This window comes from Amia ocellicauda, chromosome 11 (genome assembly GCF_036373705.1).
Source record: "Amia ocellicauda isolate fAmiCal2 chromosome 11, fAmiCal2.hap1, whole genome shotgun sequence".
NCBI classification, from domain to species: domain Eukaryota; kingdom Metazoa; phylum Chordata; class Actinopteri; order Amiiformes; family Amiidae; genus Amia; species Amia ocellicauda.
In genome coordinates, this window is record NC_089860.1 from 14,808,044 (window position 1) to 14,880,132 (window position 72,089).

A 72,089-nucleotide genomic window follows, 5' to 3' on the forward strand; every position below is an offset into this window, starting at 1 on the left:
CTACGCAGTTGAAATAAAACATTGTTGCAGTGGAACCGTCATCGACAGCGGACACTTACTTTGCTCACTGGCCCCCGGCTTTTAGCCCCCAGTTTAGACCTGCTTTTTGAGGCATGTCTCCAGTGGGAGTTTCTGGAATGCTTGTGAGGGGCAGATGGGGGGTCTCCAGCCTTGACCGGCCCCACCGTCCCACCCCCGGCTTGTTATCACCTTTGCTGGTGCGCGCATCTCTCTCAGATGCCTCCCAGATCACGCAAGCCTCGTCATGAGGGTTGTTCTTGACTGGGGTCTCCTCTGGCTCACAGCGCTCCTACAGGGTGCAATCCAGGCCGCCTTCATGTCCGGGGCACAAGCCTGGGGTCACTGACAGCATCCCCATCAGGCCGCAGGTGGTGCGATTCCTCATTGGTCGACTCTGGGGTTGATGAAGCGCTAACCACTTCTTCCCCGATAGCTGGTCTCTTACCTGGATTTGAAGCACAAAAAGAAGCAGTGTCCTTAAGTTCTGCAAGGCCACTCACACACATCCTAGCAATGTGCTGCAAAGATCTGGACTGTGCTGTGGAGGGACCGTGGGGTGTTGTGTGTGTAAGTGCTGTGTGTTGGGGCGGGGCAGTTAGTTTTGGGGGACTGTTGTGGCTGACCCTCGAGTGGGGAAGCCTGTCACGGGAGGGACTCACCTCGGAGGGGAATGGGACCATGGTGGCCAGCGTCTCCATGGCCACGTTCCTGCTGTCTGGCGTCAGCGGCTCGCGGCAGCACGGGCAGCTGCTCACCCTCGGCCGACACTCATTGCAGAGCAGGTGTCCGGCCCGGCACTGCAGGATGGGCGGCTGCACGTGCTCGAAACACACCGGACACACAAACAGGGCTGCCAGCTCTTCCCCGTGGGTGGATATGGCGGTGGTGACCTCAGCGCTACAGGACTGATACAACACAGGCAAGAAACACTTAGAGAAAACATCCAATATCGAACAGTGGAGGAAAAGAGCTCATCGGTTAAGGGAACTGAACACTGCCACCCCCACCAGACTGCCTGACAGCACCCCCCCACCCAACACCGCACCACACTCAGATATTAGTGATCAATAAATAAATACCTATAGTGTCTGCTTGTGTAGGTATATGTGTATGTTATGTAAATGTATATACACACACACACACAGAAATAGTAAAAATACAAACAATTATGGAATATGAAAAATTATATTGTACAGGGTATATAGCGTGTATAGCAAGTATAGGCAACTAGTGTTTCAAAGTAGGGAGTTCAAGAGGTAATTGTGGACCCCGAGACATTGAAATGAAAGACTTGCTGTTTGTATTGTGAAACAGCAGTACTCAATTACCGAGCACAAACATACAAAACGATCTGTTACAAATATACCAGTTAATTTAGCACTAAACAACCCACATGTATACAATCAAGTTATTTTCATTGAGCATTAATCTGCCCAGACACCATTTATTGATCATCACACACAGCTTAACTGGATGCGCTACGAACTGAACCACAGCTCTGTCTTTTATAAGATACATTTTCGGCGACGTCATACTTTCTTGTTTTTTATTTTAATATATTGATTACATTATAGTATGAATCTGAACTCGTCTCCAACGAAGCGCCGCCGTGTCCGCTGTGAGGCCCTTTAACCCTTGCAGGGACGGCGCACACGAATGACGTTTCAATGGCGGTAATACCCAGAGATCCCACAGCACACACTGTTTCAATAGAAACACTACCCACACACACTGGGACTGGAAACTACTTGCGCCCCCTGCATATGGGACATAACTTTATTTATAATATTTATTTTAAAATAAATGCCTCTGTAAGGGCCTGGGTCCCGCAAGACCGGGGACTCACCTCGGAGGAAAGGCCGATCGTTGCCGCCACCTGCTCCAGGGCCGTATTCCGCATCGGCGGCTTCAGCGGGCCGCGGCAGGTGGGGCAGCTCCGCCGGCATCTCCACTTGCTGCGGCAGGGTGCGCACAGGAGATGCCCGGCCCGGCACTGCAGCATGGCCGGGGCAAAAAGCGGGACTAGTTTTGACAAGGCCCAGGGCCGCCTTAAATCTTTGACCCCCTTCACATTTGAGTTAAATGGCCTAATATCAAATGTGGACGGGGTCATAGAGCTCAGAATAGTCAGCTGTTTAAGGGTCTCAGGCAAGCTCATGAGAAAACCTGATTAACTCAGTTCAGTTTCATATCTAAAACATCTGTCAGTGCATAAACTGGTATAATAATAACTCACTGTTTTACTACATTGATACATTGTACCATATATTTCAAATGTGGGCTTAAACAGATGATCTCTCTGTTGTAATTACAAGCTGATGCTGCAGGGTGCATTTTGAAGTGGTACACTACTCACAGTAAACCTCATGACAGCGAGCCCTGCCTCTGCCTGCTTTGTGCACCTTCCCTAAGAATCAGTTTGGAAAAAAGAAAAATGTTACAGCAGCGATACCAATATTTCCAAGGGAGAGGGAAATAAAAACATAACTAACACGCAAAGTTATGATACGTGAAGAAAATTATGTTATGGAAAGAAAGGTACACTTCTATGCCATTGCAATAGTTTCAAACATAACCAGCTTTGCACCACCTTGTGGACAGTAAGAACTGCAGTTTGCTTCAAGTGAATGCAGTTCAAAAGCCTTACCCCTTTGGTTGCAGAGTCAAATTTGCTGTGTTTATTGTGTATTTGACAGCTGTTCCAAAGAGATTTGATTCTCTGATCAAACGGGACTGTACAGTCAAGAGCGAGGCGAGGAGAGGTAGGAGATACCTGGAGCACGAGTCGCTGTAAAGCCCAGTCCTGTGTGCAAGTGAACTCGGCCTTTCCAGGAGGCTGAGGCTGAAAAGTCAGCAGCACCTGTTGAGTGTCCTGAGGATTGAACAATGAACAGCAAAATAGAAATGGTAAAATGTCAATTTAAAAAGAATTAATATGTAGCTTTAGAAACACTGTGGCAAGAAACTATGGATGTGTGATGTAACACAACAATACTTGAATCACAAATGCAGTCAAATTAATTTAATTCGAGACTTAAAACATCTTCCTTTTTCTAATTTGAATCTCCTGGGACTATATTTCAGGCAACAATTGAGCACATTTTATTGTAGTTCCAAATATACAGTACAATATAGCCTTTTGATCATTAACCTGGTGCTTTAAAGTGGAGTGAAACTGAACATAATCCAGAGAGACAAGATTTTGTGTGAGACTTAATTTCACTGAAGCTAAAATAATAATACACTTCCTCCAGTTATACACTCCAAAACAACCCTGACAGACAACTCAAACCGTCAGGTAGCAGAATCTACGTCTACAGTCATCCTGTTTTGCCTTGCTTAGATTTCAAAACCGAAACAGCTGTTGCGTGAGATCGGGTTTAAACTGATCAGAAATCCTTCAAGGCCTCTCTCAGAGTTAACAGCACTGGCATCTTAGTCAACAAGAGTCACCTTGACAAGCCCGGCGAGCTGCGCCACGCGTTCTGTGCACAGCAGTCTTCTGGTCAGGTATCCTGTGACCGTTTTCGCAATTACGGACAGCCGGGGAGGCAGGGCGGGCATCCTGAATGGAAAACACAGTGGAGAGATCAATGTCAGAAAGAGGAGGGATAACACAGTGCACTCCAGCATTATTATTATTATGATTATGAACCCGTCTCCTTCGTTTCGGGGACAGGATGTGCTTTTGTGGGAATGTGTAGGATGTTTAATGAGGCAACATGACTTTAATGGATAAAGCATGAATGACTGAAAAGTTGCAAATAATAATGCTCATGGGGACAGTCTGACACTTAACACTGAAGCTTTTGAATTATACAAACTATACAGTAATTCTTGAGGTCACTTTTTATTCTCGTTCCATTAGCAGCAACATCACATTCACCCCTGTAAACCTAAAGTGATATATAAGTACATAAAAGTGTTACTTTAAATACCCATTTGCATCTGATTCACTGAAGAAAAATAAGCCATTAAACAGAGCCCATCCATTCCCATGTACAATCTAATAAACACCAATCTCCATCGTTGCCCAGCTACTTCAAAGCCCCCCTCCATAAGGACACTGACTCCACACTTTGTTCATTAACCATCGCAGGGGGTCCTCTCACCTACAGCATGTTCAGTTGTGCTATTTGGGCTTTTGGGCCTGCTATTCTCTGAGGCCCTTGCTTTTGTGCTCCTGAGCTGCTGCTGTTTTTTCCGATACTCCTGAGACTTCTTAAGCATGCTCTGAAGTGTCACGCGCTGAGGCTTCTCTTCAAGCCCGGGGTCACTTGGTTTTTCACGTGCGGCATTTTTAAGCTCCGGAGGTTGCAAAACTATATCCTGGGCACCAGCTGTGCTTCCCTCCCGAAGGTCTCTCTTAGAAGTCACAAACAAATTTTCAGCTCGAGTGTAGGTGCCTTCCTGAGCTGAACACAAAAAATACAATCAATGAATTTAAAAATAAATAACAAAATAAAGAAACTGATGAAACCTCTCTCAAACACAAAGCCAGATGCACCATTTCTTCCTCTCTGTGTTTACAAATGGAAAATCTTCTTTGTGGCCTGAAATAGTTGTGTGGTGACATCAGCCCCCCAAGTGCTCCAAGTAGTTCTCCTGCGCTGCTCATTTTCATTTTATTAGATTCCTCATTTGTCTCATTAGGTTGGAAAGGTTACCTGAAAAGCACATTCAAACAATTTGACAAGAATGTCTTGCTACCAAGATTTGAACATTTGAACAAGATTTTGTATTTTCTTGTTTTTTATGAGTAACTTTGTGCTTTTCAATGTCAGCCTCCAATCACGGTGAAAAGGCAAATGTTTTCTGGTTTTGTCAAACAGTTTACAGATGAATTCCTCTACAACACTTCATTGTTTTATATGAATGCTCATATATGGGGAAAAGGCCATATAACAGGTTTGTTAGGATTACCATTACAATGTAGGAATGGCAACATGATTTATTAGACTTTTAACCTGATTAAAAACAGCCAAGTGTATAAACCCTCACCTTTTCACCTGCAGTCAGAGTGGGCTTATAACAAATTAGCAACGAGTTGCTTCTAATTGAACAGGGTTGGAGATTTTGCCCACTTTGCATGCCGTGTGTAATGTCAGAGATGACCTCATCTTACGAAAGCCTGGTGTGGATCAAATAGGACTCAGCTAATACTATGTGTCAAAAAAATATGTAATGCACTCTTATATAATATAAACACACGTTAGGACGCCTTTACCACTGAAGTTATGCAGATAGAATAGACTAAAGATTGAAAACATCTTTCCTCGCACAAGCCCAATGACACAGTGGTGGGATAAACACAGACAGTCAGTGGGGTGACCGATAACTGGAAAGAATGTGAGTGAGAACCACAAAGAGACTTTAAAGCTGACTCAGGGCGCTGACTTCACTCTGGTTCACGGGGTTAACCTCTGTAGCTACTTGAGATTCTTGGGGAGGGGGAATACACAAGAAGCAAGCTATGCCTATTTCTGGATCTCTTCACAAAACACTTCTCAATTTCAAAAAGAGACATTTTAGTATTTGGAGCAGACAGTTCTGCAGGAGTGTTTATAAGAATAATTCTACTAGCAACTCTTGCCTTGCCCCCAAAATATTACCATTTCTCAAGCATGGGTCACCTTTTACCTGGCATCACTATGACTGTGATTGACAGGGTGAAATGAAACTGTGTTTTAAAGTATCCTCATTGACCACAGAAATAATAGAACAGATACATCTATTTGATTGTGTTTATTGTGTGGTGTTGTATGCTGTAGTTGCAAAACAGCATTTAATATGAAGATATTAGGATTGCATTGCAAGAGATGGCTCATTTGCATCTCAATTTATACCATATCACAGTGCTTTGGGCAGGCGGTTTGTGCGTTTGATTTATGAGCTTTGTGTAAATTACTTTCATTATTCTTTTAATTTTGTGGCACATTCATGAATTTGAAGAATCTATGTATTTTCTCTCATTCATTATTATCATTATTATTGTTGTTGTTTATAGTAGATATTAATAGGTATATTAAACTGCTAAATAAGTAATAGCAAATTTTATTAGCATCAACCAAATCATGTCAGAGGGTGCAGCATATTTAAATCATTGATTTGATCTTGGTCTATTAAAACCTTTACGGTGATGCTGTAGACTTGGCTTGTAATTAATTTTAGAGTAATCGTTGGACAAAACAGATTGGTGCTGCTTGTTCGACATCCGTGTCAATGTAGATAATGAGTAATCAAACACTGAAATCCCCAGAGGGAGTCTTCCGTGTTCTCTTTCCCTCTCTCTTCTTTTAACAACAAAATCTTCACTGTGTCCAGAAGGGAGATTGGGTTAAAGTATGCGACAGACAGAATGGTAAAGCAGGCCAGGTTAATAACTTTGCCTTCAAGGTGAAAGGTGTGTGCCCTTTCATTTTCATTTTTAAATACCCTACCTGTCACTCACAGCCCCTTTATTAGTTTTTGTCAGCATTTAGCAAAACCTGTCAAGTATAAGCTCGTCTGCCGGTGTTAAGCAGGCATGTTGTCCAGGCCTCCACTAGATAGGTCATCACCCTGCACTGCCTACTGGGCCAGGAAAGGTCTTGCCATTTGGCCTTAACCGGAGGGAGGGAACGCTTTGCCACAATGGATGAGTCCACTAGCGGAAAGGCCATCAAACCCGCTTCCGGCTCCTTTTGTACTAGTTAAGGCAGGCAGAGGGAGGGTCTTCTGATTGACAGAACACAGCGGCCAATAGGCAGCTTTGTTAGAAACATCGTTCATGAGTTCCCCATGGTAATGTGCGATGTCCCATCCCCCTTGGGTAGTATTCTTGTCTTCAGAAAATAAATACATAAATACACACATTCAACGTTCAGAGTGTTGCATCCGTTGTGCATTTCAGTTGGTAACTAACATAGATGACAATGTTGCTCTTGAAATCCCACCGAGTGGAGACAGAAGATTCACTGCACTTTATTTGGCTTATTGTGCTCAGATAATGTCATTCAAGATGTTGTCAAGAGATTCAAATAAGGTTATTCAAAAAGGGGTGAGATGTAATTGTCTTTTCTCATCGGGAGTTTGTTCTGTCTAGCTGCACATTTGTTGGTACACACAGTAAGGTTTGGGTGGCCCCGAGCTGTTTTTCTAGAGGCTGTTGCTGTGTCCATGGGAACAGACTGTTTTTTTTGTCGTGTTAACCACAACTAGTAAGATGGAACGGGTGCCAGACAATGAGGAGGCCTTTCTTGCCCCCAAAGAAATGTGAAAAAGGAAAACACTTAATTATTTTTCCTTAAGGTACATGAGCTCCCAGCCCCTCTGACTTAATATGAAAATTGTACAACATAAAGACTTATTGTACAGTATTTGTACATTGTAGGCCCAAGTGTGATTATGCATTTCTGTTTCTATGAAAAGACAACTACAACATGTATACATGGGAGTGATTAATTTCATTTTCTTTTTTATCTTTTTTTATACCACTACTTTAAAGCCTAGGTGAGTGAGTAATCGCACAAGTTAAAACAATTCTTTCTGTAGTGACGTACACAGATAAATCCTTGAAGATAAATTATTTGTGCAAGTGACTGCTACTCTTTTCGTTAAATACGATTTCAAAGCCCTGGCAATGAATGTATAGACTTTTGTTTCTTTTAAGTTTATTTTATTTTATAAAGCAGATTAAAAACACTGAGTCAGAGAACAGAGAATCTAACCAGTTTGGATTGGAATATCCCTGTGTATGACATGCTTTAATTACGCGGTATGTCAACAAAACTCAAGAAACATAAAGTTTAAAGGAGAGGAAATGGCATACCAGCTTCTACACTGTCAAACAAATCCTTTGTGTAATGTGAAACAGAAAGCTGTCTAGTGATGTGTAGGAAATACATGATATAAATATGTGACACGCAAGGTAAAGCACAAAATGACCCTGTGTATTTAGCATGAAAAACTTTAATTTTGCCGCTGTAGTTTTAGGTTCAAATCCACAACTAAGGAATTCCCTCTTAACATAATTTAAACTGAAAACGTACAAAATATGTGTAATCATTAAAGAATGAATGCAGCCTTTTACAGCAAGATATTTAAAAGTAATGATATCATCCCCTTATGTTTATCCATCTTTTGATCATGCTGACGACGATGTTTTTTGCTGGCAAACGTCCTGTTAAACATTAAACATAAAACCCACATCAGCTGCTGCTGAACAAAGCTAGGGAAAGTAATAGAAGAAACAGACCTCCTCTAGGTAACCAGACCCAAATTGTAATATCAAGTACGTTATGTGTTATCTTAGAAACTAAAAGTCTTTCTATAGCTTTTGATTCTTGTGGATATACATATATAATTATTCATATTATGAGGCTTAATTAACTAAAATTTTAAAGTCTTAGCTGTGTGGTTTAGTTTAGACCTTTTCTGGATCAAGGGATTAAAAGGAGCCTCTTTCTTTTACCTCTTTTGTTTGGACTGAATCCACTTTATCCACGAGACAGCCTCGACTGCTGACTTTGTAAAATGCTATCTTTGTAAACTTTACTTTGTTTCAGTAAACTCAATTTATTGGTAGCGGTGAGGGTAATCATGCATTATCTTCATACATTTTTGTTGTACAATTGATTTATGCACAGTATTCAGCCGAGAAATAGGATTAAAATGCTATAAATACACCACAATAAATGTATAGAGAAAGCACATTTTAATCCGCAATCATTTATTTGTTTTCTTCAGCTTAGGTTTTTTGCTTTTGCCTTAGGAATCATAGCTTTATAAAAGGAAATATTTCTGCAGATATTATCTCACAGAAGTTAAAAAACAACAAGAGACTGCATTTCACAAACACAGACCACTCCCTGCAAAAGTATATTCTCTCATGAAAAATGTGGCTTATCAGTCTGCCTTCTCTAGCAATTAAAGTTAAATTACCCAGCAGATTCATTTTGAGTAATAAATGGAAACATTGAAATGTAATGCTTATTTTTTTAAGTTTTTAAAAATGGGTGGTATGCTTTTAGATAAAGGACAGCTAATGATTTGTGTATTAGCAGGGTAGCCTGCAGGCTCAATAATTAAATACCAGGAGATGTCAGCGGCCTAGTTAAACAGTAAGTGGAGACGTCCAAGTTCCCAAAGGGCCCAGTGCAGTCAGCAGCTGGTGTAAACTTTGACCTCTACACATACTAGAAAGCATACAAACACATAAGATGTATTACACATACACACATACGCATGTATTTATGTATCTTCCTGTGTTTTCCCATTTTTAATATTTGTGTGGCATGAGCTACCAGCACTCATACACACACACACAAATATATACATTAAAATACATATAAAAAGAGAAGCTACAGATCAAAGCAGTTGGAAACATCTTGGGGAGGCCTTTATCAGCGGTGGATCAATATGGGCCCGGAGAGATGATTATATTATATCTATATCTATATCCATATCTTCATCTATATAAATGTATATATAGTTTATCTATTGTCTGCAGGTTAGAACGTCATTGTGCAAGGATACCACAGTTGTATAATATATCCTACACTGACTATTGTAACTGTTAACATCACAAGAGAATGTGAGCATGTGCCTGCAATAACTTCCTATCATACATTTGTTTTTTACAAATTGACCAATTTCAAGAGGATTTTAAAAATGGTACAGACTGTATATGATTCATAGCAACTTTTACAGCTTCCAGTAACAGATTTTTGTATTTCCCTCTTAACGTTTTTTGACTGTGGAAATTCAAATTAATTGAAATACTTGCAAAATGTTCATGTTGTATAAGACTTTTAGTTGGATTGACTCAGATGTGTATTAAATCATTGGAATATTTTCAAATCTTTATCTGCTTGTAAGAAAGTGGATTATGTTAAAGTCTGTATAATTTTTCTGGATCAACTAAATATGTCAAGGTAAAATGTCTGCCTAAACGCATTTAACATTTTTAATACTGTGCTGCTGAATATAAATATGTTTTAAAGTAATGAATGGTCTGGGTAAAATAAAGAGGAGCGATTCTTTTTCCATTTCCTTTAAAAGTAACAGTCAGCAATCCAAACCAGAAATCTTTGTTGCACTCTGAGGAATATTCTCCTACTGTGTGTGTGGCTTTATCATTAATAATAATATTTATACAGAGTAGGCCTTAGACCATGGATACTCATAAATGTAGGAATCCTGGCCCATGCTGGGCTGCATTAACATAAATGTGTGTTAGAAGATGACAAAATGTCACCTCTTCAACTGATTCCCTGAAGATATTAAAACATAAAATAAAATACTACAACCAATGGTATGCTTCTGTGTCATAAACTGCTGTTAACAAGTGTCTATATATTCTATAATACCAGATGCTGATAATTATTCAGGAGATTAAATACATGTTTTTGGTTGTTGTTAAAAAGTGAAAACGGTAACAGAAGAGTCAGAACTATAAAAATACAATTGAATGCTGTTAAAAGGTCATTGCTCATTGTAACTGTATGTTTCAGCAGAATATTTAATTTTCAGACCTGTATGCATGTCTAAGGTCTTCATGTTGTTTCCATAGAGATGTTTGGGGAAAAGACCAAAGGAGATGGCTTTTATCTGCTAAACTAATTTGGAAGTCTCAGTGGGGAAACATTAAAAAAGATTGTCCTTCCTGAGCAGATAAAAGTTAGCTTTTTCTTCAAATTATATAAATGCATTTTAGTGAACACTCTGTCCTACATACATAGCAACACACCAAAACAATGATGCACTAGAATAATTACACAATATCTATTTTGTATTATTATTTCTTTCTGTTTTTCTGTATATATGTATGCATTCCTTGGAAATATTACCATGGAACAAAAGAGTTAGTATTACAAATTGTATAAAGATTTTGGCCGGATACATCACTATTCAGCTAAATGAGTGAAGTCATACCTCACTGGTATTAAAAAGATCACATGCAAGAACTGTGTTTGTAATTTATTAAATATTGGGAAACATCACTCTTTAAAAACTAGACAATGGAAGAATCACTCTCTTCCGGGAAACCAACTTGTTTCTAGGGCAAGAAAGCCAGCTGTTTTGTCAGTCATCACAAATAGGTTTCACAGCTGTATTAGAGCTCAATACATTGGTCAGCCATTATACTGATGAGAAAACTAAAAACTTTAGTTGGCTATACAAGAGGAGACTGTAATCTGGTAGGTATTTTGTAGGTTGTGTGCAATTGTGCATACATGGATGTAAAGATTAATTGCAAATGCGATCTGCAATTAGCTTTGACGTTTGCAGAATTTCTTTTTGATTTTGCATCTGTTGTTATGAAATATAGAGCTAGACCAGATCAAACCCAAGAAACGTATATTACAAACTCATATCCTATGTCGTGTTTTGATTTATAAGTAATAGAAAGTGGTTTCTGACAATAAATTAAAACACAAATAGGATACAGGTTTGTACTTTGCGAATTGCGGGTTGGTGAAAGTTTTCATTTGGCCTGTTCTTCTAATCTGTAAGGTCTGCTTTTGTATATTAAAATGTCCTTCACTGAGTCCCATAGCAAAACTGCTGAAAAAAAAATGAAAGATCCTTATTTTTGTTAATAGTTACTGATTCATGCCTTAAGGTGATCCTCTAATGTTTTCAAAACCCGGTTTCTTAATACATTGTGCTTTAGTACCTTGCCTGTGCCTGCTTGTGACTTGTTGTACAACAAAGAAAGTTTCTTTCATTTCGTTACTGGAAGGAGTCCATACAGACAGTTAAACAAATCCTGCCATGAGGGGAAGTCTCTGTGGGGTAATAATTCAGGAGAAGTCCTGTGTGTTGATTAGATCAAGGCTAGATGAGTAAATACCATGGGAAAGGAATGGCAAGACATTATCCTGAGTCATTAAAAAGCTAATAACCCACAAGATCATCTGAAAATCAACAATGAGACTAGAAAGATAGATAGCAGATCACTGTTCTTTACAGGAACAAAGAATACAATGAATCATAATAATATACATGCTAGTTGATCCATTTAATTTAATTCTTACTTGACTTGTTTTTGTAAGGAAGTTAGGCTACAGTTTTTGTATTTTAAAGATATATTACCTTGCTAATAAATATGAACTTTACTGTTCACTCACTTTTTGTAGTCACAGTGTACATTTTTGTTTATTTGGGTGAGAGTATTGATAGTAACTCAGTTACCTTTCACCTGTATTGACCGTGGAGTGGCCATTCCCCACTAGAGACATAAAGGTCACATATTATTTCTGTGCTTAATCTAATAATTCAGTTAGATGTTTCAATAGCTTTGCACCACACTGGCAACGTGAGAAGGAAAACTCCAACTGAAAAGTGTATAGATAAAAACAAAGTGATATAAACAAGTACATTAAAAGGAAAAACATAAATAAAGAAAATTGGTATTAGGCTAAGAACTAGTACTTCTGTGTCTAATATAAAATGTGTTTTTAATTTCTTTGCAGTTTTGAAAGACAAACATGGCACAAAAATAAATTTAAATCTTGTGCAAATACTTGTACATTATATATGATCATGGCCAATTTATGTCTCTTGTTCCATTGCTGGGTGAAGGCCTCACGATGATTTATTCTACAAACGTCTGTCTCTGATTGTGGTGATCAAACTTGTGTATCTTAATTTAATCTTGCCATCTTGCAGTAGATCTTCTGTTCATTGCTATCATTGTTCCTCACTGTTTGAAACCAGGTCAGTTTTCCCTTGGTTTACCATTAGATTTGCTTTTTGACTGTCTCTTTACTCTTGAAATGATGCCATACATTGTTGTTTGTACTCTAAGACATGTTTGTACTCTAAGACTCGTGTTTATTTTTTTCTGCCTCATCTTCTCATTCTGATCAAACATCTTTCCGTCCTTGGGGGGGGTGGGGGGGAAGGGGTGTAGCTTTTGTATATTTCTTGTTTTCCTGAACCAAAGTTTCCTATTTGTAAGTGAGTACATCCTGGACACATTGTCGCTTGAAAACATTTTGTTTTATGTTTGCCCTACAGAATGACACTTAACATAAAAAACACTGCAGTGTATTTTGCATCTCCTGTTTATGATGGAGATCTGTTCTTCAGTTGATTGATTTTGGATCACTATCAAATATCAAGAGTAGAAATAAAACATTATTATGCAAAATATGCCTTCGATGTTAAATGCAAATATTTTGGTGGAAATGAAATCTGAGTATATTGAATTTGATTTAAGGAACAAAGCACACTTAAGTAACTGTAAGAAATGTATATAAACTTATTTATTTGATGACTGATGATTAAAGACATAATAATTTCACCATATATGCCTTCACTGCAAAGCAGTTTGCAAATACTGAAATCAGTATACTTATATTTCCACTTTGACTCTGTGCCACTTGGTACCACTTGGCCAGAGCTAAAGCCTCCTCTATTGGAAACACTTAGGAGTGTTTCCTGCTCAAGACAAGTGCTAAAAATTTGGATGTTTTCCTTGCCAACAATCCTTCACAAATAATCAAAATCCCCATCAAAGTAGCATGCTGGAAAACAGAGGCAATTGATGCAAGATTTGTGGTTTCACAAAAGCTTGAGTTTCATCAGAAATGGCACTTTCAAGTAGTTTTTTCCTATTAATTTAACATTTTCTGCTGTTTATCTTATTCTTATGAATCACAAGTTTCAATACTGTGCCTTTCTGAAAGCCCACTATGGTCTGTTTTCTGTAGAGTTACCAATAATAAACTATCAACTGTGACATATGATATATTAATATATTTTTCATTTCACTAATGAGAGTTTTAAATTACTTTTTCGAGCAAATGTTAAATATACAGTAGTATATAAGCACAAAAATGTCAGCAGTATAAAAAAAAAAAAAAAACTATCTATGCAGTACAATAAAATATATTTTAATTTTGAGAACTCAAGACAGAGGAGGCACCATCAAGTGTAAACAATGCAGCTTAAGTGTATAACATATACATATCTTTACTATTACTACAAAAATGAAAACAAAGTTTACATTCCAGGTTGTAACTACAATTATATGTAATTCCATGGATTTTCTTAAATGTTCTCTATTTAGTAAAAACTAATTATATCAGCCATATAATGGGATATAGAAACCTTCTAGACCCTTTTGTTGTCCATGAATACACAAATCTGCTCCTCTCACCAGAAAAACTCAAATCAAATACATTCAAATCAAAACGCAGTTAACCTTACCATATCTGGTAAGTGAGGGCAGGGATCTCACATTGTCCATCACATGAGCGTATTGAATGTTGCTACTTCTCAACTGCGCTGCAAGATGTCTCATGTCTTTTTTGTGTTTCCCTAACAGTTGTTGACAATTTTAATGAAAGCGATGATCTGGGCACTGACTGATTGCTGTGAAGCACAATCTTTTCCAAACTACTTTATGCTGAAAAACTACTTCAGACTGGAGAAACACAAGGAGGGAGTTGCAGTGTCTTCACCCATCAGATCAGATAGTCAGAAGTCCCTGGGAGTCCTCCTAACAGAAGTGTCAGTTTACAAATTGGATAGCAGTTCACAGCTTAACAGGCAAGGTAACACCTAACCATGTGATAATAAACTCATAATTATTTTTTATTTTCTGAATTCAAATCATTAGCTTTTTAATTCACAAGGTTTTAACAGTTTCTGTGAGTGGCTGATGTGGTGGCTGATGCACAATTAACGACCACACATTTATAATTGAATTCTATATTTCTGTACAACCATTCCTTCACTCCAATATATTCTTTTAAAAAATAATAAATTAACCAGTGTGTTCTGCATACAGCGATCTCACGCACACCAGGTGAAAGTGTGATGCTATTTAACATATGGTAAAGGACAGCAATACAAAACTTTAGCACCACTAATTGTGGTCCCAGAATAAACAGGTAGTTTTTGCAAACAAGCCAAATTTCAATAGAATGTTTTAAAAAATATGAAAATAAATAAACTGTATAAAAATAATACATTAAAAAGACAAACTTGTATTATTTATGGTGAATTATATATAATTTATATCTTATCTTATGCTGCATATAGCAATTAGAAATGGAAACCTAGGACCAATTCTTCATATTAGATGTCCTAAGATTATTGTTAATGAAATTGAATTAAATCTAATGCTGGATGGACTGCTGTAGAAAATTGAGGACGAGCCAGCAGAAAGAAACAGACCAATATTTTTCCTTTAGAAAGGTCAATATGACCCTATAAATGTCCTGCTGTGTCTTATACAGTAACTGAGCGACGCAAAAGAACATCTGGTATTCCGAGAACTGCATGAAATGGATTAATTTCATCGAAAACATTAATTTATTTCTTGACAAACAACAGCATCCGTTCAGTAACCAACATTAAAAACCTTGTTTAGACAGAATTAAGAACGCTTGAGATCATAACTAATGTTTTTGGAAGAAACACGAAACTGGTGACCTCACCTCAAAATCAGGATTCAAAAGCAACTTCAGGTTTCTCCACAACTGCATCTCTACAATGAAAGTGAAAAGAATAGACTTCCAAGGAATGGGTCCCTTTTGTCCAGACAAGATTACTTTTTTTTCACTCTGTCCTAAAGGTAAAAGTTTAACCCCTACGGCTTTTATAATTGGAATTCAGCCTTCTTATTGAACGTCTGAAAGCAATTCGTCCCTACTTTGAATTGACAAGTGCAAGATTCACAGTTAACATGAAAGCTATTGAACCAAGAGGTTACATTCCTGGTGGAGCAACCATGGCAGTTAAGTCTTTATAGAAGGCAACTAAAATGACATTCCTTACACTTGAGCTACAAGACAGGAGTGGATTCAGGATAAAAAGTGGAGAGGACATCCTTATCATGATGCATGCAGTATGACCCCTCCCTTAAACACAGACGCATGTTTGTCTGTTTGTTCCATTGGGTTTAAAATATTAAACACTGTTTCAGGTTATATTTCCCTTTCTTTCTTTCTTTCTTTCATTCTTTCTTTCTGAGAATTTACCATGGGAATCCCAGGATGTTAAAAAGTCATTCACAGTATACTATACACTGTACTGTACTATACTATACTATGCACAGAAACGGTTGCCTTTTTTTTTACATTGAAATACTCTCAGTTCATGAGAGGTAAACTCCTGTGCAGAAGAAGAAAACAAATCCTCAAAGAATAAGAAAGCATTTATTCAAAGCAAAGCAAAGCAAAGCAAATGTGGGCTCGACCATTCAGAGGTTTTCGCTCTACAAGGTCTTGCTTCTTCATCACTGATGTTTGGTGGTGTTGTTACAGTAATTTAAAACCACAACCCCTTCATTGTGCCAAGGGAGAGAGAAGCTATGAGATTGAATGTTTTGCTTTTTTGCTTTTGTTTTGATACGGGAAAGGCTTTTCAAGGAACAAACAAATAGTTATGTGAATAATGTATATATTAACCTTTCGAATACATCATTATCCAGCTGTTATCACAGTATATTACAGGATTGTTATTATTATGATTATTTTATTAATGTTGATTATGCTTCAGGTATAAACATGAGGTGAATTCCAAATAATGAATCTATTCCTGGTCCAAGACATACATAGTGTAATTATTTAATGCAAGTTAATGTCTCTGACTGAATCCCACAGCCATTCTGTTTTGAAAATCCTAATAATTGATGTTATATTAGAAACCACATGCAAGGAACCAACTGTTTAATAGTTTTCTCCTCTGAAAGGTTTAATTAAATATTTGGGAATAGTGCATTAACTTCAGTGGTTACTACGTGTAAAGACTCGAAACTTTGCATGCAACGGAGGCTAAAGAAAAAGAAAAAGAGAGCTGGTGTAGCTCCAGTGTCGGATTGCCAGCGCAAGCCCCTCCCAAACTCGCTTCACCCTGGCCCTATATATTAAAGCCCCGCCATTCATGAGCCTCACCCCTAGCAGCCTGGCTGGAGTATAGCGGTGCATAACCTGGGAAGAGCAAGAGCAAGAGCAAGAGCAAGAGCAAGAGGAAGAGGAAGAGCAAGAGCAAGACATGCAGCTTAATGCCTGCCTGGCGCTGGCGGTCACTGTCATTGCGACAGCGTGTGCCGTAAAGTCGCCCTACCAGCAAGTCCTCCAGCACAGCAGAATCAGAGGAAGACAGCAAGGGTATGCAGCTCCCAGCGCACTGTGGCTGACTGCGCGCTGTGCATGCATGTGCTTCATTCCAACTGTTCAGCATAGAAAGGAATCATAATGCAAATAGACATAAATACATGCATTCATTATAATGTAATCGATAGTGATTGAAGGCTGTGTAGAAAATACAAATAACTGAATTAGTACATTTTCATGAATGTATTTATTTATTTATATTTTGATTTTCTACACAACTGTAGCAATCAATCAATCAAAGCAATCAATCAATTTGAAATAGTTTACAATACTTTATTATTATGATCAATAATAATAAGTATAAATACCCCTTTGAAAAAGAGGATACCAAAAGTATAGTGTCAAAATAGTACAAAATAACAGTATCCTATAGTATAATTATATGCTTACCAATACATTATGACATTATATATATATATATATATGAGACTTCTGAATATTGATGCCTCTAAGACATCAAGCTTAACACTACAATGCAAAATACAATTCTATATATACATGTCTATATGTACTCAATTGATCACTCGGTAGTAAAATATGCAAATATTTGGTCATCAACTTGGCTTAGCCATCCTATAGAGAATACATTGTGCAAAGTTGAAGTATTGTTTGCGTTGCTAATATGTGTGATGTCCATTTAAACCGCAGCCCCAATGTATGTGCGATGCAACAGATTCCAGGCACGGATAAAAAATACTTCACCAACTGCAAACAGTGGTACCATCGCAAGGTCTGTGGGAAGTCAACGTAAGTGCAGACATATTTTAACAAGATGCTTTCATTAACTACATAATCTTAATTTAAATGTGTGTGTATATATATATATGTCGCATACAAATCAAAAGGCATTGATAATTAGACAAGCCTATGTATTGGAAAGGTCATTGGAGTTCATCTTCAGTCACATGTTTTCAGGACTGATACCTAGAATTTGCCTCTGACCCTGAATTCAAAAATTGCCTTGGGATAATCCTGTGCTTAACTGTATCACTCTATTACATCTAGTGTTGGTATAAGTATTATAAAGTTTGCAAACAAAGAATGTGAAATTTGTAACCACTGTAGATGGCGCTGTAGAGATATATATTCTTTTCATTAAGAAATTTCCTTCACTTATTTAGCATTGCCATATATATTGTCCTATGTTTTATTGATACATCATATTAAGGTTTGGGTATTACTTATAATGCATTTCTCTGCATTGTAATAATTGATTCCAAAAACAACCCTCCCATCCCCACACACACACACACACACACACAAAACAGAACAAATATTTCATATTTCCACAGTAATCACAAAATGAGACATCTGTGTGTCTGTGCTGACTGCAGGATATGGTCTCACATTTCCTCAGCCTCATTTTGTGATTACTGTGAGGCTGAGAACGCTTACAATATGTCCAAGATATTACAGGGAAAACTGGGAATTACTAGCTTGTGTGAACTTTCTTATAAACTGTGCTGGAAGTTATTACACTTGATTACGTTAATGGCAGTCTTTTTTCACAAGACAAACCGCCAGAACACTTAGTTGAAAACCTATATTAATCATGCTACACAGTGGCTAGGGTTGTAGGGATCAAATTATTCAGATTCTTTCCGTAAACTGTAATCCGAGTAACTTGGTAGCTAACCATAATGGCTTGCTATAAAGGTACTAAAGAACAAGGTGGTTATTAGAAACTCTTTAAAAGTTATAGCATAGTCAGCAGTTAGTTGGTAGTGCAATTTGTTTTCACCTTTCTTGAGATTCTTCCTGTAACTGGATTCCATGCAGTCAGTCTAGCAGAACTTTAAAAGTGCAAAATGAGGTATTAAAATACTTAGCCAGCATTGAGTGTTGATGGCCGTACTTGAACTGTAGTCCTTTTCGTAGCACAGCTTAGATGTTTTTATCGTGCTGACTTGACTAGAAAAGCTAATGTACTTCACAATAAATACTTTCTCATTAAACCATGACATTAAATGACTTGTAAAGTTTTAGAGAGCTAAACTCTGGCTTCTTTATATAACTGTGGACAGTTTCTCAATGTCTGCTGCAGCCCTTTTCATAGATTGACAAACTAATATAATACAGCACAAGAAGTCGATCCCTGTAGTTTTCTTTGAGATTGGTGTCAGGAATGTGGGAAGCCGATCACATTTTCAGTACTGATCAGCTGAAATCAGTTCCATTCCCAGCTTTATGATATTGTTATATCATGATAACATTTTAAGACGTTTATTAAAAATATCACAATATTCTCTGTTTATTGTACTAATAAATAAATCTCTAATTTTCTAGTGAAATCAGATACAATCTATTTCTGTAAAATGCAGGCTTGAGCTCTTACCATTGCTAATATAGTTTATGATGTTTAATTAATATTTTAATGTTACCTTTTGGAAAAGCAGCTTTGGGTGATTTGTGACATAGAATGGTTAAACCAAAAAAAAAAACATAAAGTGGTGTTTTGGTACAGAAACTCATAATCGTATTTCAAGTGAAATGTTAAGATTCATATTTAAACACTGATTTCAGTTCTTGTTCAAAGCTTACAGGCTGTTGTTTCCCAGACACTGACTCTTACAATCCTGAAATAGGGCTCATGTTTGTGTAAGTGACAGCCTCCTTGAATCCTTTCCCAAGATAAGTTCTGTGTCTCTCCACCCCATTAGTTATACAGTCTAGTTAGACAAAACAACTGTTCTTAGTTTCACAGCTTTTTAAACAACAGCTTTTTGTTTGCCCGCAGGTGGGAACTCTTTTGGGGTTCAGTATGCTGGGAACTCTAGACTACAAAATCTACAATAGATTCTAACAGGTTCAAGCAGCTAGTACTACTAGCACTAAATCCATTACATTACTTTGTTACATTTATTGTTTTCCTTGTGGAGGTGATCATATTTGCATATTGCATACTTAAGGATGATACAATTTTGAAAGTTTTTTTTATATTGATCGCTAAATAGATAGATAGATAGATAGATGGATGGATAACCTGTGACAGATTTGCTGATGCACAGTAAACTCAGACTCCTGCAGCAATCCTCGACTGGTCGTCTGTTGCCCCACAGTTACTTAGTGGTACATTCAAGACTGAAATAGCAGCCTTCAATTTATAGGGCCTGGGTATAGATTGTTCCTTCTACCACCTCATCAATATCAAGTGAAGTTTATAAAGGTTATCGACCATGTTAATATACTCCAGGAAAGCAGAGGAAATGAAGCATGACAAATTGGCATATGACACAAATTATGTTTTAAACAGTAGTTACACAAATGAGCTGCTTTACTTTCATGTCATGTATAGGGGAGTTTTATACCATCTGCCTTTCCCTTTTAATGCCTTATTGACTTTATACCATAATGTGTGTTTCAATATAATTGTTTTTTATTAGTCTAGTTTATTCTCTGATTGTTATATTCCATTGTAATTGAGTATCCTGGTAAAACCATATTCCGGAAGCAAAAGAGAATCACACATTAAGCATAAGAAGAATTTTGCAAGTCAGCTTTTTTAATATATGTAAAAAAATTATATATGTATAAAATTGCAAAAAAAAAGTTGAAGTGGGGTGATTACTTCCTATAGCCATTGCATATATATGTATATGTATGTTAAAGCCCCCAAAATACATATACACATATATATATATATATATATATACACACATATATGCAGATACAGTGCAAAACTACTGCTTTAACTCGATTAACTGGAGCTACAAATGTCTATGCGCTCTTTTAAGATTAAAATATATTTACTAAATAGATACATGATTGCTCTTTTCATGAATTGTCAATCAAGCTGGATAACTTGCTTCTAAATTACTTTGTACTATTCAAGATTTGCGTCATAGCTCCATTACAAATCTCTTCAAGAGACTTGAGAGATTAAATGTGAGTTTGATCTTTATAGCAAAGAGGCGATCACTCAAATTAAGTTTAACATACAGAAGAATTTCTCAAACTCCCCGGAATGACTCATTTTCTGATGATAGATACTTTAAAAACTGTGTGTGTGTGTGTGTGAGCAGCCAAAGGTCTCAGACAATGACAAGATAAAATCAATATTCATTTTAAAATGTAGCAGATTTAATTTATTCTGTAGCACAGCCTTGGGCATTGATAATTGGTGCCTAGCATGGGTCTCATGGAGGTCTTATATAAGTCTGATTGAAAAGCCACAGATGAGAAATACTTTTCCATGTGTACTCTGATGTTAATTCAAGTTAAGATCAAATTCCTCTACTGTTAGGTAACAGCATAAGCTCTGCACATAGTACGGGTCAATAATAAAAATCAGCAGTCGTATCGGGGGAAAAAAAGGTTTTAGCTAATGAATATTCAGGAATGATTACTGAAATAGATCTCTTGCAATATATGGGGGAATTTGTGAGTTTCTGAAAATGTTTTTCTTCGTTACATACATATACGAAAGTAAAAACGGAAATTAAATGTGTGATGTGCTACTGACCTTTTTAGGAAGTAGCACATTTCGTGAGAAAATAAAAATGCTGTTGGCAGTTTCATTTTATGAGGGCCCTCCTGCAAGCATATAATTGTATCATCTATTATTCCATGATGCTACATGACTACCTCACCCAGGCTAGACATACCTATTTGGGCACTGCTTTATTTATTTATTTGTAACAGATAAGGCAGCACACTAGGTGGCAAGAAAGGGAGACCTCTAGGAACTATCAGCATTGCTTTGTCTTAGAAAATTCCACATTATTAACGGACATCCACTGGGAGCTTTTAAGGCTTTTAGCAGAGGAGAGAACTGTGGGCAGCCAACCTGCTGTGTGGACGGGCTAACAATCCTTCTCTTTGTGTGGGCAGCCTGTAGGGGAGGTGTGGGGGCTTCAGGTCACTTGTGGGGAGACAGAAGCCACATGCAGTGGAGCCTGACCCCCCTTCAGACCTCCGGGTGGGCTGTGGCAGTAATTAGCCTCCAGTAGGAGAGTCCTGTTCACTTTCACAGTGGTGCCAGTTGTGTGGTGCCATATGTACAGCAGACTCCTTTAAATTAAGTCCTGAAACCAAGGATGTTTTTTAAGCCTCTCAGAGGAGAAGAATTCACTACACTCAAACTGCAAGACAGGCACTAAGCCGTTGACATTTTCCTTGTTATTTTTTTCGTTTGCATGTATGTCGTCCAATCATTGACAATGATTTCATCATGAATTTCATGTCTTTTCTTAAGCAATTACATTTTTATATTATCTTTGTCTGCCTATTGCCATTTGTCTTCTAATATTTCCTTTTCTACCCAGTGTGAAGTCACTCCCTATTTTTATTTGTTAGCTCAGCTTAGAGTGCATGGTCGTGGAAGTAGGGAACTAAGCTTAAATCACTGCAATGCTATAAACAGACTGTTGTGCAGACCACAAGAGGCTCATTCTGAGTGATGTCAGTCCTGCCGGCACCGCAACTTCCCAAGAATCACTTCTTGTGGGCATCAAGCCTGCAATCCATTGAGGAACTGCCATATGAAGCAGCCCACATTCATGGATTGGAAATGTTACGGTTAAAGTATTTCACTCATTCTTTATTGATTGAAGGAGGTTAAGAAGAGAACACTTATTTCTGTCTCAAAAGACCATTGTTGCATGAAGCTTTACATTTCAGCCAGGGTTTAAAAAAAAATAGACTATAAATAAATGCTTTGGTAATACTGTCTTTCTGAAAGCGATTGATGCCATATGGCAAGCATTTTAAGTTGCTATATATGAACTAAATTACAATAAATGATAGCAAATTGATTTATTCGAACTGTCTATTTCTCATCTTGGTAGTTTGAGATTTATTTAATAGAACGTTTACATTTATATCCATGTTTAAGTTATTCGTTTCCCTTAGATATAATTCATTTAACTGGATGCAGATGTACAAACTTGTTTCCCCCTGAAGTGTAAGCAGATCTCACTTGATATATTTTTTTTAAAAGGTAGCTGTTACACAAATATAGAACATCAGACAAGCTTACCCAAGGGGGCAGTGTGGATGTCTAAAACAGACAAATTGGCGCATTATAGACGATACATGACCTCGAAGCTAAAGGCCACTTAACCATTTTCTGTTTGACGGCTTGTCATACTGCTTAGAAAGCTGCGGAGACAGTGTTTGAAGTATGTGGCCTTTTTGTTTATTTTGTCAGAAATCCATAGCTACCATCTCTGTTTAAGTTGGCAAACACACATATGTTTTACATTACCATCTGTCTTTTTAATCAGTTCAGACCTTCAGCTTTAGATATGTATGTTCTGACACGTTAAACTGAAAGTGGGTTAGTCCGATTTTTTTTTTTTTACTTGTCTGCAGCACTCTTTGTTTTCAGCTTATGTTTTAGATGTCTCACACCCTAGTACAGCTAAGTCTGTTTGTTTGGTACTGAATTCAGAGACAAAAAGTTTTATTCCTATGATTTATTTCAGTTTGTCACATTCTTACACAGACTATTGTCTTTCCGTTCTGCATACTCTTTATACAGTATGGTATTCCCCGAGTTGCCTAATTTACATTGGTTATATTTTTCTCTTATTTTACTTCATATGGTTCTGCTCAATTCTTTGACTGTCATGGGAGGAAGCCTGCTCTTCCTTTTCTCAGTACTGGAGCTTACAAATTGTGTTTTTTTCAGATCATACTATTTAACTTGAATGAAGTAAATTCTTAAACCAAGTATTTTTTTAAATATTATTTTTTATAGAAGTATAGTTCTTTAGACAATGTTCCGAAGTTTAATTAAAACTTCCCAGCATTCTTATTTGATTCAGTGATATTTAATATTATTGAAATTCTCAATCCTAGGACTAATTAAATAGTTTTAGCTTTCTTTTTAATTGCGCAGATACAGTGCAGTTGTATAGAATAGTTTATTTAGTGTTGCTGCTGATGTAGTGTAAATTAAAGTGTGAGTTTATCTAGAGTTTATAGTATTGCAAACGGTATGAACATTTTTGTCTAAAATTGTATATTGCTGTTTATTACACTATTGATGTATATTCTTTCCGTGAACCAATATAATATAAATGGTTAACATTGTATAACAGAACAGGGTTTGTCTCTTATGCTTTAAGTGTATCCTGAGACTGTGTGGTTGGAAAAAGTGATGATAATGACGCTGAAATTTGCTGAGACACAACTTGAAACAACTCAAAAACTGATCCTCTTGATCTGTTGAAAAAGAAAAAGAAAAACACCATGTAAACGCCAATGATTTTATCATAACTACCACCATATACACTGCATATTTCAGTTAGGAGTTAGGAGTGTAACCACAAAGCGTGCCTCCAACCTAAACTAGAGCCTTTTAATCCTGAAACATCAAACCGCTTACGACCCTAATGCATGAAAGGTTGTAGTGCACTTCAAAGATGGCAAAGTCTTATGTTTCTGGGAAAACCTTAAAGACAGCGTGCTTTAGTTCCCTCTTTCCTTCAAGCTTTGGCTGCGCTGCAAGGCTTTCCAAAATACTCCATCACAGCACTGGGTTCTGTGTAAACAGAGCCTTATTTTGGAGTCTGGGACATCATAACATTGTAACTGCCTCATCAGCAGTTATCACAGTTATTAGCCGTTATGCCTACAGTGTGGTAATATGGCTCATGTATTTTTCTTGCTTCTTACTTTGTGACACCCCACAGAAGGGATAATACAATGCAGATGCTGAGTGTAGCACCTGTGTACTGAAGAAAATGAAACAACAAATGTACCCCTTGATAAATAATATTAAGCTGTGAAACCAGGTGGCAACCTTGGAGCCATAACGGACAACAGATGTTGAAGGCACATGGATGCTGCTCACACCATCTACATCTAGTGATTACCAAGGATATTTACTTGCAAACTAATCGTGATCCTTTGGAGGAAAAATGTGAAACATTTCCCCGCAAAGGTGAACAAATACCTGACAAAAACTTGGCATTCCTCTGCACTAGCTGTTAAAGGAATACCGAATTAGAGCCAGTTTATCAGAAGAGAAATTAACGAGACAGCTGGCTTTTGTCAGTTTTATAATAAATATAGCTCAAATGTCACAGTTTGCAATACTGTAACTGAACCTTCTGAATGCACTTTTTCAGACAACTTATCGTTTAAATGAGTTATTTCTTAATTAATTATCAATGCTAAGTCAGAAATGAATGGTAAGGTATTTGGGAACTGTAAATGGAAAGTACATTAACTTCGCCACACCTATTTCCACTGCGGTCAATGTCAATGTAGGATTTCATCATCCAATATGCCACAGTCTATCCTAAATTATGCGTACATTTCTGATACTTTATACCTTCAGATTTGATTTCCAAAGTCAATTTGTGGGTGACCAGTCATCATTTTCTCAGAAAGCACAATAATTATACTTTTATTAATTAAAACCACACATGCCATTTGTAGATACATAATTCAAATATATATACATAAAGACCTGATAGGATTGGCAGGATTTGTGTATAAATCAATTTGGTTTAAAATCATTTTAAAAATTCAGGCCATGGGGCGTCTTTTCATTAAAAAAAAAAGATTTAATGAGAGACCTATGTCAACATATTTGTACGGTGAGTGTTAGGGGAAAACAGGCGTTCATCAGATGGACATAAATCTTGCCAAGTAGTCTCTCATCATGAGTTGAATAATCAAACAATGTGGTTTATTACAACAAAGCACAAAGACTGAAAAGAAATTGGCCAAATGCATGACTGGACATGGGAAGTCCCAAGCTCAATTTATTTTTTCTTTCCAAATATTTTGATTGACCAAATAGTATAAAATTTGAATTAGAAGCCAAATAAATAAATGCTTTCATTACATCATGCAAGCAGTTGTCATCTTTGTGTTTTTGGATTGCCCACACTATAAATCACTTTTATTTGCTTCATTCATTGGGCAGTACAGTAACTGTACTAACAGGGTAACATAATTTATTCAAAACTTTGCTCCTTCTTACTTCAAAAACTCAGCAGTTGGAGTTAAGCTCCTTAAGCATTAAATACCATTAGTGACAGTCAAACGACTGATTACAATCCAAGGTAAACGAGTTTAGTGTAATCTCCCACATGCATTTTAGTCTATGGTTCTGTATCTTCAATGTGGAACTGTAAGACTGATTGGTTGCTGGGTTACTGAGCACTATGTAAGTGTGCTAAATTAACAGATATTATTAGGCTGGAAACAAGAATACCCATGTGTTTTACTTCAAGTGTTGGCTATTTAGAGGATTTGCACAGCTATACATGCTTTCTGTCAGTCACTAAGATGGGTTGCATAAACCTACAGTTTGAATTCAATGCATGTTGCATTCCTAATGCACAGCTTTATCCTGTCAGTGAAGATGAATTTACACAGTCAGAAATTCTTTCTAACATGTATTTATCTTCATATATCTGAAGAGAAAATACAACTCCAGCTGCAAAATGCAAAATAGGGTTAATAGGCCATAGCAACAAACTATTTGTTTTAGCAGCTGGATATGGCTTCTTATTTTTTTCTTTTTTTTAAATGCTAGCCTTTCATCACTACACACAGGACAGATGTACTCAGTAGTTCTGTTACCCTGCCAAGCTTGCCATGGAAATGAATAGATAAACCACACAATAAAATGAAATTAAGACCTTTTTGATGTCATAATTTGGCCAAGGAAACACCATGGTAATAAATAGTTTATGGGAAAACAGTGAAAGGTTTTGTGTGATTCTTATAGCAGTGTTTAGGTTTAATTATCTATATTTATTTGACAGGTCTGTATTCTGTTGTGAAAAGAACATGTTTCTACACATTTAGAAAACTAGATTTTAACAAATATATTGCCTTGCATTCTTTTCTTTGTAACCAAAACAAACCATTTAATTTAAAGCAGTATTTTTCACCAATATATTTGGGTTGTTGTACACCTAATGTTGTGTTGTTTTTTTCATTTAGGGTTATCAGCTATGAATGCTGTCCTGGATATGAGAAAGTACATGGGGAAAGGGGTTGCCCTTCAGGTAGGAAGACTATTTTACTTTTATATTGATTACATCTGCTAATTCTATAAATGAGCACATGCTAAATGATTGCTACATGCTTATAATTATTGTTACTGTTACTATTGTTTTTTTTCTGAATGGCATCACATTTCAGTTTCTGTTTTGAGGATAAGATCATATGCTTTGGTTTGTGTGTCCCCCAGCTCTGCCTCTCACCAATCTCTTCAACACCCTGGGCATGGTCGGAGCCACCACCACCAAGATGTATTCTGACAGAGCTGAGCTACGGCCAGAGATTGAGGGCCCAGGGAGCTTCACCATGTTTGCCCCCAGCAACAACGCCTGGTCTGCCTTGCCTACTGTAAGCACAGATTCTTCCCGAAGCCACACACTTCGATTGGTCGTGTAGCTTCACTTTCAAGCAATGACACAACTTTTAGCTCTTAGCTTTCGAAGCCACACATCTAGTGCTGGTACATTTAGATTTAGAATATGCTTAACACATTTTTATTTACAATTACTGGGTTCATATATTTTATTACTTTATTCATATATTATTATATTTAGTACTCTGAAAACCTGACTAATATGATCACAAAAATCCATGCATTCATACATGACTTCATATTTATAATGATAATTGTCTATTGTCTTTTGGTTTATAGGAAATTCTTGATGCCCTGGTGAGCAATGTCAACATTGAGCTGCTGAACGCGCTCCACTATCACATGGTGAACAGACGCTTGACATCTGAGGACCTGAAGCACGGCATGGCCATTCCTTCCATGTACCAGGACTTCGAAGTGCACATCCATCACTACCCCAATGGAGTGAGTATCTCCTCGTGGTACTGTGTAGGACAGCTCTGCGGCAGCTACTGTCGAGTTCACTTACTGCACGTCACATCGCCAGTTATTCTTTGGAATTAACTGTTGAGAAAGAACTGTACTGTTGATGGCTGTAAAGAAACTTTAGATTGACTGAGATTTTGAAAACGCTTTTCCGCAGATCGTAACTGTGAACTGTGCCCGCCTGGTGAAGACTGACCAACACGCTACCAATGGCGTGGTACACGTTGTCGACCGGGTCATTACAGCAATCACCAACACCGTGCACCAAACCATTGAGACGGACGACAACCTGGAAACACTGCGTGTGAGTTTGACAGCTGCTCGGAACAATGCATTTCATCCCTTGTTGTACAACTAGATCCTTTGACTTGCTCCTTCCCCTGCATCAATAGCTTGCATCCATAGTACCTTGGCAGCAGCTCCTTGGCTCCATCCACCATGTGGGGAGGTTCAAAGGGCCTGGTCTTTGTGGCTAGACCATTGTTCCCTCAGCCAAGTGGGTCAAGGCCAAAATAAACCATTACTTCAATCACAACCTTTTTTCCACCTACTTCTAGAGGGGTTGTCTGGACTAATTAAACTTTATTTAGGTTCAAAAAGTATTGACACTGATATCTTGTAGTTTCCTTGGTCACAGACAGCAAATCTGTCACTTGTTTGCTGGAATACAAACATATTTGTTTTCCCCAAACTGCTTTAATGATATATGTGGAATGTTCTGATGTAAAAACAATATGCATTACTAGCTCCAGGTACTATAAGATATTGTATGCTTTACAAACCATTATGCAGATAAAAACAACATCTTAAAGCTATATGGTATAGTATTTTGGCAGATTTGAAAGAACCACAAACCGCAGTATTTTCTATAATGTGAAAAACAAATGAAAGAGCCCATCTTATCTTTCGCTCTCTGTTTCAGACTGCTGTGGCGGCTGCTGGCCTCACAACTCTTCTGGAAAGCAATGGACATTTTACTGTGTTTGCGCCAACCAACGAGGCCTTTGAGAAAATCCCCCCTGAAACCTTGAACAGGATTCTGGGAGACCCTGTTGCTCTGAAAGGTAAGGACAGCATGACTCTGGCCTTCAGCACACTTTTCTGACTCTTAAGGCTTTAAAATATGATCATGGCTTTGTTTCCTTCAGACATGCTGAACTACCACATCCTGAACTCCATCCAGTGCTCTGAGGCGATCGTTGCCGGCACCCCCATGGAAACACTGCAAGGCACAGTCCTGGAGGTGGGCTGTGACGGATCTCAACTGACTCTCAATGGCAAAGCTATCATCTCTGACAAAGATCATCTGGGTACCAATGGAGTCATTCACTACATCGATGAGCTCCTCATCCCTGACTCAGGTAAATATCCCTTTCATGGGAGAAATGTTTTGAGTAATTCCTTTCCTATTTTTAATAACAATGGGATGGTCTTTGCAATGAGCCATGAAATATAACTACACAAATTGGAAATTAGTAAGAAGCATTGAATTATATTTTGCCCATTGATGGAAAACGTCTAACTTGTGCTTCCTAATTCCTAATTCCTCATCCGAATATCGTTTCCTCAAGCCAAGACCCTTTTGGAGTTGGGCCAGGATTCTACTCTTACCAGCGCGATGACGTTGTTTGTTGATGCTGGCCTGAACTCCTATCTGACGGGCAGTGAGCCCCTCACCCTGCTAGCTCCCCAGAACGATGCATTCAAAGGTGAGATCATTTTGAAGGTAGTTTCTAGTTGTTTTTTGTTTTAATTTATATATATTCACATTCATATGTCTTGAAGTGGGGACATTATTCTGGTTCCTTTACATTTTGAAAGAAATTGTTACATTACTTCTGTGTATGTCTTTACTTACAGGGGGATTTATTGACACAGTCTGTTTTAAACCAGATTGCTATGTTCTAAACCTAACAGAAAGAAACTGCAGACAGCCAATTCCCTCTGTTCCCTGCCCACACCCATCAAAAAGATAAAAAAGAAACCTGACAAGCCTGGCTTATATGACTCAACTTCCATTTTGATTCAGAAATGAATTAAACAGTACAGTGTTACACAGTGTATGCAGCCTTTTGTATGTTGTGATTACCATTCTTATTCTTCTGAGCAGATACCAGCCTATCAGTCACTCCTGCAGTGAGGAAGCTTCTGCGCAACCATGTTGTTAAGGAGCAGCTAACCTCCAAACACTTGTATCATGGCCAAGAACTAGAGACGCTTGAAGGACTGAAGCTCCGAGTGTTTGTGTACCGCAATGTGAGTTTTTTTGAGGAGCAATGCATGCATTATAGGCTTCTTACTGGTTGCATTCCAGTCTGGGCAGGAAAAAAGTCATTAAAGAGTAAAATAAACACCATTATGTTCCCCCCGCCAACCTTTTTCATTCTGAGGCTTTGCCAAATCATGTGCTGGCACAGAAATGCCCACTGTAGCATGCCTATTATTGCATAAAAACTGGAGCAGTTGGAATGAAAAGAAAGGTGACCTATTTTAAAATGCGCGTGTAATGGATACCTTGTAAATCTTTGACCTCGCAATTCCCAGACGCCCAATTTCTGGCCCATCAGTGGGGATTCCGGGATAAGTCTGCTTATTCTGGACTAAACTACCAAACATCAATATAATGACATTGTCCTTAGAATACCTAGACTGCAAAAAGCAGGATTATTGTGAAATGTGCATTCATGGAATTGTTTTCTCCTCCGCAGTCCCTCTGCATTGAGAACGCTTGCATTGCAGCTCATGACAAGAAAGGCCGATATGGATCTCTCTTCATTGTGGACAAGGTTCTGACCCCACCTATGGGAACGGTCATGGATGTCCTGAAGGGAGACTCTCGCTTCAGGTGAGCAAGACTGGCATGTCGCTTGCCATCACATTACTCTGTACAAGCACATGTTGTTACAGGTGGCACAGGAAGACTGCCAACATACCAACCGGCAGGAGAAGCGAAAAGTGTGAGATTTCGTGAAATAAGGGATTTATCTTTTCACTGCTGTCCAACTTCAGATTTGAATGAATTATTATTTCTTTTTTCAGCAGATTTTGGGGGGATTGGAAGGCTTTCTAAAAACCAAATGGGATAACAGCTGCTGAAGTACTTTTAAGTCTAGCTGTGTAACAGGCAGCTGAGTTGAATTACATTTCCATGTTCCTCCCCCTCCCTCCTCAGTAACTGTGGTCATTTTTATTTTATCTTGACTTTGTTTAAATCACTACTGAGGAGCATAGATTTAAAGTAGTTTAAGTGTCTCTCTGAAGCACTTAAATTAGCAATTACATTTCAGCAAGACTGCTTACGAGTTTTAGCCGAACTATCAATTCTGTCGTTTGATTGTTTTTGTATCGCAGTACCCTGGTTGGTGCCATTCAGAAGGCCGGTCTTACAGAGATGATGAATAGACGTGGGGCCTATACAGTCTTCGCCCCGACCAATGAAGCCTTCAGCGCCATGCCTCAAGGGGAACTGAACAAACTCATGGGTAATGATTTATCTTATTGCAGTCTGCAGAATACTGAATACTTCTGTGTAATGGAGGGGAAATGTCTGAATCACTCCATTATGTAATTCATGTTACAATGGAGGCACCACATTGAACACAGCAGTAAAATAACTGCAAGCATCAACTCCCTATGAGAGTTTATTTTTGCCTTCAAGCGTTATGCATCTGTTTTACAGATTTTAAGTTTTCTTTTTAAAGAAAGTTTAATATTTAACCATGGTTTAATTTGGAGCAGAATGCTTTGTTTTATTCCAATATAGCAAAGCACTTACTCATGATTTTGAAGTACTATGCTTGGTGTGCTGGTATGTCTGATGAAAATTGCATTGTGTCAACATTGTAGCAGCTGGACTCAAATATTATTTTTGTCTAATATTCAAATATTTATCAAGCAATGAAATCCTGTTTTCCTGTTTATAAGTCACTGCTGCTTCCCACATTTAAAAACAACATTTTCTAACCCCGTTGTCAAAATATATTCACGAGAACTTTGACTACTGTACTTTCATTAAGATGCACAGTTCAAAGGATGCAGAGCTGCCATGTATGCATGGTAACTACACACACACTGGGCTTTGGTTTCCCCAGTTTACACGATTCATCATTACATTCACCTTTGATTTGTTTTGTTTCATACATAGATTGAAGCATGTCATGCCATGCAGTAAACACAAAACATATTTATTAAAGTGTCCAGGCACAATTAAATAAATACATACATATATCTATCTTTCCAACTGTCTATGTATCTATCTATCTATCTCTATTAAGTTTTTCTCTGCTATAAGGCATCACAGAACAAATAATTCATTGCCCAGGAAGAGGACATTATGTGTTCCAATCTCAAATCTTGCAAACAGTGACTAATCTGGGACTTGGGTCCTCTATCTCTTAGATATCCAGTCAACTGCTCATGGTTTTTATGTTACGTTATATTAATGTTCAGTATGATACTTACCATCTGGACAATTAACATCTCACAGGGAATATTATGCTGCATGTAATATACTGTACAACAAGCGACATATTGTGCCTTTCTTTGAGGTTTGGGGAGATAGAAGGCTGAGATTTAACAGCTCACCAGGTGTCATTAAACAACACGTTCTTTGTGTTTTACATCCCATAGGATTATTTATGCTGAGATTATTCTCCAGGGCACTTTGTTTTATAGAAGAGCAAAAAAGGAGACTTCCAAAGATGTGTTTTAGTTGCTGTTTTTATTTTTTGTACTTTAAATAGCGCGTTTCACAAGTTAGCGCCATTTGAAATGTTCTCCGCTTATTCTAATAGTCATGTGTTTCTTATAACTCATGGCTTTTCATTGTTCCCCAGCGAACCCTCGACAGCTGGCCAATGTGCTGAAGTACCACATTGGAGAGGAGATCCTGGTCAGTGGCGGAGTGGGCTCTCTGTCCAGACTAAAGCCCCTTCAGGGAGAGAAACTGGAGCTGAGCATGGTGTGTTCCCAACAACATATCACTCCTTTACTTTCAACTTTCAATCCATCATTCATAAGGGCAGCATTCAGAAAGCTCAAGAACTTTTCCTTGCTCGCGTTTTCTCTAGTATAAGCTGACACCTTATGTTGCCTTTTCTAAAGACCTCTTGTGTGCTGCTCACTGCGTACTTATAGACTTGTGTTTTTCCCCCATGTTTTTTTATAGTTATGCTTATAACTGTTAAATTCTTATTTGAATGAACAAATTCAGCATCTTGGATGGGAAGTATTACAGCGGAGGACTAGGGGAATCAAAAGTTCTGTCAAAACTATATTTCTTGGTTTCTTTTAAATCTGAGTGTCTGTAACCATTTGCTTCAATGTTTACAGATAACAGGTGGGCTCTGGAGAAAATGTGTGGTACCTGTCATTAAGCCACTGTATTTTTCCTTTTTTTTTCAGAAAAATAGCACTGTCTATATCAACAAGGTGCCAGTGATTGAAGCGGATATGATGGCCACCAATGGAGTAGTCCATGCCGTTGGCTCCGTTGTACAACCACTGCGTAAGAAATCCCAACTTTAACACGTCCACATTCAAACGCCTTACCTGGGATACAATTGTTATTCCAGTCCAGTGGGGCATTTGTCACATCTTCATTACATAATGAGACGCCTTCTAATGGACTGCTTTTTCAATGGCCTGCAGCTGCTTAAAACCTACTGTTTGTTTCAGCTCCCAAGCCTGCAAGAGATGACCCCAGTACATCAAGTCAACGGGGGTACAGGCATGCCTCTGCTAAAAGAGTGAGCTGCACATTTTTTTAAAAATAGCAAGACACCGACTTCTGGTATTTTTGATATCTGCAATGAAATCACGTGGTCAAGTTTAAGAACAGAAATGGAAAATTCTAGGTTTTTGCATTCATTTACTCTTCTCCTGTTATTTGCTTCCTTTAATTTACGGTCAGCATTTAGAAAACAATATAAAGCCAAATGGCCCGGTGAATGTCAAAAAACAATGCTAAACAAGTGCTGATGGCATGCAAAATAGGATAAGTACAACTGAGATAAACACTGGTCAAAATGATGAACAGATATTAGGTAATGTTACCGGAGAATTAACACGATTCACATTTTTCTGTTAAATCTCAACTGTAAGAAGCAAGCTTGATAAATAAGCGGAAAATGCAATGGGATGCAGGCGGATAAAAGCATTTCTTTTCCAAATTTGTTCTATCGTGCTGATTTAAGATTGAGTGTTTGTTTGCAAACAAGTGGTGATAAGGTCAGTCCATGGCTTCCTGTTTGTTGGCTGTGTTACGTTGATTTGAATTGTCATTTGGACATAATCAAATGAGAGAAAAGTACTTGCTTTATAAAAACAAAATCTGTCAACATCAAGGGAATTAAGGTTGTTTACAAGTGCATTTAAACATTCAAAGATTTTGCCTGGATGTGTTACTTATTTTCTAAATAACTGGGTCCATGTTGGATGGAGCATTGTGAAATATAATTTACCAATCTATTATTGTTGTATTTGACACATGTAAAATGCTTGATAGTCTTGTTTTTGTTTCTTGTATACTGGGAAACAAACCAGAATAACTATTTCCTAATAAGGGTTTAGGAAAAAGTAGCCAAATCAGTCTTGTGTTAATTTACACAACCACAGAGCAGGGTAGACATTCGTATGCTGCAAACTATTACTCATCATTAATGTTACATACCAAAGTCTTTTCAGATATTTTGCCTGTCCTATGAGCTTTAAGAACTGTGATTTGTCTTATATTTTATATCTTCTTCTCCTTTTTAATTCCAGCCGCAGGCGCAAGTCATGAAAAACGGTAAATATGTTTTACGAATATACTTTTTGTTTTCTTTTGAGTTCAGAGTCTTTTTATTTTCTGAACTTTTATTGTATCACCGAATTGTGCAGGTGAACAAGTAAGTAAGTAACAAGAATTTCATGTTTTTATTTTCCAGTCTAATCACCTCTTATGTATTTATTAATTCTGTACCTTATCTTTCAGATGACCTATTTCAGAAGGTTTTGTCAAGTCACTCCAGCCGACGAGTTAGCCGTTAACTTCCAGCAACTTCTGTGAAGAGGAAAAAAAACAAAATCTTTAGAGCTACTAATTTCATTAAAAGCTATTCCTTTTTCTGTGGGATGTATTCTCACACTTGAATGTTCAGCGGGTGTAAGTCTTTAAATGTCTTTTTTTTCCACAAATGTAAAGACAAAAATATACATAGTTTGAAAAGTAAATATTTGTAATTTTTTTAAGCAGAAGGCTAACATTAGATAAAACAGAGAGTTGACTTAAGTTCATTTGATGGGGCGTTGATGCTAAGCTGGGAGAAATGGTTAGGGGTAAGTTTGTTCATATTTTCTGAAATTGTCATGCAAACTGGTTTCAAATAATCAGATACATGATAATACAAAACTACCTTTCTTTTTAAGACTTAAAGATAAAACCAAACAGATTTTTTTTTTTAATCTTTACATATATTATTTTCCTATAACTAGCATGTTTGCATGGTATAAGCTGGAACTAAAATCAATTTAGCGAAATTCTATTTGATTGTTAGATTTAAGTAAACTGTCTAGTTCATTTTTGCAGGTTTGTGTTTTTGAAACAAACTGTAAAACACAAATATACACTCAACCACACACACACGTTTTGTAAGATACTGTACTAATAACGTTTGTCTGGACAAAAAATGAATAAAAAAGGTTAAAAAAAAAATCTGGGCATCAAAAAATAAAAAATAAATACTTTTGTAGCCAAAGTGTTTTGGTTTATATACATTTGTACCTATAAGGTTTACAAGGTTTAACGTGTCTAATTTTATTTTATTTATCTTTTGTTTGGTTTGTTTGTCTTCACTTGCAGTTATAGTACAACTCAAAGATCTGTGCATGGTTGTGCAACAGTGGAAAATCCTGATTGTCAGTTCAGCTAGGAAACTGATTTGTGTAACATTGTGTCATTGTGTTACTTTTAAGTGTTAAGCAGTAATTAGGACATTATAGACATTACATTTATGCATTGGTTAATTATATTTAACTTGCCATGCAGAGTTAAAGGACACAGACATTGAAGGTGAGCTTAGTCTTGTGTCCTTATAATGGTGGTCATTGGTAAAAGTGGCTGTCAAAGGTAGACCTCAATCAGCTGACAAGGCTAAAAGGCTCACTCAGCCTTTTAAATAAAGGCATTCGTCTTTCACTTAATACTTCAAAAGACCTGTGGTTGCAGCCTAGGACTGTCTAGTCCTGTTTTTTTTAAGTCTGCAGTCTGTCTGTCGTCAAAGTGGTGAGAAACCTAATGCTACTTCTAAATCCTCATAGTTTGTGGCTCAATCTGACTTTTATAAACTGGAATTCCTATTGAAAATTACATATCTTGAGCACAGCTGCAGACACTTTAGCTCTTCATATATATATATAATTCAACATCAGTAGTGAATCTATCTTTTCCACATGTTCCCTGATTTTAAAAGGCTGTCGAATTAAACTACTGTAATGTGTAAATTCTTCAGGTTAGATCTCTTGCCATTTTGAGGAGAACTGGGTTCCACGTATCTGTACTGTTTAATAAACACATGTGTTTTCATTCACTCCTGTCATTGATGCTGCTCCTAATATAAGGTATAAGTGTGCTTGAAGCAAGAGTTGCACCACTTAATATTATGAATGTAAGGCTAACAGGGTAAATGTGAAACGCATATATAATTAACTTATCTGCTAGATTTATTCAGACTGACAGACTTACAGCTGTGACTTGCATTGGTTTTGGAGACATTTCAGAGATTACTTTCTCAGGAAAGCGTTCCACAAAAGCACTAAAACAGGTGGTGCTTTTAGCAAGTTACAAAACACAGAAACCATTCCCATTCCTAGTTCCTCTTCAGGCCACTCTGGGAGATTCAAAGGCTATTCAGAGCATTGCAGAGTGCCAGCGATTAATGGGCTTATGGAAGATGGCAAATGTCCTGAGCCTGAACTTGGGTAATACTGAGGGAAGTGTCTGTCAGTCCCCTTACTGGCCCTGCCAAAATGTGCTAAATACAGTGGCCAAGACCTGTAGAGGAATGCGCGATCCTTAGAAGGAAAGTGTCAACATCTTGAAAGCCTGCACAGACATAAAGGACATTTGCTTGACTATAGATTAAAGTATAAGCAAATGGTTTATGCTCTCTACGACAGAGGAAATGAAAAGTCTATTTTCAGTGGCCCCTGGCCAGGGACGGTTCTATTTGTATGAAAGAGTAGGAGTTTGAAATGCATTACAATTCATTAAAAAAGGATAGAGTTATGGCTACTGAACTAGACAGGGATATGAGTAATCAGAGTAAAAAATCACTGAATCATTAAGGGAAAAGTGGGGGGAAGAAACAGCAATTATAAGATTACGTTATTTTTCTGTCTCACTCAAGTACCCATTATTAGTCAGTTAGTTTTCAACATTTAACAACTTTTTGTTTGTTATATATTTGAACCTGTCAACACACAGTAATAATAAAAAAAACAATAGCGATTCCAAGGACCAGGCAACAACTGAAAGCTATATATATAATACAAATGTAAAAATTGAAACCTGTGTACATGTGTATACATTTATATATGATAATGCTGTACTTTTCATGGCATTTATTTAATGGTTATCTTAAGGTTGTGTATTTCCTTTGATGCCTTCCCTGCGAAACATGGGCAACCAATAACGTGGAACACAAGTAGTGATATTAACACCAGCGCTGCACTGTGGTGTAGGGATCTCTGCCTGCTAAATTCTTCCACACGCTCCCCAGCCCAAGCACTTTCTAAAGGAGCATTGTGTGTCTGCTAATCAATGGCAGCAACAGCTGATGTCCTTTCCCATCTTAGCCGACATCTCATGGGTAACAAAAACAGCACTTGCTTTCAAGAGGGGGAAGAAATAACCACAAAACCATGAAAATAAATTACTGGAAATCAGACTGTTTCATACGTTCTGTTTTCCACATAGGCTTACTCACGTTGAATGGTCCAGTCAGACCCTGCAACGTTTTATTAATGGAGGTGTACATCAAAGATTTTCCAGTTTCTTGAATCTCTTCCAAAAAAGATTAAATTTTTGGGTATTCGTTTCGCTCTATGCAAAATAATGGTCTATTCTTACACTAACATCTGTATTTCTTGCTTGAAATAAAAGCTACAGGATAAAGAGACAACAAAAAATCCCAAACTTCAGTCTGCTTTGAACTCCTGACATCTCTCTATGATGCATAGTGTAATGGGTGTCACTGGTTTAGTATTTGACATCAGCTATTGATTAAGTTAGTGGCAAACTTGTCCAGCACCCCCTTTGACTCGGTTATGTCACATCTGAAAAATGTACCATGTTTTCATCCATGATGCTGCGATAAGAGACCATTCCCACCAGGACGAGGCAAACACAACACCCCTCAAACGAAGAGACAGGTGTTTCATGTACAGAGCTGAAAGTTCTGGCAAAAATGTGTGGAAGTGGCGCAGCTGTGACTTCTCAGGAAAACAACCCTTGTGTTTCAAACAATATACCATCCAGTGCTGCAACTGAAGGAACACACAGAAAGCTACTCTGATGGACAGTTGGAGAAGTGAGCTGACAAGTAATATGGGTCAGCTGGGTTACGTTTATCTAATTTTACAATATAATATTTCACAAGCATCAGATGAAGTGCAATACTATCATCAATTATACACAACAATGAGTGTATAGGTTAGAAAGATTAAATATGATAACAGTGAATTGTACTGATTTCATATTATCGACATTCCTGCCTCTGCTGAGCTGGAATTAGTGTTGTTTTTTAGGACAATATGTCAGGCATCAGTGGACATCCCTTGCCATATTGCCAGCACATGTTTGCATTTGCTTAGCTTACTGTCTGCTGCAGGACATTAAACATATTTATGGAAGAATTAAAGTTTCAACTGTCAAAACACCTGCAATTAATTAACATGCTTTTTGTTTTTTAAATGGTGGTTTTACTTGTATTACAAGGAGTACCGGTTAAACTAAGCTATATGGATTTCATCAGTACTGTACATAAAGGGTGGACACGTTTAAAGATTTAGAAACAGTGGTCTGCGAAACATAGTGGTATACACTTCCTCCTAGTTTAATGAAGAGAACCTCCATTTGTTTTTTGCATTAATCTCACTTCACTTCAAGGTGTCATCTGTCATTCAATGTTTTGAATAGGGGGCTGTGACTTGCCTCTGCGATGTGTCCTTTGGCTCCTTCCAGTAGGAGCTTTTCAAACTCCGAACTTCGAACTGTCTAACACAGCAGGAGTGACCCACAATGTCACGGGGAAGAAAAAAGCACTTCATTTTAAACCATTCTTCTGGAAGGAGGAAAAGAGCCCTCTATATAGACAGAAAAGCCTGTGTTATAAAAAAAAAAAACAAGAGACATCCTTAAAACAAAATAGAACACACCTCAACTTATTTCTTTAAATTCAAAAACAACAGGATATTCACTTTGGGAATCTAAATGGCAGATATGATAAATCTGTAGCAACAGGTGGGGAATTTATAAAGCAGTGTTTTCCTCCACTCTTCTTGGTACAGGCAATGCCATGTAGAGCCAAAACGAGAAGAAGTTGAAAGTCAAATCTGAGCCCTAACACCCGTCCTTTTCTGAGTCAGCGATGAGGGGATGTGGCATTGTCCATCTCTAAAAGGAGGAGGCTGATCCTCCATGTGGAAGAGAGATTATCTTTTGGTTCCTGTTATGGCACTTTTGTGATGGGGGGGGGTAATTTATTGCCCTGGTTGTGGTGATAAATGGCTGACAGGTTTCACGCTGAGTGGAGAGCTAACAGAATATTTATGAGAACGGCTGGAATCTCCAGCTGTGCTTTACCCCAAACCCTGCCGTGTTCGTCTATCACTCAACACAACAACCCAAAGTTGGCTGTCAGAGACTGATAGTTTGTGTGTTGTTAGATCAGAGAGCTTCACCACAGTCCGTGATGGAAGATAACTTGTGACAGTGCCATTATGTACACTGAATGGGTGTTGCTAGATGCTCAATACCTTCAGTGTACTCAAAGTTATGCACATGGTATATATTCATATATCTACATTAATATATAGATCTGATATCTATTCAAAACAGTTCCATACATTTATATTAGTGACTCACACAAATTGATACACAAGGCTGAGAGAAAATCTAATATTTTAGGAACTAATTTGGTTTGTTTCCAGTTTCGTGTATCAGTCAAATGTTGTGGACATTTTTGCACTTCTTGATACACCTACAGAGATATATATTTATTCTTAAACTCCTATTATTCTTTCAAAATGAAAAATACAATGATGCTGTCCCGGCCCCTGCTGAACTAATATCTTTCCAAATCTGACATGATACAGTCTTTAATAGCACACATTTTGAACCTGCGCCACAAGGCCAATTTTGCATGTCAGTTTGCCTTTTAGAGGGATCTGCACAACCATTTGAAATGCATCTAGGACGCATTCTGGCCACTGTGGATTGGATCTGTTTTTACATTCATGTCAACATGATAAATGACGGCTTTAGAGGTAAAAATTTTACATTGTCTCTCTCTGCGGTGATTCTGCTTGGCGTGTTTGAACACTCAAGGTCAGGTGAGGAAGGCAGCCTATAAATCACTACACCATCTACTCCTCCCTGCTATCCCAGACACTTCAACAAAGGCTGATGAGCTCCAGGACCAGAAAAGACCAGGCGTTTTTCCATCTGTTGTTTCCAACATCCATAGCAGCACGACTTACTGCACTGTAAGACTTTCCAAGTAACCCTTAAGATTGAGTGATAGTGTTAAGAAAGTCTTAAGTCTGAATCATGATAAGGACTAGTGTAAGAACCCACTTCATATTTTTGTACATTCACATGCCATGAATAAGAGTAAATAACATTAGTCTTTAGAAAAATTAGGTTTATTTTGAGGAGATGGTTTAACTTGATTGTATTTTATATAAACTGCAATCACTCAAGGAGTTCAAACAGGAGATGTTTTCGTCTGTTCCATGAGTTTGAAATATCAAATTACGCAGTTTTATGTGCATTTCCACAAGAGAAGTGTCCTGGCACCAAACAGTGTCAATACTTTGGTCAGCTGTTCATCCTCTCATGTCCTGAAATCATGGTGGACACAGAAAATGGACTCTGTGTTTGAAATAAGATCAATGGTGCTCCCTGGTGGTGAAAATATACAAAATATATTTTTTCACACATTTCAAAATATTTCCCATTTGTCTCATTATTATTATTATTATTATTATTATTATTATTATTATTATTATTATTATTATTAATAATAATAACAATATTATTGTGATTATGATTATTATTGTTGTTTAATAATAATACATACATACAAGTATTAATTACTATTATTTATTACTATTAATAAATGCTATTTTATTATTCATAAGACTAGGGGGAGTATTACTGTCCTTCTAAAATGTTGCGAGTGGGCATTTATAGGCTTATTTAAGAAATTAAAAGGTTCAATTTTTTGTGCATTTTAATTATTAAGATCAGAGGTGCAATTAGAACCAGAGGCATCTTTGGCCCATGAATACTGGAGATATCTATTTGAGAATTAGCAGGCTAACACAGGCTAATAAAATCACTAATTTATATACATGATCAACTTACCTGAATTGTTCTTTAGTAATGTCAGTTTTGAGTACAATCCTTGTCTTTGCTCTGATCCTCACACTTTTACAAATGTTTTAAATAATTAAATGTGCCCTATGCATGGAGTTTTGCTTAATAACCTTACCTCACTTAATAAAAGGTGACTCGAATTTCTAGTTGTCCCATTTAAAGCCTTCCTTGACATGATTTGATTCCTCTCCCTTTCAGAAACTTCACTCCCGAATTTTTGCAGCGGTGCTAAAAACTGATTTATCTTTTCTGTGAAAACATAAGCTGTTGATCTCAAATCGTGTCCATCCGAATCCATCGCTTGCTTTTTCTATCTCTCTGTGCAGTTCACATAACCAGGGTCAAAAGTCCATGATGAATTGTTAGAAAAGGGCCTCGCAGACCGCATCATCATTAATCTGCAGACAATAGGCACTCAGTTCCAGGCCTCATACTCAAACACTGAACAATGGTTATGTTGACAGGAAAACTATGTGGTAATGGGTTGCGGCGGTGATAATTATGTATACATTCATCTCCTGATTGCAGCAGAGATGAGCACTTCTTTTTATCTTTCACAGTTTTACTTTGTATTTAGATTTGACAAGGTAATATTTTTAACAGGCTTGAGGGGGACAAAAGAGAAGCAAACTCCAATGTGCGTGTCTGGGTGAAGTGCTACAAAATAACCTGTGTGTAGTGATATGACACTGTCCTCCGAGTGTCCAATCCTTTCCCTAATGAAGCCATCAAGCAAGCAGTCGCCCTCATTGTGCCACAGAGTTAATCTGAGCAAACTCAAATCACTCAGACTAGAGAGAGTTTCTCACGCCGGGTAGACAGGGATAATTCAGTGCCAAAGAAATGCCATGGAGTTTCCATTTCCTTGCCAGGGAATACAGGAGAGATTCCAGTATTACACAATAAATTATACATTATACATTGTATTTCGAACAATTGAATACAACAAGAAAGCAAACGTATTTCAGGATACATCTGTAAACATGAAATATCTGACTTAAAGTGCCATCATATTTGGACTTATTTGGCATTTCCTACTTTACTCCATATAAATGAGCTGAACTAAATAAGACACAAAACCTCAATTGTATTGCTGTTAATGTTTTGCTGAAAGTACTATATTCCAAATGTGTTATTACATCAAGGTATAACCATAGCTAATAAACACTAAATGATCTAGTATTATACAAAAAGGTGTTAAATTGGCCAATGCCTTTTCAGAAAGGGCTATTCTGACAAAGTCTTCTGTCCTAAGCACAGTTAGACAACTGTATTCATAGTCTATTCATTCAATATGATCCTATTTACTGTTTCCCAAATTAAACCACCAGGGGGAGAGATGGAGCAATGCATACCGTTGACTTGCACTTTTCCTTGCAGCACAACAAATTGTTTGCAGGTTTGCAGGACACAAAAACTATTAATTAATGAATAATAATAATCATAATTGTGTATTTTATTAATCTAATCAACCGTCTTATACCATTGTACATGCATTACAAAATGTGTACTGTCTCTGTTTAGGACAGTGTATTATATTGTCTGACTGGATTGGCACATATTTGTTTCTTCTGTACATATGACCACCATTTAAAAATTAAACAATGTCCATGTTTATTACTCCAACTACTTTTACTGCCAGTGCTAATTACAATGAATTAATTCATATCTGTCACATTTGCCAACCAATGGATATGTACTTGGCCAAGTGAATCCGACATACTCTGCTGTATTAATGTATTAATATTAATATAATATAATATTTGAGTTAATGCGAATTTTAATGGTAAGTCATAACTTGCAAACAGGAAAACCGACCCTAACTTCTGGGAAATATATCCTAAGTGCTTAAAGTCATCAATGTATAACAAATACTAAATGTTTAATATACTTATTAATATCCATGGCAGTGTTGGGATGCATATAATATGTGTATTTCAATATATAACTTACATTTATAGCGCTCTCACAGCTAATTCACTGAATTGCAGGAAATGTAAGTTGGAACACGTTGCATTGTGGGTATTTTTCGAGCCCGAGAAAAAAAGTTCATCACTTTTACTTAACGACCAGACGGCTGTTCGTTCACTGTAGCTTTACTACGGTATTGTTGCATATGTATATTTGTTCAATTGTTTCAATGCAGTGAAGGTGAATTAAAATGTTTTAAACATGTATTTCTTTTTTAACGAAAGTGCCGTTAGTTACCCGTATCGCCGTCCTTCCCTGGGTTTTGTGGGATTTTTAAATCTCAGACTGAGCGGAGCCAATATGTGACGTCATCTGGTCACAGCACACCCTTCCACAGAATACAATAGAAATAAATGGCCGCAGCCGGTATCCTTCCGCTGGCTGCTCGTTATAGCGCCGTCACACCAGTACAATGCCCGAGGGTTGAAGCTGGTTTTTGAAATCTCGAAAATCACAATTAATGCTACAATATAAATAATAATAATAATTTTAATTGAACTATCTACCAGCTTTTTAATCTGATAGATTTCCTAAACCCAAGTGACATTTTATACTACTGGAGAAGACTAGTGAAACATGAAACATAATCAAAACACAAAATGTATACAAATGTAACACTCATTAAAAAAATCCAAGCATATTTCAACAAAGCTGTAGTTGAAATATGTAGTACTGACCTGAAACTCTTCAGCACTCTAGTGTGAGCTTTACACGCGTTCACACACAGGGTATGTGGTCAGGAATAAGGGATAGCTGGAGTTATGGAAGATTATTATAATGTGATTTTTGAGTTCATTGTTTGTCATTTTTGACTCCCCACATATAAATGGAAATGGCTGAACTATTTTGATGCAATCCTGTCACTCTTTTAGGTGTCTGGTATTCCATGCAGTTTTGATATTGTCATATGCAATTCAGACCTAAATGATTTGTCTCTTAATGTATTCACAATTAAATATTTCATAGTTAACACATAGAGGGGCACATTGGAAGTGTAATGTCAGACTAGTGTGGTGATCTGTCTAGACACTGGATCCCCAGGGTGTAACTAGGAACAGCGTTGGGTAATTTCTGTATACACACGAGAGCTTTAATTGAAGCAAGGCTGATTTAGATGAAACTGTAAAAAGTATTTTAATGTCACGTTATTATTATTACTACTACTACTACTACTACTAATAATAATAATAATACATACATACATACTGATTATGAAACAAAAATACATGAGCACAGTATGAAAATGTGAGGAAATCGAATAGGATAGGACACATAAGCGCAATTTTGTGCTGCAGTAGGGCCTGACTTATCTCCCTTTTTAATGATGTGGTCTAAAATTTAGATTAATTAAAAACAGAATTAGCAAAACTCAAAATAAAAGAGTATATAGACAGACATACAAGCTGGATTTATCCTAAACTGATGTTTGCTGAGATTCTGTGGCCAATTCCCTTTTTTCCTGTAACATTAAGAAAGAAAGAAAGAAAGAAAGAAAGAAAGAAAGAAAGAAAGAAAGAACATGGTTCATTGGCATATTTCAATGCATATCATCATGTTTGCACTTGAGGAAAGTTGAAGGTTTATGTTCTACAGAATTATAGAAATCTCCCCAAATCCCACCTTCTATACGACATGTCTTTTGGTTTTCTTTGCAGATTTGTCTTGATCTATCCTCAACTCCGAAGGTCGTAGGTTTGGATGTTTGGCAATAGTCCCTTTCTCGGGCATATTTTGTCTCAAGAAAATGCAGCGGGCAGCGGGAAATGGTTTAAATCTTCTGCCCCACATATCAAATTGCACTTGTAAGGGTTGTGCGTGTACAGTCAGTATGTACAATTCAATGAAGCTGAATGTCGAGTGACAACCCAACGTGTGTCCCAGTCAGTAGCTTTACATGTTTTGCTTTGAACGACATCCAGCACAATCCCACATGTGTCATATGGGTTTTTCACTTCTGAACAGTTGTACTGTGTCTCCAAACGTGTCAGAGTGATGTGGGGGCCTTCTTATACACGGTCTATGACTACTTTTACCCCAGAGGAGAGGAAAAGGACAATCTCTCTCCTCCCCTCCTTTCCCAGACAGAAAAGCACTCTCTTTCCCCCAGTGTGAGGTTTGTACCTGCCAAGACTTCTGCAGGTCGTGCAATAGCTCCCCTGACTATACTATATAGAGCTAATAAAAGCACACCCCCAGCTGCAAGTTACAAGATTGCAATCACACTATCATGTCCTCAGCTCCCAACCCAGATGTGACCAAAGAGTTCAAATCGTACAACCCCTATAAAAGAATAGCACTGAAACTCTGCAACAGAGGCAGCACTTACCCAATAAAGCAACATGCATTAAACCCCCTCTAAAAAAGAAAAGAAAAAGCTATGCATGCATACAGTAATTCTGTCAAATGTGCATTCGCTTATCTCCTGCACCCCATATCACAATACAGAGTGCACAAGCGTTTAGAGACACCTATTAATAAATAAAGGGCTTCTCCCGTTTCTCAGCAGCCTATAGTCCCCAGTCGATATCTGCAGCTGGGCAGCCGGGTTACAATAATGTGAGTTTTGGGGCCGGCGGAGGGATACGGGTCGCGGCGCTCCGCCTCCAGCCTTCCTGACGCCAGGATTTCACAAACTAGAGCGAGAGAGAGGGGGGAGACACAACACGGGAAAAAAGGGGGAAAAAAACTTTATGTCGGAGAGAGAAAAACAGGGGGAAAAAGAGAGTAGGGGAGCCCGGCCGCTTGCGTCAAAGTACGAGCCCTTAGCGAACTCTTTCCCCGTTTATGAGAAGAAGACGGCGGCGGAAAGTGCTCCGTTTGGATGGGTAAATATGATTTTTTTTTCTCCTCCGTGGGGGTGGGTTGTTGAAGTGATTGAAAAAGTTTTTTTTTCCTGTTTTGGGAAGGGAGGGGGGTGTTGAGGACGGGGAGGGGGGGAGACATGGCGTCGGTGGCAGTTTATTTGGGAAGATCTGAACTTGAAAGTGATGCCGTGAGGAAAAGAGACGTTGTTGTGGCGGTTATTATTAAGCGCAGCGCTGTAAGTTAGTGCCGGGCGGCCGGAGGAGGAGAGGAGAGGAGAGGAGAGGAGAGGAGGATCAGGCCAGCTTTGTTTCCTGCAGGATCGCCTTTTCGCCGGGATATATGTGCGTGTTGTGTTGCTTTTTGTTTGTAGGAACTGGTTGGGCCGCGTTGGGAAGCACTTTCGTGTAGTCGTGCGTCTTTGTTTTTGCGCTTCAGCTGGTGCAGTTGCTACTTTGTTCAACTTCCCACGTCGCGCAAAAACTTGTTTGGCTTTTGAGAAACGACGGCGCCGGCCGATGCGAGGGTCGTGGTGTGGTGTTTGGGTTTGAAAGCCTCGCATTTGGTGTGCTTTGTGTATATACCTTGCCATTTCCACTCTGCTCTTTCTGATGCATTCAAAAAAAACCAACCAAAAAAAAAAACCCAAGGCTTTACAACATTTAAAGACTGTCCAGTGTTTCAAACCTGACGTGCACGTTTGGAAATAATCCTGCTGGGTTTGCATTTTCACATTTTCCCTTTGTGTGCACGGTGCTTGGAAATCGGAAATGTGTTCACCTCTGATTTCTGTTTTACCCACTCTTTTTCTTCTTTATTGAACGAAGAATAATGCTTCAATGTTGTGTCCATGGGCACTTTCTTCCAGTGTGAGTCACAATAGCTGGTTTTCCAATAACGGGTGTTCGTGTGCACATAAACCCCAGTGAATGCCTGTTTGTCCTCTGTTGAAATGTGGCAGATATTTGCTGTCTGCTATTGTTTTGCATCCCACCAGATTGTAGGGGAGCCCGGCTCTTCTCAGTCCAGAGAAAAACTTGGGTCTTCTCGCCGACACACTCATGAGGGTTAGAGAAACCAAGCCCAGGAGTTTGGTAGATGAGATCTGGAAGTGCTTTATTGTAGTATCTTGTACAATATCTCCAGAGTCACTGAAAGATGCATCTGATCCCAAATAAAAACCGGGTAAGCTTTGATTGAAGTCGAGCAGCAGCTATCTTGTCAACTAAGTGAAAAGGCATGTCTGGAGGAAACAAATGTATTCAAGATTAACAGAATTACATTCATTAACAGGGTGTGTGGTTGTCTTGTGCATAACTAATTACCAGCACATACTGTGGATGCTGATTGGATGCCTTAAAAGTTAGACAGGGATCTAGGGTCAGTAAGCTACAGACAAACGTGGTTATGATTGTTCATAACCCATTTCCAAATACTGTACTTATCTAACTGTCATTTTAAGCCTAGATCTAGTCTTTTTACACTGAATTATACACGTCTTTGGTGGTCATTTTCACTTCCTGCAAGATATGCTTATCAGTTTACTTTATATGCATCTACTTTAAGGTATACATGTAGGATACCCACACCCACGATTTAAAACTGCTGTTTGTGACAATAAATTCTGCCAACAGGTAACACTTTACACATTTTCTAAGCACTTCAGCAAAGCAATAATGCACAAGAAGCTGATATTATCCTCCAGTGACTACTGTAGAGCACATTGCACTCAACTCGTGTGTGCTGCTGCCTTTCATAAGGAAAGCATTGTAACGAAATTAGTAAATAATACATACTGTAGTGTAGTGCAAATGCAGTGAGCTAAGACCCTAGAGACTGATTTAGTGCGTTTCAGTTCCAGTCAGGCATGATTAAGCATTGTCTAAAATAAGGTCTCTGGGGTACACAGGCTGGAGGACTTGGGTGTTTTTGCCTGATCCTGTAAACGATTTGTAGCTTAAAACTCTTCCAATTTGTATCTTTGAGCCCAAGTGCACAATTAACACACCTTTTTTTAGTCTGAGTGGCATAGGGGGAATATATACCTATTTCTAATTCACAATTGTGGGACCATGAATAGACACAATGCAAATCCTTGTATTTCCACTATTGTAAAAAGCATTTTCATGGTAAATGTTGGTATAATTAGATTGTGGCAAACACCCTTAATGGAAGAATTCTAATAAAATATTTGACCTTTTGGTAGCTACGCTATTATGTTAAAATATCCCGAAAGACGTGTCTAAAAGCCCACAGCAATGGAAATCCATCTGAATATATGAAAATGCAATGGATGCCGTAACATACAGTTTACAAGAGATTGTGTTCCAAGACTTTTCGCCATTAGAGCTTATGTGCAAAGAAAAGCATTTTGTCTGCATGGGCCTTGGGAAATCAATACGGTATACAGCTAGAGTGTCCTTGTCTGACTTTGCAGAAAGCACATTCACGAGGGTGAGCTCACAGTCCTTCAATCACTGTGAGCTGAGAAGGATTGACTGTTTGCAGCCGTCTGCAGCGGGAAATGGAAGGAAGTCCTAAGAGTGAAATGCATTGCGTTATCGCTGTCGGGCTCAGGGAGCTGTGTCCCCAGTTTCCTGTAGTTAAGATTATCATTTTGCTGTCGTCGCTTGGAAAGCATTGAGGCCTCGCGAAACTCCTAACAAGCCGATTACACTGTTGGGCACTAGCAGCTGGAGATAAGCGAGGGCCTGTATTGTGGAGGTCTTCCTGACCTGCTAAGTTGCTAGGTCAGTAATGGACACCTTTTTCAGTACGCAATGTTTTGAGTCTCTCTCGGACTAGGTCGTGCTACTTTGCATCTTCATCCGGTTTGGGAATTAAAAAAGGGGGAAACATCTTGGTGATGACGTGGAGTCGGCATTGGTTGTTTTGTTCTTTTGTCCACTTTTTTTACTTTTAATTTAGCAAACAAATTATGGAAATGGCGTAAACTGTAAGGCCTATGTCATATTTTCACCAGCTGTACATGGTAGCAGGCTTGTTGAGCTTTTTGTTTTCAGCTGATGCGCTGACTCATACCTCCTTTCCAGTTTGTCACTGGGAACAAGCTGTAGCCTGCAACTACTTTAATGTGTATCGCAATCAAATCTGTAATATAATCAGCAGCTTAATCGTTATACTGATGCATCTGATTTCCAATTAAATATTTAAGGAGCTTGCAGTGTAATTCTGCAATAGAGTACATTGGAAGGGCAGCAGGTTAAGAGTGACTGCTTTAGACAGTTTGCCTTTTATCTATTTTTCTTTGTACTGAGTCAGATGGTACAAGATACATCTAACTTCGAAAGTAGCCCAAACTATTTAAAGTGCTTGTATTCTTATAAAATAAGAATGAAATATATTTAATTCGGTCTTAGATATGGAAACAACACCATGGTGTTACCCTTGTCCAAAATCCCTGATATTAACCACAGTTGCTGTACTTCCTGGGGAGCAAAAAAAAGTAAATTTGCTGTCCTGCTATATTTAACCAGCAGCTTTGATGTGGAGATAAGGCAACTGTGATGAAACTCTATGCACAAAACATATCTGCTAGTGTGACCTTGTGCATAAGGCAGGACTTGATGGTCAGACACAAGCCTGGTATTTATATCTCTGCTTTGGAAAAAGAGGATGGTAAAAGTAGTCAATTATTATATTATAGAGCTGCTCTGTACAATACACTGATGAAGGTGTAGGTGCCATGGATTGGCCCGCTAATCTATTTTTCTCCTAATTAGCTTGGGAAGTGTACAGGTTACTATCATCTAAACAAGAGTCAAATTTACCTTATAGCCTGTGTGTCCTGCTGAGTATTTCCAAAATTGTTTTGTCTGCTGTTGCTATAAATGCTGAACAACATGAGACCACCTAGACAATAGATTACATTTCCCCCCCCCCGCCAAAACATTTTTTTATCTTTTCCAATGAAGTTTAGAACAAAGAATCTCAAGGAAAATAAATTGAATAACAGGAACGCATGTGGCCAGCCACCTGCCTCCTCTCCATTTTGCAGATGTTCATAGTTCTGAGGATCTCGCATGCATTGAGAGGGTGCAGCCCAGCCCTTTGAATTTCAAAAATGTATCGAGAAGGAAAGACAGTGATGTTTGGCAGCTGTGGATGGGGAAGGAGGGTGGGGGTGGGAGGAAATGGATTTTAGTAGCCGACATCCTCTTTCTCAAGTTGTGTTCATGACTCCTCAACAGCTGCATTCTGGCCTGTAGGCTCCATGCCTGGGTTGGGTGTGCGTAGAGAGGGTTCTGTTTCTGCAATAGTCAGATCTTTCAGGATAGGTGTATAGACGTGAATCTTGTATTTTTTTAATTCCAAGAAAGAATATACAGATTATATTTGATATCTCCAGTTCATTGTATGTAAATTTTACATTGGTTGTGTATATATAAAATGTAGTTTGCTGTGAAGGTTAACATTCTGACTAGTTAATCTTTATGAAATCAGTCTTGTGCAGGAACCTTTTGCTCTTTTTGCAGGTGTCTCTCTTTTTTTTAGCAAAAAGCTGCTGGTGACTCAAACCCCCTTCATGGTTTTATGGAATAGGCAGCTTTCTGGATGACTGCAGCCCTCTCTGTTCCTTTGAATGGTTTCAGCAGCAATTGAAGACCCTATAGGTCCCTGCATTGTAGGTTTTAACCATTTCCCTTTGGACTGTGTAATGAAGAGACCTTGTAAGGCTGACTGCTGAAAAACAAGAGTTGAATGCGAGCCAGAGGGCATTTCCACCACTGAAGACGGCAACTCCTTTATTTTATTTTTTTATCCAAAACATTTACTGTTCCGGTTTTGATTGGGGAAATTAAAGTTGACTTCGAGCGGATCAGACAATTACCAAGAGTCCTCCTTGTAAGACCACCAGGAGGACCCTTCTCTCTACCCTCAGTGCTGCGAAGGTAGTCTCTGCCACGGACCCTTGGGCTGCGAGCTGTTTAGCCTGAGAAGCTGGAGTAACTCTCCAGGGATTGCTTCCCCTCCTTGACTGTATACTACCGGAGAGTCGTCACCCTCATAGCCACCATGACTTCAATGTCCAGCTTGTTCTCCTTCACCAGCCCGGCTGTGAAGCGGCTCCTGGGGTGGAAGCAGGGAGACGAGGAGGAGAAGTGGGCAGAGAAGGCTGTGGATGCCCTGGTGAAGAAGCTGAAGAAGAAGAAAGGGGCCATGGAAGACCTGGAGAAGGCGCTGAGCAGCCCAGGACAACCTTCCAAGTGTGTCACCATCCCTCGCTCCCTGGATGGCCGGCTCCAAGTGTCCCACCGGAAGGGCCTCCCCCATGTCATCTACTGCCGTGTGTGGCGCTGGCCGGACCTCCAGAGTCATCATGAGCTCAAGCCCCTCGAGGTGTGCGAGTATCCCTTTGGGTCCAAGCAGAAGGAAGTCTGCATCAACCCCTACCACTACAAACGAGTGGAGAGCCCAGGTACGTACAAATTGAATTATATGACCACTAACAATGAATCCACTTGCACTTTGCCTTTTCTGTCCTGCTTGTGATGGCTGAAATGTTCCCCTTGAGAATGAAGATGAACTGGTGTCCACTGCATGATCACAGGCTAAAAACAATTTACCCCATTTTCTGAAACTCATATCCCAACTTCAAAAGTTAATTCATGAGATCTCATTGCTAAAGTTGCATTTCATTGGCATGTTTCCTCAAATTATGAATTTATTGACCAGAATAATTTCTACTTTGATCCTTAGCTGTGGAGTACTGATATTTATTCAGAAGGATGACCCAGTATACAGCATCAGCCATTGTGTTAAGCATTTAGTAAAAGCCTTGAATTTGACTAATGCAGAATCTTCCCAAATCTGTTCTTCATTAGCACTGCTTGATCAGATAATCTTACCTAGCCACCCCGCTGAAATACATTTTAAAGAAGTTTTTAAGCCAACCAATTTCTTTGTAAATAAAATCTCCCCTCCGAAAACTGCTTTTATTGATTTGGTATCTATTTTAGTTCCCCCCTTTATAACAAAATGGCTATTGCAGCTGCATAGGCTATCCATTTTGGCCTGTAAGAAAGATATACTAGTACAAAAAGTCTATTCATAATTCATGAAGAAAAACATGATTTTCATGTTGAGCTATTTCATACCGCAGCAGCAAGCTTTATGACTCAAATATAGATGAAAACTGAAGCTTCTAGTCATTAACATTTGCTGTATTAGATTATATTAGGACTTCCACTGCATGTTAGATTTGATGAATAGAACCTGTGTAATATGCACAGTGCTGTCAGCGACATTGCCTTCTCGTGCTTCCAGACAGATTCCAGAATGAAGAGGTGATACTTTTTTCTTCTAATAGTGGCCTTTGCATCACCTTCGCAGAGTATTTGTGATGAGTTTCTGTGTATTAAAGGTACCTTTGAGCCCTCCAGGGGATCTGAGATCACATGTTTGTCTCTTGAAAGACAACACACTTGTGTTAAAGTATGATTCTGATCATGGGGCTCTTACTATAGCATTGCCTGAGAGCCAGAGATATTACCCTGTCATAAGTTGTCTTTATTTTTCTTAGAGATTGTGTTTTGTAAAATTGCCCTGAAGATCAAAGTTCGGCTTCTCAATGAATAAAGATATATACAACCATTGTGCCCTTAGTCTTATATAAAGTGGATGCAGTTGAATATGTGCATGTCAGTTGACATTTGGTAGCCTCAATTGTGATTTGCAGAACAAATAAAAAAAAACAAAAAAACAATAGGCCTATATTATGCCACAGATCTGCAAATATCATATTTAAAATGAAGTCAGGTCTTGTCTGTCCCATATTTAGATGGGTATTGGTCTAAAGGACTCTGTATCCAAGCTGACCTATGAGATCTTCCGTTTCTTGCAGTGCTTCCTCCGGTGTTGGTGCCCAGGCACAGCGAGTTCAACCCCCAGCACAGCCTACTGGTCCAGTTCCGCAACCTGAGCCACAACGAGCCGCACATGCCTCTCAATGCTACCTTTCCAGAGTCTTTCCAGCAGCACAGTGGGGGCAACTCCTTCCCCATCTCGCCCAACTCGCCCTACCCCCCATCTCCGGCCAGCAGCGGCACCTATCCCAACTCTCCTGCCAGCTCTGGGCCCTCCAGCCCCTTCCAGCTTCCAGGTACAAGATACACAGCTAAGAGATTGGGATTGAAAACAAAAATGAACCACCACTTTATGAACATATTTTTGTAGGGAATTATGGATTATGAGCCCAAAGTAATGGCTAGAGATGTGGACTCGGTATGAATGGAGAATTACAAACACAACAAATCTTTAGTTATAGTGACAGGGCATCACAATTAAGGTCAGTGGAAGTACACAATTGATTTGCAAAGTTAGCAGCTCTGTAAAGCCTCAAATATGCTTGTGCAAAAAATGCTACTGTGCCAAATGGCTGGCAATAGCCAGTCATCCCAGTACTGCAGTATATTTCACAGATTTGCTGACTGGAAACAAATCTACAGGCTGTGTGTAATTGGGCACGAATAAACTAGTATTAAGGATCAATGTTCTGGATAGGGAAGTTCATGCCTTGTTTTTATCTGGGTGAATTAATCTGCTTGTTGGGCAGCCTTTTATAATGTGCTTTGCACAGGGTAAAAGTTTCATTTTGCTGTAATCACTTGTTTATCTCTGTGGCTGAAGTCCCGGTGCCTGTTGAGGTATTTTTATTTAAAAATAATGAATATAAAGGCCATGTATAGGCTATATTTTATGATATAACCTAGCTATAGGGAAAGTATCTCTCAATCTAAATTTGGAAAACAATTCTCAATGCATCTGATAGTGATTCCCTTCAATTCGGAAACAGGAAAATATTTTATATACTTCAATACAATATTACCATCCACAGTTTTTTTTAAATATATATACTCTTTGTCTTATGTTTGCATTGAGATAATTGAAGTGAACTGCTGAAAATAAACCTAGAATAACTCAAATATTTTCCACAGTGAAGTCCCTCCCATCAGTTTACAAATGATATGTTGCCCCCCTGTGGACGGTTTTTGAATTGTATTTTTGTATTTTTACATCTGCATTTAGAATTTTTCACAATTTAATGTCTTGGATACCACTTCCAAAATAACCTTTATTTGTATATCATGCAGAGGAAAATTTTTATTCTGAGTTCCATTTAAAACTTGGACTAATGTGTACTTCAGTTAAGATGCAGATTGAGTTATAGCTGTAGTTATATATTGTAGATTTAAACATCACATTTTCTTCCACTTCTTAATTAAACTATTCTATTTTAAGGGAATCCTGAGAAAATATTTTATTAAATTTATATAAAGCTTTTTCCTGTCCACCGGGCTGCTCCGCCTTGAAGGTTGCAGAGCTCTCTTGGCAGTTTTCCCAGTGCTGGGCTCTGGTCATCAGAAGCCAGTTGTCGGGCACAGCTGTTCCAAGTCTTTACTCCTTTCTTTGTGGTCTGTCCTGCAGCTGACACCCCCCCGCCTGCCTACATGCCTCCCGACGAGCAGATGGGACAGGACAGCTCTCAGTCAATGGACACTGGGAACAGCATGGTCCCTCAGAACATGCCCAGGGGAGGTGAGAGACTTCCTCACCTCTCTGCACCTGTCACACAGTAGAGGAGATGAAAGGGCAGGAAGCAGTGTTGTGCAATGTGCAAAATAAATCATACTAAAGGAGAGAAATAGTTTGATTACATAATCTTCTGCCAAAATTGTAGATCTCCTTTTTTGGTTCAAAAAGAGATGTGATTATAAACTTTGAAAAGTGGATCATTTGCTGTGAAAAATATTATTCATGAAAAGATGGATCCACCTTTGTTATAATATATTGTTTCCATTATACAGCTTGCTAACCACCTAATCATGTTTAGTTTAATTAGACCCACACTTCACTAATGTCTGTCCCGTAGGGGTTTTATCTGTAGAGCGTATGAACCCGCTGAGTGTGGGGTCTGCACTGGAGTGTGGTGGCCAATTTCAGTGTAAGCCAGTGCTGCCCAAACCCAATCCTTGAGGGGCCAACATGTCTAATAGGTCACCTTTAATTATAAATTTCTTAACAGCTGGAACAATTTCAATGTGATCAATTAAGCAGATTAGTGAAATTAAGTTAGACTTGTTTAAAAGACCAGACTGACAACAATGACCAGAATTCCCTTAATTGAACAAGTTAATTGTTTAATTGAGCTTCCATGTGGTCCCAGTCTGTTGAAATTAGTCATTTAGGGTGACATACAAAACTATTTGTGCACCACTGGTGTAAGCAGTGTTTAGATGTCGAGGTGCACAAACGGTTGGGTAGGACAGCTGTGTCTCTTATCGAGCCCCGCTGTTAAACTGTTCGTCCTCTGTCCTGTGCAGTAGACGTGCAGCCCGTGGAGTATGAGGAGCCCCGTCACTGGTGCTCCATCGTGTACTACGAGCTGAACAACCGCGTGGGCGAGGCCTACCACGCCTCCTCCACCAGCGTGCTGGTTGACGGCTTCACCGACCCGTCCAACAACAAGAACCGCTTCTGCTTGGGGCTGCTGTCCAACGTCAACCGCAACTCCACCATCGAGAACACCCGGCGCCACATCGGCAAAGGTTTGGCACTCTTCCTCTCGCTGCTGAAGGACAGGATGTAGCTGATCTTTGTGCTCCCAAGTGTAACGGCTACTTTCTAATTCTGAAATGGAAATGGGGGGTCTTTTTAGAACCAGCTGTTCAAGATTTTAAAATAAATGGACCAATACTTAATTTGGCTTCTGGTTTCTAGTAAGGTTTTTGTGTCATATTTAAAAATGATCAGGACATCGAGCTTTATCCATTTCCTGCTGGCTGTTTCCTGACATCACTTACTTCCCTGCCTCCCACAGGAGTCCACCTCTACTATGTGGGAGGGGAGGTGTACGCTGAGTGCCTGAGCGACACCAGTATCTTCGTCCAGAGCAGAAACTGCAACTACCACCACGGCTTCCATCCCACCACAGTCTGCAAGATCCCCAGCGGCTGCAGCCTCAAGATCTTCAACAACCAGGAGTTTGCCCAGCTGCTGGCTCAGTCTGTCAACCATGGTTTCGAGGCTGTTTACGAGCTCACAAAGATGTGCACTATCCGCATGAGTTTCGTCAAGGTACGGCACCCCTTCAGTCAGGCATATTTCAGCTGCTTATATATATAGTTTTTTGTCTGCAATAAATAGGATCATATATCTGTCTCATTAATCTTCTGTTCTTTGTTAGGGCTGGGGGGCGGAGTATCACCGGCAAGACGTCACCAGCACCCCCTGTTGGATAGAAGTTCACTTGCACGGCCCTCTCCAGTGGCTTGATAAAGTACTGACACAGATGGGCTCTCCTCTTAACCCTATCTCCTCCGTATCCTAATGAGAGGGAGAGGAGCTAGGGAGTGTCTTTTTAATATTTTTTTTTTTTTTTCCCTCAACGTTTGATTACTAAAACATGGTCTTCGAGGCTGAACTGTTTACACTGCCTGCGAGAGGGACTTTATCCTCAGGCAGTCCGAAGTATAGAGTGACTCATTGGCTACAAGCAATTTTTGCAGTGGTAAACACTAGTGGTGGCACAGACCGGATGAACAACTACAAACCTGTCATCTTCTCAGAGTAAAACACTACTGGAGACATCTGGCCTAGAGCAACTTTTCCTTTTTTTTTTTTTTTTTCCCCATCCCCTTTTTCTTCTGGTTTCCTTCATAAACCTGTTTTAAGAAAGCTTGTAAAAGCGAGCAGTCTCTTTCAATAGATTTTTGTTCAGTAGTTGAAATGGACTGAAATGGTAGTTCTTGTTTCCCCCCCTTCCTCCTTAAGCCATTAAATAATTTGTTTTCATACTTTGTTTCCTTTCCTAATGTCTAAACTCATCTATTTACATTCAAGGCATAGTTGTAGTAATGTCTATGACATCCAGAACCCTCTACATTTTTTTGTCCCCCCAGCTCTCCCCCCCCTTTTACTTCAAGGCAGAATACTAAATAATGGCTTCCTTTTAAATAAAAGCAGTCTTAAACCTTAAACATGCAATGTGGATTTTCCATTTTTGAACTGACTGAGTTTACTTCAGACATGGTTAAATTAAACATCAGGAATGGAAGATGGATGTTTCTTGATTTACCATTTTATTTTACAATGTGGTTCACATCTAAAGCTCATGAAGTTTGCTGACATCAAGGCTGATTTTGTTGCTTCTCATTGCTGTAACTTTGTGAAAGTAAAGAATCAATTATAATTGACTTAAACTAGAGTAGCTCATTTTGCTAGCTTTTATACATTGTCATTTTTATGTATTAGCGAGGTATGTTGGTCTGCAGAAACACAGAATACTTGTTTTAATAAGGTAAGTAACACAATGAAAAGCACTGATCTTTACTGTATAGCTTGCTCTTACAGTGTTAGGAACAGATAACATGAGTGAAGTTAATCAGTTAACAATGTGATTAACAGAAATACAAATAGGGGAAAGTATTAAAATTAAACTGTTTAGAAGTTGAAATATTCAGTTGATTGTTACAAAATAAGGCATAGTGAGGTATCTCTATTTTCCCTTCTAGTGTCTTCTGCACAGCCCGAAGAATGTTCTTTTATAGAAGTGTACTTTTCCCTTTTAGAAACTGAGCAGTTTCCAATCGGGCATCACATATGCTGTCCCAGAAAAGTGTTTTTTTTATAGTATAGATTTGCAATAAAACATTTCCTTCATTATACTTCCCCTGTGGATTCTGACTGTTCATGTTCTTTACTTGAAATACTGTACATTGTGTTCATATTTGTTAATCTAAAGTGGCCAGTGAGTTTCTTGGATATACCTACTGTAATGTTTTCTGGAATAGTGGCTGTTTTATATTGTATTATCTCTTTATATTTTACATATTTTCTATATGAAACACTAACCAAAGCTATTTCTCCTCTTGGCAGAAGCCTTTTTTTAAACTTTGATGAAAAACACTGGTGCAAGTGAGGACAGGCTTCATCTAGGTAGGATACCAGATGGTAAAACAGTGAAGACGTTTCAGGCCCTGTATGAGTCTGTGATCGCTGATGGCCAGTTGCTTGGAAGGTTAATTGTGCTTAGAAAAAAAAAGAGCCCTTTGTGTTGCATTTCTGCTTGGCAAAAAGGTCTAGTGATTTATGTTCAATTTAATGTAATTAAGGAAAAAAAAAAATCACCCGTCAGTGCACGGTGGCTGCGGCTGCTGGACATTAATAAGCTTTGACACGAGTTATAAGAAGCCCAGCCCAGTCAATAACAAAATTATCATGCGCAAATGGTAGCGGATTGAAAAACAAATGAAGTGTAAAGCAAATGACCTGAATGGAATGCCCTTTTATTGTCAAGCAGGCAGTCAAGCAATTCAAAATATTGTCATATTAAAAATAAAACCTGCCTACATCTTCAGATTAAAACGTAGTGTAACATTCATTATCAATTTCTTTAGAATGGAAGAATTTCTGTATAAAAGTGTCTCATTATAAACCAAACAAGCTTATGTAATGAGCAGTTCTTTTCACTCAATTATATACGCAGTTTTTATTATATGGAGTACATAAAGTAACTATACAATATCGATAGAACTTACTCCTGCCTTATGTGGCAATCAAAATGAAATGGTTTTGCATTTTATTGGAGTGGCAGGGGGTTAGTTATTGGTATTGATATTGCTGGGGGAAAGAAAATTATTCTATTTAGCACACCTGTAGTCCCACTTTGAGTTTTACTCTGAGAAAGATTTGAATTTGGTTGTTCTTCCACATGAATAAATCTGAATAATTGAAACTCCTAGCAACAACTCATTGAGATGAACGAGAGGACCGAAAGCTTAAACAAAACAAAACCATCCAAATATATATATATATATATATATATATTAGCTTGAGAGTTGAAGAAGCAATGATTTAAATTGTTCTCATAAATATACATTGCCTTCACTCTCCGACATCTATTAGAGTCGAGTCCTTGACATTGCCATTACCAGCCTGATGTTAACATGCAGACTACTTAGTTTCCAAGGGTAGTGAATGTTAAGAAACAGTGTTGCCAAGTGTGTTTACAGGTTTCCACAGTACACGTATCTAAATCACTTTATTTGTTCAAGGCTCATTTGCTTTGGGCAGAACCTGAACCTTTTATGAATTAATTCCTATTTTTCCGTTTGAACGCTTGGTGCTGGATATGTATCCTGTCTTCATCTCTGTGGCGTGTTATTCTTTGAAGGATAAGTCAAGGCTGGGATTTATATGCTGGATTTGGTAGAATGGGACACTTGACAGATGGGAGTTCTGTAAAATGTAAAATCAAATGCCAATATGGGAGTTTTTAAATGGAATTGTCAAATCTGAGTTGTCATTCATTTTTGGATATTTATTGGGAAATTGGCACAAGAAATCAACATTGAGTGAAATAAAACCTGCAGGCCTTCAATTTTGCTGTTAAGAAAATATGAATTGGATGTCATTAGACTTGGTGTGCATGCACCAGCTTATTTATAATGTTTGATTTCTATGAGTATGCTTTAACAGAATGAGTGCATACTTTGATGGTACTTTATCACAGTAAATTAACATTTAATTTTCAAATCCTAGCTGGAGATGGGTAATTGCTTGAATGCCTTGAGTTGGAATCCAGTAATACCAATACATAGTTCTTAGTTTGAGGTTTTATCCATAATGGTCTAATAAATTCTATAAAACCAATATCTGGAACAAAATGTATGTGTGGTCTTTTTCTGTTCTGATAATTTTTTGATTCTTTTGTGTATTTTATGGGGTTGAACAAGTCTAAAATTAAAACAAACTTCCACTTTATTGTACAGTGTGTGAGCTCGGCAAGTCTCTGAAAAGTAAAAATGATATTTACTTGGAATGGTTTATTGTCTGAAATGCTGATTTCTTTCATATGGAAAGAAAATAAAAGTGCGGTAGGGAGGAGGGGAAACATCATCCTTCATTTTCTCCCCCTCTGCTGTGGACCCTGGGATTGCTGCCCCCTTTTAAGAATGCTTTAATCACAATTCCTATTATTTATGTCCCTATTTTCATCTCTCCAAAGGCATTATTGGGTTGTCACCTCACTGGAGGGCTTAATGCACTCTGACACCTTGGAGAGGTTCGCCAGCTGGCCTTAGAGAGTACAGATTATCGGTATTCAGCTCTTCCAAAGAGAAATATTACTTTTGCCCCCCCTTCTCCTCTACCCCTCAGCTTGCTAGACAGTCCTGAATTAAAATTCCAGATCGGAAAATGGGGCTGACAGAGCGGCAGCGGAGCGTGTTGATGCAAGTGACAACACTCTGCGACCGAGGGCCACATTCCCTGCGTTGTTAATAAGTTTTTTCCAAATTGTTCAGCTTGGGAGACGGGCAGGGTGCACCCAATTACAAGTGGCCGCACATCTGAGGGGATGCGTCCATACATGTATCTTGATGGAAATATTTTGAATTGGATTTTTTTTTTTTATACAAATCTTTGACTTATTCTTATTAGTTATTGTTTTATGCCAGATAAATACATTCACGTTTCTAACATCTGCAGTAGCGCTGGAATAATCGGCATAGGAGAGTTTAAAAAGTTAGTTTTTTTTAATGCAGGTTATAAGCATAAAAATGTGACTAATGAAAACGGTCCATTCATTTATTTTATTGGTGCTTTCAGGTGATGTCCTCCAGTCAAAATCTGACAATACTCCACGACCAGATCCACTTGCCTCTCCTGTGCTTTCCAATCAGGAGCTCTGGTGGGTTGATTTTAAAGCAATGACAGATTTCAGCATCCCAACTAGTAAATAAAGGACAGGGGCGTATAATTGTCAGTGATGGATTGTGTAATATAGATGCATGTGTTCTGGCACATTCACATACAACGTAAATCTGTGTATATAATGGAATGAGCATAAAGTTTATCGAATAGTTTATTCCAGCTGTTCCATGGTATGAACACTGTTATTTAAGGGAAGCCCCGGACTTACTAGGGGGTGGGGCTTAAGGTATAAAGGAAGCAGGAAGTGAGCAGAGAGAGAGAGTGTGTTTGGGGTGTGATATGAAAAAGCAGAAGGTCAAAGTCAGCTTTTCTAATGCTGGACCTAGCTACATGTTTTGTGGCTAGTTTCCCTTTCCTTTTTTACAAACCCAGTGAGTGGTTTTTTTGTTTCGTATTTGCTTGTTTTTGTACCTGCAGGTTTCACTTTTAAAGCCAAGGCTTTTGTAGTGTGGACCTGAGGATAATTTCTCCATTTCCCCACACTGTGTAATAAAGACATTTACTTTTTCACCAAAGTTCTGAGTCCTTTGGAATATGTGGGCAGAGTTTAATTATTGCCACCCTTCCAGGGCTCGGCAAAGAAGTGGAGGGTGGCACTGACCTATAGGGAACGACTGGATTCAGACGCGAAGAGACCAGTAAATCTCCAGTTTTATTGATCTTTGGCCTCATATAATGATTATAACCCTTCAGAGGTCTCCCAAGTAGTATTCATAATAGGGTATCATTTCAGAAGAGGTTATTCTTAACTGGAAGTTAATGTGTACCAATTTAAAAGCTTAAGATGCTGAGGTTTCCCTGCTAAAACATACCAGCAAGTTGTTCCCTTCTTTAAATCCAATACGTTTTGTACATCCAGGCACTGTTTAAAAAAAAAAAAAAAAGTTTGTTAATCGTTACACAGCCTGTTCCTCTGAAGCGTGTTCGGTGAACTTCATTTATACGGCTGTGAACTGCGCTGTGGCACTGATGGTTTGGGGATAGCCAAAGCGGGTCCTGTGTGCTTACGCCTACAGGGTACACTGCTTCCTTCAATTTATAGGTATCAAAAGTTTTTGTAGTGTTATACATCAAGACTAGAGGGGACAGAACGGCAAATAGCTTCTTTCCATCTGAGTCACTCACAACATCAATATGCTGCTGTAAACCTTTACTCCACGAGGCAGTATCTATTAACTCGCTCCCTGGAGACCTGCTGCACAAAATTGAGCATATTACTACAAGAAGGCAAAAGGCTAACCCAGGCTAGGGGATTTCTATCGCATGGAAACCCAGGGGACAATAATGGAAAGCAAACAGCTATGAGAGAAGTGAATGGAATTAAGAAGGCCAGTGGACCATTGCCTTGTGTAAAAAGGGTTGTCTGTCAGCTTCTGTAGAGTATTCAAGGTTTAATGGAGCCTCTTACACCATGGCAAGGAATAACATCTCAGATAGTCTCTCGCAGTCCCTAGGTAGATTTGGTTTTATTTTTTTATATAACGATCCAACATACCTGTTGCAGCAAATTTTAAATACTTAATATCAAGTCATTTATACATGGCTCAGGTTTCACAATAACTTTATTGCCCTCACCTGTAGCGTGGGCGCCAACCATCAACAAAAATCCAAACCACGCCACTAGATGCTTCTGCTGGTTTCAGCATTACTGATGCAGAAATGAAATTAGACTTTTGATTACATTCTCCAGGGATTTACAGCAGTGCAACTAATTGTATGGTAACATCTCATGTTCACCTCCATTACAAGATGTTTTCCATGTCTCATAATTGTGACACTTTAATTTGATGCACTACTGAATAGTTTTATTTCTTAAAGGCTTAGGCTTCCCCAGTATTTTCTGCTTGGATTGTCAATATTTTTGGTACCATGTTGCAGAATGTAATTAAAAATCCCATTAAAGCCTCACTTTAAGATATTAGACAAGTCAACAAGTAGCATGCCGAAATGTTTGCGTTGTTAAAGGTGGCCACTGTATAAATGTATACAGATTTGCCCAGTTCACTAAAGTAAACTGAATTAAGCATAAGCGAATTATATGTTTTTTTAATCCAGTATTTTGAATTAAATGATATCAAGATAAATGTCTTTGACAAGGTACCTATTCCCTCTACTTTGTTTAATTGTATTTTTTAATGGACTTAGTTAAACAGATATTTACATATTGGTAGCCACTCCTATGCATACAGACCTATCTCAAACCCTGAGAGAGTTTTCAGCCATAGAGTCCTTCAGTTCACATCAACCTAACTGTTTTGGATCCAAACTGTCAAAGCGGTTCACAACTATGTCAAGGAACAAGCAGAGGGTCAAGTCTCTCTCTGTATAAACTCTTTTTCTCAGTGCTTAAGAGACTTTAGTGTTGGCCAGCACAGCCTGCCTGAGAAACGCAATGATTCATCTCTCTAAAAAATAAAAAATAAAAAAATGCAGGTTTGACGAAGTCTTCAAGTTTGATAGATTCAGAAGATTTTTCTTCTCTTGCAGACTTGTGTGTTGTTTAAGCAGACCAGGATGAAGAGATAACTCATGTCTTCGCTGAAAATGAGTAAATCCTAGCCCTGCACTAAATCTGCTGAAGGTAAAAAGACCAAACGCAAAATACTTTGTGCTGCCGTCTGCGTTTACTGCTTCAAAAAGTCCCACTTCTCCTTAGGTTTTACAGCAACTCTGAAATGATAGACCATATATGCATCTACATATACATATAATTGTTATACATTTTTCTTGTCCATATTGTCACTTCTTAAAATTAACCTTTTTTCATTATGCATTATGATTTTTCAAATAAAATCTTTATGAGATTTAATCTTCTTAAAGGAATAGTAGTAAAGTAAGTAATGTGGTAAAAATACTGGAATTAGGATGCTTTTCTTTCATTATCTACCTACCTACCTATAATATACACACCCACTTTCCCACAAAGCTGTGTATGAGAAAGTAGTCATTGTAGATCTGAATTAAACATTGATATGCTGGATATAATTCTGTTATTTAAATCCATCTTTTTGCTATTCCCTGTGTATGATACTTACTGATAAATTATGAACTAAATTACAAGATTGACAGGTGTTCTAATGAAAGACCATGACTGGAACACCATTTCTAGGCCCCTCAATTTGATTGTGTCCTACCTATCAAGTGTAATGACTCGCTAGCAGTAAACCCCTTCACCTACATTACACATGATTGTTTTTTGTTTTCTTGTTGCTTGATTATGATGCTGGGCTTTTTGTCTTTTGTATTTGGCTGAAGGAAAATGCTATTAAATAAGAATGTGCATTCAATGACACCCTTAGTTATAAAAAGATGTGCTCCACTGATGCTTTACTTGAATGGATATGTACTTGTAGCTTATAATACTGTATTGATTAAGTGTAATGTTAGTTGCTGACAGTAGAAAACCCCAGGAAATGGAAAAATCTTTTCTTAGCATGCAAAAGGACCAGCCATTCAGTGCATATATAATTCATAGAAGAAAAAAATACGTATGAACTTATTCAAAATTAGTTATTATTTGCCTAGAATTTCCTATACAGCCTATATTTGGTGCACTATAGATTAAAGTATATATTACATGCATAAAATCTGGAAAAAATATTGTTCTTGAAAGCCTCTTATTATAATCGTGTACAAAAGTGTTTTTTCTCATTGGAGGTAATCGGACTATTTGTGTGTGTGTATTAATATTAAAAAGAAATGTAATTAATATAAGAGTTTATATTGAAGTTAGAAAAAATTTAATTATTTGTTTAAAGGCTATATTGTATATACTGTACACATAATTGTACATTGTAGTGAAATGTACAGGTGTTCTCTAGGGAATTGGTCATAGTTTTCTGGTATTTCCAAATCTTTGTTTTCTAAAGCATCCTACAGAATATTAACTTGAGTGAATTATTTTCTTAAACTCTAGTTATGAGCTAGCATATTTTTGGCCAAAATGGTATTCTTATGTTAAACTAGGATTTTGACAAGACATATACTAGTTATTAAAATGCTAATTGCATTATATTTTGCCTCAGTCCTATGAAATGTACAAAAGAGAAATATGAATGTGAATGTGTTTTTGACCACCATGCCATGGTTATTTACATTGCATGTGAAATATGAATGCCTCCTGGTCCATTATAGTTCTCTACTGTGTAAAACATCATTTAAAGGGACAATTGAATTTATTGCAGTTACTTTTACATTGCAGTGACCTGCTATGCTGTGGAAAACAGCTTGAAAAAGAGCTATGTGCATCCATAGCAGTTGCATACAATCTGAAAACAAGTAAAGCTATGATTTATATATTTGTGGATCTAGTGGTTTTCAAACAAAGGGCTTTTATTAGTTTGTTATTCTTCCCCATCTAATGAGTGGAATAAAAGTACAAATTAATTTCAAGGTAGTAATATCTGTCTATCGTACTGAAGTGAGATTGAATGGCTTACAGTTCGTGAGATGTTTTGATTACTTGTAGTCTTTTATTGTGCTTGGTTAATGTTTGTCTGTGGTAATAATTTGATTTAGGAATCCTTAAGGAAAATCCTTAAAATTGTTCATTGTTTGGATGATTGAACATTGAACTGGGATTTCTTTGCATCCATCCCATTGTCTTTGAAATGCTTATTGCCCAGACTCACCTGTGAATGATAAGTATGTCAAAACGGTACATGCTTTATTCTTCAAAACAAAAGCAAAACCTGGAGACTTATTAAAATATTCAAACTGTTTGTTTACCAGTTATGTCCTAATAAAGAGCATTATTGAGAAGCAAGCCAGGAGCTCATGCCCAGATATATTGTATGTACTATAGGTTTTATATTTGCATAAACTTTACATAATGCAGTTGGCATAGCAGAAAATTCATGTTATTATTGTATAAACCTTCCATAAAGGGTCTTCACCTTTGACTTGCACTGGAATGCTGTACCGTTTGCATAAACATATAAATATTTATGAAACAGTCATAAAGAGAACTGAACAAAGACCTCTGAGAATTTGTTTTGAAGATTTAAATGGAGGTAGGCAATCTCAATTTGGCAGAGACATCATGAAATTATAGAATGAGCCTCTGCATTGTTTGCTCCATGTCACCCACGCTATTTTTAATCAAGTCATGCATACATCATTTTAGTGTTGCAGGGGGAAAAAATAATTAAAAAAATGAAGGAAACTACTTTCATTTTCCCCTCAAAACAGTAAGCATAGCTTGATACAGTAAGGACTGACAATGTGGTCAGCTAAAAGGAAATGCATGTACATGTGTATATAACTGCACATGTATAAACATACATAACTATATATATTTTGACTTCAAGTATCTTTTGATCTTTTATATGTATGCATGCATGTATTTAGTAAATTGAAGTAGATTCAAAGTTGTCTACTTTGGACAACAAATCAATGCAGATGGAGTTCTTGTGGCGAAAATCAAAGGATGTGAAAATGGCATGGAGTGCATTTGGAAAAATGGCATATTATTGAAAGGAAATCTACCCATTTGCCTGAAGAGAAAAGCAGTTGATCAATGCATAACTTGGCTCTGAAACCTATTCACGTAATGCAAAAATGATCTAAAAATACACACACACAAGCATGGAAATGTATTTACTTGGAATAAAAAGAAGAGACCGAAAAACAAGGCAATGGATTGGAGAACAATCGCAGTATGTGTAGAAATGTTAAAATGGCAATGGGCCAGACACTTTGCAAGAAAAACAGACCATATATGGATGGAAGCAGCCATTGAGCCATCAAGAGATGAAGAAACACCTAGAAGAAGACCACATAAAAGATGGGAAGATTAAATCAGAAACTTTGCTGATGTGACCTGGAAAAGTGATGCTGTACATCAAAACAAGTGTAAATATCTTGGGTAGGCCTTCATACAGCAGTGGATTGATTAAAAAAGCTAATGATGATTTTATATATAATATATATATGTTCAAAACAACAGATATTCTGTATGACAAATGACAATGTACTGCTTTACAACTTTTACCTTCAGCTCCCAATTTGTAATTTTCAGTTTTATTGTTCTAGGTCTCGTTGATTATCTAAATCACTGAGCACTCTTGGATTTGATGTTGCCTGAGTGTTAACACTATAGTTTGTGTGTGTGTGTGTGTGTGTGTGTATGTATATATATATATATAATATATACACACACACACACACATTACTCAAGTATGAACTGTTAAGTGAAAAAGTAATTGTCTTTTAAATGATATTTATTAATAATAATAATTATGCTTCATATAGACAACCAGGGATACAATTCATACTGCTAAGTCCTCTTTTTCTTGTGCCGATGTTCTCATAATGACTTGCAGCTAATGTACATTCCATTCAATTGTGTACTATAGCAAGAAAATCAATCAAGACCTTTGTGGTGATGCACTGCTAATGTCAGAGATGGTTTTACATTCTCATTTAGCTCCAGCAACTCAGTCTAAAAACAACCCTGCTAGTATCTTGTTCCCAGATAATCAGAATATTAAAAGCATTGAGAATCAAGTATGGACTCTGAATAACTGTACCATGTGATGCTTAATATGTTGTCTGTGCTTCTGTGAATATTTGTTTTGTAAAGTCAACTGAATTAGAACAATCTAAATGAATTTCTTTCCTTTTTCAGTGTCGAACTCTTCAGCTTGTGTTCAGATCTGCAGTACAGCAGTGTGCTCTGCAGTAGGTGGCAGTATGGGTCTTCTTTCAGCATGAGAGAGGAACGCTGGAAATTGTTTCTCTGGGTGAGCTCTTTGGCTCAACCGGTTTCTCACATTGAAAGACTCATCTCATGACTAATCCCTTAGTGGTGGAACAAACAAACTGGCCAGCATGGTGTCTTGGGGGACCAGTGCAGCCTCATACTCATAAACAGCCAGTGATGAAATCCTGCAAATTGCTGTCTTTGCTTTTGTCAGATTGGTCATATTATAATTTCTCTAGGCCTGTAGCTTTGTGTGCTTAAAATATTCCGCACAAAGGAACAAGTCATTAGGCCATGAAATGCAGTGCAGTTGTGTTTTAATTATTAATCATTTTTCTGACATTTTTCCTTTATTTACTTTTGCGCACAAGGAAGATATTACTGTGGATGAAAAAATAAAGGCTTTTGGAAATGTATATACAAACTGTGCCTCACCTGTTTGTGCCATCTACGGCTTCTGAGTTTGACAGATTCGTAACTTGGGGCTGTAAATTGAAAGATACATTGTTTGAAATGGGTGGAACGAGGCATTAGGTAATAAAAGGCCGTTTTCATGAAGTTTACTTCTTCAAAAGAAATAAAATATACAAGGCTCTACTTTTGTGATCTTTGGAAAACAGGACAATATCCTGTTGGATATTTCTTCTCCAGACTTTATCCTACCTTTTTTCTCTCCGATTTAAATCCTCAAACCCTTCGAATCATAAAGAGGAGAAAGGGAGAGCTGCAAAGCTTTTCTGCTCTGTCGATTTCCGAGCTTTCAGTTTCCTCTGATACTTTCTTTCTTCGCCTCAGAACCCTGCACGCCCCATTGCGCACAACTTTCATGTCCTGTGGCATTAAGTCACCTGACACAATCTTTACGGCATCAACTTCCTTGCCTCCACCTGTACCTGTTGGGTCTTGCTCTCGCCATGCCATGCACTGTTGAACACAAGATTACAAGTCGTTTGTCATTAAAGTTACCTTGGCTATCAGAGCCCTGGGCTGGACCTTGCCTGTGGGGACTCCTTCTACTGCTGTCAGCCAATTGCCTCCCTCCGGTTTGACAGCACAGATTCTCCTTGCACAGTGTTGTGAAAAAAACGTTGCGTGTCTCCTTGGCATCACACTGAGTCACGTCTGATGTTAACATCTCTCTAGCTCGTCTCAAATTCTGGGTTGTGGAATTGAAACTTTATTTGGCTCCAGTTTAAGCAAGGACCATGAAAATGGGTTCTTCATTGGTCTCTCTTTGAAGTTGGAGATCTGTATACTGTTATTTAAGTTAAGTTATTTATCATTTGCTATCACCAATTGATTCTAATTGGGAGAGATGCTTCTGCAATATATGGCAGAACATTATGTTTCTCTTCTTATTAAGTTCCTTCTCAAAATGAGTAGGTGGGGTAAGAAACCTAGCAATGAAAAACATCCAGTGTAAATTGATATACATCTCTATGGTTTATGGTCACTTCTTTATAGGTCTAACAAAACCATAATTCTTTTAGTTTCCAAACCAAATAAATACATCTTATGGTAATGTTTGCAAAATCCACTGGTTCTCCAACACCTCTGTTCTTTGAGGAACTCTTACCATAACATTTTGAAGCAATTGTACATTTTTGAAATTAGTATTGCCCGATAATGCAGTCTTCCGTGCTTCAGTCGCTCACTGAGTTGCTGAAATAAACAACAAGAGCATGCTAGGCATTTGATGAGTTTTGTAATTGCTTTCTTTGCACTTTCTAACCATTTTAGTGCCTGAGTTTTGGCAGATTACTTCTCCTTTTTTAATTATACACCGAGAAAGCTTTTAATCAAATGCTACGCTGTTCAATTGCTTTGCAAATGGAAGTGTGAATGGAGTGACCAAGTTTGATTAATCCCTGTGTGACTGGGAGGCAGCGTGGCCCAGTGGTTTCTGCTGTGGAGAGGTGATCACAGAGTCAAGTGGTAAAACAAGAACTTATTAACCCCCCACGCAAAAAAAAAAAAAAAACGGAAACAGAAACTGGATGTTTCACTGTAAAGCTTCACTTGGTTGAGGATGCTGAACCGATCCATTATTTAATCCAAGATGTCTTTCTCTCAGTGTATTCATTCAGCCAGGACGATGGAGTCTCCTTAATTAATTATTTCATGATGAATTCTGCATGATTCTGGGGGGAGAAAATAAAAATAAAATAAGAACTTGCACACACATACTTTAATGAGCATCCAGTTGGTGCATTATGGTTTTAAGATAAGTATATTTACTTGGTGCTTAGTTGTGATGGCGTTACACAGCAGTCATAGGGGGAAGTGGGACCTGCATTATGGGGTATTCACTTTCTTTAAAAGTATCTGGGAAAGTTAGATTACTAGTCGCAATGAGTAATTTATGATATTGCATAAAATACATACAAGACCAGCCCTGGAGAGAGGGGTCAAAGGTTTGTCTTAAGTAGAAAGGTTAATGGAACCTAATTTCTTTAGTCTTGAAAATTACTAGGGGATTTGATTCAGGTTTTCAGAATCCTTAATGGGATAGATAAAGTCAATCCCAAGCACTACTTAAAGCTCAGTAATAAAGCAAGGACCAGAGGTCATTATTCACATTTTTTTATGTGCATTCATGAAGGAGGCACTTCCTTATGCACAGAGTTGTGGGGGGTATTTACCAAGCTACACAACCATGTTATGGGCGTGTTCAGCAAATGAAAAGATGTTCAAACCTACCTTCCAAAGATTACAGCAGGGCAATGTTACTTAATGAAAAACTAGCATTGGTGAAGAAACCATGTTGAGGATCTTGTCGAAGATCTATTGAATTGAATTGAAACTTTATTTCTGCCTTATTTGTTTATGTCCTGGTGCTATCCAGAGATTTCATTACAGATCTGTGTACAGCTTGAGAAAAAAAAAAAAAACCCAAACAATGTTATGGAGAAACCTCAAATTGATCTTTTTCAAATTATTTTACACAACATCACTGTGCAGAGTTTCCAGATACAAATATGACCCTTTCAGTGCTGCCCCGATAGCTCACTTTAACCCTTGCCTAGCTTCATAAAATGACATCATGTTTTTTGCTTTCTCTGATAGATGTGAATGATATTCCCCTGGTTAATACCTGTACACCTCCTGGTCTTTAATTTTGACCCTTTTCTAAATTGTCTGCTTATTTTAAACTATTCATCCCATGGCAGATTTAATGAGATCATCAGCTTTTTCATCTTCTCTTGTCCTTTATCTTAACTGTGGCACTCTTATGGACTGTTATCTCATACTTGAATGTTCATTTGTTGTTTTGAAAACTCCCTTCTTTGCTCCCTTTGCTGCAATTTGCCTTTATTTTCTTTTAATTACATCTCGGCAGATGAGGATTATTAAGTGCTGATTGGGGCCCAGAGATTTGCAAGAATTTGCTACAGAAAATGACACTTCCAGACCTGTAGATATACTGGCCTCTAGAGGGAGCTGTTCTCCCAAAGCAGAGCCCGGCGGCTCCTGATGGCTGTCAGCACCTCCACATATCACATGCACCAGATGCAGCTGTCAGCTCTGACAGAACAACAACAACAACAAAACTAATTGCTAAGAAAGCAGCAATATTACACAGTGCAACTTCTACATTCTCACTCTATGCACAGGGAACTTACTGTACTTTTAGTTTTAGTTTTTTTTTTTTTTTTTTTTGCCAGGAATACATGGTTATCTTTCAAGTCGAAAGCACTGCTCAACGTGGAGGGGTTTCTGTGCACTTCTGTAGGAACCCGATTGAAATGTCACTCTATCAAAGCTGCCATTGCCCCCTGTGCACGTCACTCAAAACAGGTCCCTTCCCCACTTCCTGTTCTATAAAACGTGATGTCAGCGCAGGTTTGTCCTCTTTTGCCATTTCGCTGGACCTGAGAACATGAGCTCTCGGTGTCTTGTTTGTGCATAAGACCATACCTGTCTTTTCTGTATTCAGTTGGCTGGCTTCTCGGTTGTTCACCACCATCTTCACCACGGTGTCTATTTGTTTTGTTTTACTTATTTGATAGCTATCCGATTCTGTTCTCTCCGTGCACCAGGGCTCGGTCTGCCCTTTCGGTTTCAGTAAAAAAAAAAAAAAAAAAAGCTTTTAAAAAAAATAGTTGTGACTAGTGACTTATATTGTTTTTTTTTCCATAGGGCTTTTTCCTTTACAGCAGGAGTGCTAGCAACAGCAGTATATTCCAAGGCCCGGCATCGGTGTGTCGTAAGAGGGGCTCCTCCGCCAGCTTGAGCCTGCACTACAGCCCGTGGCTGTGGCTGTAGGAGATCTCGCTCTCTCAGATTGCTGTGATC

General features: G+C 38.1%; 3 protein-coding genes across 7 annotated transcripts in view; 2 read left to right on the forward strand and 1 right to left on the reverse strand.

Moving 5' to 3' along the window:
• The window catches only part of LOC136762775 (E3 ubiquitin-protein ligase SIAH1A), a 4,105-nt gene extending 527 nt beyond the window's left edge, over window positions 1–3,578 (reverse strand). Inside the window, exons 1-4 of the mRNA XM_066716325.1 lie at window positions 3,475–3,578; window positions 1,868–2,893; window positions 681–926; window positions 1–466 (exon numbers count right to left, since the gene is read on the reverse strand). The exon at window positions 1–466 is cut by the window's left edge and continues 527 nt beyond it. Coding sequence (XP_066572422.1) covers window positions 311–466; window positions 681–926; window positions 1,868–2,179 — 714 coding nt within the window. The 5' untranslated portion in view covers window positions 2,180–2,893; window positions 3,475–3,578 and the 3' untranslated portion in view covers window positions 1–310. The remainder of the gene's footprint in view (window positions 467–680; window positions 927–1,867; window positions 2,894–3,474) is intronic.
• Window positions 3,579–16,905: 13,327 nt separating this feature from the next.
• On the forward strand, window positions 16,906–36,509 carry tgfbi (transforming growth factor, beta-induced). 2 transcript variants are annotated; one of them, XM_066716661.1, is made up of 17 exons: window positions 16,906–17,129; window positions 17,784–17,882; window positions 27,045–27,109; window positions 27,295–27,452; window positions 27,757–27,921; window positions 28,100–28,246; window positions 28,865–29,006; window positions 29,091–29,303; window positions 29,514–29,651; window positions 30,053–30,198; window positions 30,651–30,787; window positions 31,294–31,424; window positions 32,778–32,902; window positions 33,346–33,448; window positions 33,619–33,689; window positions 34,705–34,729; window positions 34,916–36,509. In XM_066716661.1, the coding sequence occupies exons 1-17, from the start codon at window positions 17,014–17,016 to the stop codon at window positions 34,969–34,971; spliced, it is 2,037 nt and encodes a 678-aa protein (XP_066572758.1). In that variant the 5' UTR covers window positions 16,906–17,013; the 3' UTR covers window positions 34,972–36,509. The 2 variants fall into 2 exon arrangements, with proteins under 2 accessions (XP_066572758.1, XP_066572759.1); XM_066716662.1 differs by lacking the exon at window positions 33,619–33,689.
• A 9,657-nt stretch (window positions 36,510–46,166) lies between these two features.
• smad5 (SMAD family member 5) lies at window positions 46,167–57,354 on the forward strand. Of its 4 annotated transcripts, none has more exons than XM_066716664.1 (7): window positions 46,167–46,377; window positions 50,851–51,794; window positions 53,220–53,477; window positions 54,803–54,913; window positions 55,699–55,923; window positions 56,196–56,452; window positions 56,562–57,354. In XM_066716664.1, exons 2-7 carry the CDS (start codon window positions 51,392–51,394, stop codon window positions 56,703–56,705), a joined length of 1,398 nt encoding a protein of 465 aa, XP_066572761.1. In that variant the 5' UTR covers window positions 46,167–46,377; window positions 50,851–51,391; the 3' UTR covers window positions 56,706–57,354. The 4 variants fall into 4 exon arrangements, with proteins under 4 accessions (XP_066572761.1, XP_066572764.1, XP_066572762.1 ...); XM_066716667.1 differs by having other exon boundaries at window positions 55,702–55,923; XM_066716665.1 differs by lacking the exon at window positions 46,167–46,377 and adding an exon at window positions 46,493–46,698.
• The last annotated feature ends 14,735 nt before the right edge of the window (window positions 57,355–72,089 follow it).

Coding starts and splice junctions, on each gene's coding strand:
- tgfbi (XM_066716661.1), top strand. CDS start 17,014: ATGCAGCTTAATGCCTGCCTGGCGCTGGCGGTCACTGTCATTGCGACA. Junction 17,883..27,044: donor AAGGTCTGTGGGAAGTCAAC/GTAAGTGCAGAC, acceptor TTTTTCATTTAG/GGTTATCAGCTATGAATGCT. Junction 29,304..29,513: donor GCTCCTCATCCCTGACTCAG/GTAAATATCCCT, acceptor CGTTTCCTCAAG/CCAAGACCCTTTTGGAGTTG.
- smad5 (XM_066716664.1), top strand. CDS start 51,392: ATGACTTCAATGTCCAGCTTGTTCTCCTTCACCAGCCCGGCTGTGAAG. Junction 51,795..53,219: donor CAAACGAGTGGAGAGCCCAG/GTACGTACAAAT, acceptor CGTTTCTTGCAG/TGCTTCCTCCGGTGTTGGTG. Junction 56,453..56,561: donor TCCGCATGAGTTTCGTCAAG/GTACGGCACCCC, acceptor GTTCTTTGTTAG/GGCTGGGGGGCGGAGTATCA.